The sequence below is a fragment of the Lactuca virosa genome, chromosome 3 (assembly GCF_052849685.1).
Source record: "Lactuca virosa cultivar CGN04683 chromosome 3, Lactuca_virosa_CGN04683_v6, whole genome shotgun sequence".
NCBI classification, from domain to species: Eukaryota; Viridiplantae; Streptophyta; class Magnoliopsida; order Asterales; family Asteraceae; genus Lactuca; species Lactuca virosa.
In genome coordinates, this window is record NC_136428.1 from 60,708,637 (window position 1) to 60,780,725 (window position 72,089).

General features: G+C 38.9%; 3 protein-coding genes across 3 annotated transcripts; 1 reads left to right on the forward strand and 2 right to left on the reverse strand.

Moving 5' to 3' along the window:
- The first annotated feature begins 10,847 nt into the window (after positions 1–10,847).
- Positions 10,848–13,233, forward strand: LOC145165805 (uncharacterized). Its single transcript, XM_079084704.1, has 2 exons — positions 10,848–11,390; positions 11,679–13,233. Exons 1-2 carry the CDS (start codon positions 11,280–11,282, stop codon positions 12,774–12,776), a joined length of 1,209 nt encoding a protein of 402 aa, XP_078940830.1. The 5' UTR covers positions 10,848–11,279; the 3' UTR covers positions 12,777–13,233.
- A 20,240-nt stretch (positions 13,234–33,473) lies between these two features.
- LOC145165806 (uncharacterized) lies at positions 33,474–35,410 on the reverse strand. The gene is made up of 3 exons (XM_079084705.1): positions 35,196–35,410; positions 34,459–34,805; positions 33,474–34,366 (listed from the first exon to the last, which is right to left on the reverse strand). Exons 2-3 carry the CDS (start codon positions 34,801–34,803, stop codon positions 33,671–33,673), a joined length of 1,041 nt encoding a protein of 346 aa, XP_078940831.1. The 5' UTR covers positions 34,804–34,805; positions 35,196–35,410; the 3' UTR covers positions 33,474–33,670.
- A 634-nt stretch (positions 35,411–36,044) lies between these two features.
- Positions 36,045–46,528, reverse strand: ILR2 (iaa-leucine resistant 2). The gene is made up of 2 exons (XM_079081524.1): positions 45,026–46,528; positions 36,045–36,245 (listed from the first exon to the last, which is right to left on the reverse strand). Exon 1 carries the CDS (start codon positions 46,526–46,528, stop codon positions 45,206–45,208), a length of 1,323 nt encoding a protein of 440 aa, XP_078937650.1. The 3' UTR covers positions 36,045–36,245; positions 45,026–45,205.
- Between the last annotated feature and the right edge of the window lie 25,561 nt (positions 46,529–72,089).

A 72,089-nucleotide genomic window follows, 5' to 3' on the forward strand; every position in this document is an offset into this window, starting at 1 on the left:
GCCTCCGGGAGTCTTATTGATAAGTTTTAGATCATTGACTAAAGTTGCGTCATGCTCTGATAAACGCTCATCCAGTGACCTCAACTTCTCGCGATATTCACTAAGCTCATTTTTCAATTGACCGACCTCGTTTTTTAAGTCACTAATAATTCGGTCCTTGTCAGTTGATGGGTCAGCGGCCGACAGTGTTGGTGGTGGCGGGTGAAATGGATCATCTATCTGTGCCTTCTTTTGTCGAGGCTCATGGGTAGGGGAGTTTTTGGGTGATGGTGTCAGGGAAGATGCCCTGTGAACTTCAATGTCGGGAAAATCAGGACCATCAATACACACCGAGCTAACTATCCACCATTCAGCACGCATCTCAGCTTATGTCGGCTCCAACTTCTGTACGAGTCTATTATTCTGCTAAAAAATTATAAAACTATAAATAAACATAAATTATAAAATAAATAAATATTATATAATTACGTAACCATGCATCGTCGATTTATAAAAACTGGTTGAATTCAAGATTTTTCAAAGCCTTTAGTTTTGACCATGCAACAGCCCGAGGGATCACACTCTGTTGTCAGGTACCAAACAAACTACTTACCGGAGAAGTCTCAAGAATCCATATTTGAATGTTAGCAAAGAAACAAATAAAAAATTGGTAGAATGTTAGCAAACAAAAATAAATAATAAAATTTTTATCATATGCTTACCTTAAAAGCGTATAAAAACCCGTGTATGGTGTAGGTCATTTTTTGAGGTTGGTTCTCTCACTACAAATAAAATGACATTTAGTGGCATAGAAAAAGTGTCATTAAAACCCGAAAAAGTGCAACTAAAGGCTCTCTGGACAATCAGCGGCACAATAAAAAAGTGTCACTAAAGGCGCTGCCACTAAAAGCCTTTAGTGGCACTTTTTGGTTGTGCCGTTGTAGCCTTATTGGGTTTTAGTGACACTTTTCTACTATGCCACTAAAACACTTTGTAGGTTTTAGTGGCACTACTTTTATGCCACTACAGTTAAAAAAAATATTATTTACATGTTTTTAGTGACACTTTTTTTAACATAAAAATTTATATTAATAAATTAGATTCGAATTTTTTTAATTTTAAATGAAATATAAAATAACAATAAGACAATTAAGATAATAAATGGAAAACACAACATCATCACTTCAATTAAAACTTGTCCAACAACAACATTCTCAATAATAAAACAGAAATGTCTGAAAAAATTAATAAGTCTAAACTATGCTAGAACTCAAAACATAATAGCTTCCTGATGGTTTTCCATTTCCCGCTCCCTTTTTTTAGCAAAGAAACATGAAACTTGATTAATCTCAAACTAAATATTAGCATGCAACTTCAATAGCTTCCCGATGGTTTTCCATTTCTCGCTCCTTTTCTTGTTCCCTTCCTTTGAAACCTAAGGGAAACAAAAATGTTAACCAAGATATAACCATTTAAGCCTACAAATAATAAAGACACAAACATCTTAACAAAGTCGATTGCTTTAATGGTTAAACAACATAAAGATCAGGGCCGGCCCTAGAGCATAGGCAAGCTGGGCTACCGCCCCGGGCCTCACCAAATCTTGGGGCCCCGAAAATTACGATTTGTTTATATATACATATAGATTATATAAGATATAATATGCAACTAAAAACCAAAAGCAACATTGGTTGAGGTGGTTGACATGCATAAGTGTAGGTTTCTGAAGTCTCGTGTTCGATCCTTGTTTTGGTAATTTTTTAAATTTTATATATTTTACTTATTAATCTATTAAAGGATAAAGGCCCAACAACGTATTCCAAGAAAGGACGCTTCAGTTTACAATAAGCAATCAATGTCTCCTTGTAATACACAACTTCACACAACAATTTTCAAGAAGGCAAAAACTTAAATGGGTGAGAAAGAAACCCAAAAACGGCCATATTGTTTCTCTATTTGTTTAGAGGGTGGTTCGGTGATTATATTTTCATGTTCTTAAAATTTGGTTGCTCTTTATCCTGATGATGGATTTTTTGCCATCATGGACGGTTTTGCCCCTGCCACCATTTGGCTCCAGATGTGGTTTGTGTGTCTCTCCAATGTTTTGCTCCTGATGTGGAAGGGTTTATATGATTTTGATCTTTATTTTGGGATGATTTGTACTGTGGCTATTGGATTTTTTTCCATTATGGACAGTTTTGCCCCTTGCTCCAATTTTGCTCCTCCTGTAGTTTTTTTCCCTATTGTCGGCTTTGCTCATTGTTTTTGATTGCTTGCTGTTTTCACGGTGCTTATAGAGAAAATCATGTAAATGTTTTTTTATTCTCTTTTGGCTTATTGTTTGTTGTTTTTAACTATGCTTTGTAGCTTTTAGTTTTCCTTTTTCCTTTGTTGTAAGCTGCTTTGTTTGTTTCTAGCTTCTGACTGTTGTTTATTTAATATCTGCTATGTAATATTTTGTTTCTCTTAAGTGCATCAACCCTTTTTATATTTGTTGTTTGTAAGTTTTTTTTTTCTTTTCTGGCTTACGTGTTCTATTTTTTTCTTATTTTATTGTATGTAAATTGAAAGAGAAAAGTAAACAAAGAGATGGGAAGAGGGATTGATTTTGAACCACTGAACTTACGATTTAGTAATTGATGATTATGCCCACTTTACTTACTTTACCAATTTTCATATTGTGGGTCTCATGTTGATTACATTAGTTCTAAAAACCAAAATAATGTGATTTTGTTTGTCATAGATGAAATTTTTTGATGTAAATGATGGACAACAATAAAGTTCGAATAAATATAATTCTTTTTATAAACTGGTGTAAGCTAATACTACGTGCTTTGATGATGAAAGAAAAAAATAGGATTATTTTCTAACATTTTTTAAACTGCCCTTATGTATTCTATATCCATTTTGATTTTTGAAGGTCAAAAAAGGGTCTCATTTTCGATTTCGCCCCAGGCCTCAAATCAACTTGGACCGGTCCTGATAAAGATGATAAAAAAAACAGCATTCATCAATGACTTTTGACCAATAATGAAAGGTAAGAGTTCCCGAGTAGGTTATTGGTTATTCTTTTTAGAACACATACATGTAACAAAAAATGTTCTTTCATAGTTAACAAACTAAATATTGAAAAATAAATGCCATCAATATCTAAAAAATGATATCAATATTCAATACAGTTGATATTTATTTTACTTTTATAATTTTCTTGTAAATAGAAATCTTTTTTATGCTTACTAAATCAAACAAGTTAAAATAAAATATAAGAAAAGGAGAATTATGCTTATTATAATCATTCCATCAGCCAAAATAACTTCCAATGGAAGACAGTAACTTATTTTAAGGAGTGTACACATGAATAGCATCAGTATTGCAGATACTTACATGCTACTTGAAGAAGAAGAAGAAGAATGATAATCAGTTTTCATCTCGTTTTTGGACTCTGAATTACCTGAAAAGCATGTAACAATTTAACATAAAAGAAAGATATTGTTCCTTAGTTAGTATTTTAAGAGATGAAGAACTCATATAACAGATCATAGTCTTCTCCATATCTGCTATTACTAAATTCTTGATGCATTGAAACAAATACATAATGGATCATCAAATGAAACATATATGAGAAACAAACCTATGATTAACAAGCGTTAACATAAGATATAAGTTAATATTCAACTAGAGATTATTGCAAAAGAATTGGGAACTTATAACAAGAAACCACAATATCATTCCAGCAACAAATTATATATATATATATATATATATATATATATATATATATATATATATATATATATATATATATATATATATATATATATATATATATATATATATATGGGAAAAGTGAATATGTGGCTGTTATGTACCTAAGCTTAGGTACAGAACCTTTTAAACGACGTAGTTTAAACAAAAAAATCCAATTTCATTTTCTCTTAGTTTTGTTTTAATAGAATACCATTGAATTAAGTTCAATTATAGAATGAAAAAGATCAATTATATATATTTTTATTGTAAATAATTATTGAAGTTTATAGAGAAAATAAAAAACCAATATTTTTTAACGAATATAACTCAAACATTTTGTCTTTCAATTGAAAAACTATACCCAATGATTTTGTGAAAAGTTTGATTGAGTTATGACATGTTCTTTTATCTTTTATTTATTAGTTTTCATTTACAATTTAGTAGGGTTGATTAAATGGTCACGACTTTTAATGTTTTATGTTCTTAGACACAGTGAAGAAAAAAAACATAAATTTGATCGATTTAGTAAGTCACATGATTAAGGAAGAATAGTAAAAGAGATATCATGATTAGTTTGGATATAAATTGATCAAAACTACATCGTTTTGAGGGTTCTATATATAAACTTAGGTAAATGACAGCCACATATTCCCTAAGCCATATATATATATATATATATATATATATATATATATATATATATATATATATATATATATTTGCAAATGAGGTTTGTGAGTGCTTAGGTAAATGACAGCCACATATTCCCTATTCATTTGATATGTTATTTCCAGATTTAGAATGACTAAGTTTAGACCAGTTTGCTATTTTGATATCGTATTTTACAAGTGTAAAATAAGGATCTAACTAGAAGTAGAGATTTTATCTTTGACTATAGCAAAATTTCACATTTAAAGTTTTTACCCTTAAATAATTTTGATCTAACACTTTTCCTCCTTTATAATTTTAAAACTAAATTACTGGTATTTTGTAAGTTATGATTTGAGTCATTTATTATATTTTAAAGTTACGTTTTTGGTCTTTTATATAACTTTTATAGTTTTTGTTTTTATTAATTTTTTTTAAGATGCACTTTCAAATGTTTTATTCGTCTACCTCCTCCGTACATAACTTTTTTGATCGAAACTTTATTTTAATATTTTTGTATCTACTTTATATGATATAATCGTTACCGTGATATATATATGGATTGTTGACATTTTTAAATGACATTCTATATACGAATTGCAAATGAGTTACTCTGCAAATTAAATTTATATTTTCACCCCTTACATATATTTTTTATAGTTTTCGTTTTTATTAATTTCCTAAATATACATTTTCAAGCTTTATCTTCGTCCGCCTCCTTCATACATAATTGGTTGTATCGAAATTTGACTTTTATACTTTTGTGATCTACTTGATATGGTCTAATTGTCGTCATACTATATGTGGACCGTTGACAATTATAAATCACATTCTATATACAAATTATAAAGGAGTTACCCGGTACATAAAGTTACGTTTTGATTTTTATAGTTTTCGTTTTTATTAATTGCAAACTAGTTCTCCGCCGCAACGCGCGGATGACTCAAATACTAGTTAATATTCAACTACCAAAATAAATTGAACCAAACAGATTAAATTAATATCTTTATCTAGAAACACATGTGCCTTGTTCATTGGAAAATACATTCCCATGCAATCTAGCATCAAAATAACATATTTCCTCCATTCATAGAATTTGTAAGTTTGACAAAAACATAATGGACCGATCAATTGATAAAGTCGACAGATACATAAAATCATTGACTTCATTGTAATAAAAAATACATAAAATCATTGGATTCATGGTAAATAAGATATAAAACTCAGTAATACACATCAAAAACATACCGACGATGGTAATAGCATAAGTCAGAATCGATGGCTTTACTTGAGAATGTGGTTGAAGTCTGAAGATGAACTCGGAATAGATGGTTCGGTGGCGTCCGAAATCGGAATCGGTGGAATAGATGGCGGCGTCAGTGTCAGATGTGATGACCGATGTCGACTATGGTGTGGTTTGAAGATGAAGCAATTTCGACTAGAGCTCAGAACAAGAAAACATGTGGTTAATGTGAGGATGCCCTGATAGCGATTAGGGCACTTCTATATATATACTTTTTAATTCGTTTCAGTTCTTTTATGCACCAAAAGCACTTCATGGACAATAGGTTGAACATCTGGTGTGCCATGCTCTATTAACCTACAAAAAACATATCAGAAGCAAGAAAGAAACCCTAATTTGAAACAAAAATTATACATTATGTAGAACAAATCCTCATTCCTAATACCACCACCATCCTACCGAATTAGTTACAATGTCTAAGAAAGAGAATAAATGGGATGTTGAATTGGATACGTACCTATAAAATCTCCTGTCAAAGCTTATTCCCTTTACAAATGAAAAACATAGCAATGGAAGAGTGTGTAATAGCCATTTCATGTCCAAATGAATATCAGAATAAGGGAAGAGTATATTTTTTTTCTTAGTTTAATGACGTTAATAGTGAGGTAGATAGACGGTGGTGCTCCAGTGATTATAGGGAGAAAAGGAGAAGGATGGATGCCTTGGAGAAGTGGCGGTGAAGATGAAAACAGGAGTTCTCTTTTCCTTTTTGCCAATTTGATTTCATAAAAAAAATGAGCGGAACGCCATAACCAGAGAGGAAATTAGGAGCGGGACATGAAAAATTAGAAATTTTCAAAAAGATATAGAGTCACATAAATATATGTGCCACTAAAAGGATAATATAGTGGCACAAAACAAAATATGTCACTAAAACCTTGTGTCACTAAATGTAAATTTGTTTGTAGTGTCTTTCGGTTCGACTGGATGTATATGCTTGTCAACCTTATTGAATACAGTTTCTAGTTATAAGTACAATTGATCCCAAATTATCCTCCCTCGTGGATATTTGCCACATAAAAAATTAATTAACAATTAAATTTCTAAAAAATATTAGTAACGATAAGTAATTATAATCAGTAATTATAAAATAGACAACATTATACTTGTTGAATTCATCAAGGTTGGATAGCAAATTGAAATACTCTTCTGTAACAGACTGTTTAGGCAACCGCCCATTGAAACCCTTTTTTAACAGGCATAGGAGACATACACGAATTGCATCATCGTCCGATAACTCATTAAGTGATTGTTTAAACACCTTAATAACATCGTCTAATTTGACCGATATATTCCTTGGGATCATAGGAAAGGCACAGGAACGGAAGGCGGCGCCAGATGCAGAAGCAGGAAAATAGTCACCAAACCAGAAGTCGGTGATGAGACAAAATTCTTTCTTCCCGAAAGACAGCTCGTAACCCCCAATCTCAAAAACCATTTCATGTACTTGGCTTCGGGGGTCGGTGACAACTTCGTGGCAAAAGACGTAACTTAGAAGTAAAAGATTCCCATCTACATTAGCAATGTCTGACCACCTCCCAAAACATGTATTCCAGAACATAGTCTCGCATTCGGGTCTGTCTCTGAATGGCGCAAGAGTTTTCCCGCCGATTTTGGGTTACAAGAGAGTGTAATGGATGCATAAAAATCATGTCGTGCTGCACAAATAAAAAATGTGTTATCACTTCATTCCGAAACGAAAATGACCAATATTCCGGACCAGTTCCTCGCATTCTGGAGGCTTCCAGAATGAAATTTTAAGATTCGAAACACTACATTTCAATGTAAATTGATAATATCCAAACATCTAAACTACTATTCAGTTGGTCCTACAACAATGATGTAACGCCCGATGGTTCCAAGGTATTATTTAATTATTTAATCATTTATTTAATTGTCTAATTATGCAAGTTGTGTGGGCTTAGTGGAGTTGGGCTTTATTGAGTGGGCTTGTTGAGGCCATATGTTTGGCGTAAGCCTGGTGTACGCGGGACGTAAATGGTCCATTAAGGAACGCGGAGGCATGCACGTACCTTAGCGTACGAAGAGGTACGCGCAACGTACGTGGTCAGGAGTCAGGACCAAAAACCCTAATTTTTAGGGTGCAAGCCCTGTTTAATGTCATTACGTCCCATGAGTTAGTCTCCTTATCGCCTCTATTGTCCAGAAACCCTAAAATCGACCCCTTTATCATCTTGGTGTGTTCTCGACCTTGTAGAGTGCATTTTTGGTAGTTTGGTGCCTTGTAAGGAAGAATAAGAAGTTGGTGAAGGAGAGTTGTTGGAGTTTGAGCTTGAAGATCCGGATTATCTTCATCATTTGGCACTCATTTGAGGTATAAAGCTCATAACTTGCTTTGTTAATGCTTAGATCTACTTTGTTTGAGTTTTTGGGTCTTTTTGGTCCTATAGATGAGATCTTGTGAGTTATTGTCATTTATGGAGCTTAGAGTTGCTACTCTTGGTGTTTATTTGGTCCTTGAGTCATAAAGTTGCCATCTTTGAGGCTTTGAATCATCCATGCACGAGTTTGGGTTCATTTTATGGAAGTAATGTTTGATATTTCGAGATTTGGTTCATTAGGGGCATGCACAGCCACCAAGTTTATGACTTTATGGTTTAAGACACTTCATATGACTCAGATCTGTGATTGGAACCCTAGGTCTTAAGGATTTAAGTGCTTATTGGGATTATGGCTTAATGAGTGAGTACGTTGGGCGTAAAAGCTAGTACGCGCTGCGTATTAGCCATGCAGCCTGTACGCTTAGCGTACAGTTGAGTACGCCTCGTGTACTCAATGGATTTGGGCTTTGCGTCCTTTGGGCCTCGAATGGGCTACTTTCATGGACTTTGTATCTTGGGCCTTAGTCGGCCATCTGGAATCGAACCTTTGGGCTAGTGAGCATAATTAGGCCTTAGGTTAAGGCCCATGTGAAGGGATTGCACCCAATTGGAAATTGGACCATATTTTGGGCCTTGTTAGATCGTATCTCTTTTAGGCCTTTGGATTGTGATTTAGGGTTTCATTCTTGGACCAAGTTATGTTACGGGTAAAATAGCCTTTTTACCCCAAGTAGAGATTTTTGATTAATGATGTAGATCCCATATGTTAATTAGTTGTTTTTGGCAATTGATAGCCCGGGGAGCTGTAGGACCAGCAGTCAGGGATCATTCGTTTCTTTCAGCTTTTCGAGGTGAGTTTTCCTCACCGGGTTTAGCAGGTCTAAGGCACGAAAGCCGACCCTTGATGATTATGCTGATATACTTGTTGTCTATGTGATACTTGTATGTGTTTGTATATGTAAACTTATTTGGGTGGGGCCCGTATTGCGAGTGTGGGCGGGGCCCGTATCTCATTGGGCGGGGCCCGTTATGTGAGTGTGGGCGGGGCCCGTTATGCGAGTGTGGGTGGGGCCCGTTTATGTGATATGTGGTATATTGAGGAACTCGCTAAGCTTTGTGCTTACGGATTTTAGTTTGTGTTTCAGGTACTTCCGGTTCCAAGGGGAAGGACTCGAGTTGACTGTACCGCACACACCATGGGGATTCCGCATTTGATATTTATTCTGATTTTGATACAATTGATACATTGATTTTGTGAGATGTATCGATGACATTTGAAAATAATATTTTATCTTATTATAAAAACAAAATTTTTTGGACCATATTTTGGATGTTACAAATGATATCTTTAATTTAAATTCTGAAACATTTTCAGTTCATTCCGGAGGTGTTCTACGCATTCCGGAACAATAATTGTAGATGAATAGGCACCTTATACAAACAAGCAAACTATGTAAAGAGAAAGCGAAGAACGTACTCGTAAAATAATGGGGTCGTAGTGCTTTTCTTCGATGACGAAGTTGCGTGTCGGAGACCGAACTTGTGCGTCGGAGATCAGAATGACAATCAGAATCGAAAGTCGAAAGATCCGAAATTGTGTGTCGGAATCGGAATCGAAAGTCGGAGCAAGATCCGAAATAAATGTGCGGGTCTGGATTTTTTCAAATTATATTCCGGAATTTGAAATTCAAATTCTCGATCCGGAATAATAGGCTGGCCCACCTGAAAATTTGTCTGAAATATGTTCCGGTATACCCCATCCCGAAATAAGTGGTCATTTAAAAAATATATATATAAATTTTTAAAAAACACCAAAAAAAAAAAATTTAAATTACTTAATTTCCTTTTAATATAGAAATTGTATTATATCAGTAATTATCAACTTTAGTCGACAAACCAAAGTTAAGAATGGGTTATCATGCATGGTTTGAACACGATTCCCCATAATAATTGTGTATTTAAACTTTTATTTGACTAATTCATATTACGAACAATAATCCAAATGGTTGACTTTTATAAACAACAAGAAAGTTGACTTTTATGACATTCCAAGATTGTTGAGGGGTGTTAATGTAATGTTTTAAAAGTTGGAGGTCAATGTCATAACATTTATGTTTCCGTTAAGTGGGCCGAAATTCTGTGAGCGACGCGCACAAGTTATGTATGTACCCAGTCCTTAAAACGACGCGTTTCCTAAACTCGCCTTGTTTTCCTATTTTGACCTTTCTGCCCCTCACCTAGTTCGGTTACAAAATAATAACCCAATATCTAAAATACCTTTTTAATAAAAACCTGTGAATTAATATTTTATTGAAAACGTTTATTTTTTAATAAGTACGACTTTTTTCAATTTTGTTCCATCTGAAAATAAACACAAACATTTTTTGCATTATATTGATTATTTAATCATAATCAATATAAAAATACAATGTTTATTATAACTCCAGATTTATTTTAACTCCATCAATATTATCTTTATTGTAAAAATTGATAAGTATATATTTTGTGTATAAAACTTTATATATTAATAGACCAATTGAAACTTTTACTGTCTGTCCATAATGTTATTCAAATAACAAAACTTGGTATTCTGTGTCTTTTAGCTTATCATGTAAAATATTTAATTTGGATATCTATATATAGTTGTTGTTTTTTTACCTTAATTTATACATAATTACTTAATGAATTAATGTTCTGAAAACACAACTTAACGCTATTAAGGCATTAACTTTTTACATATTTGTCTTTTCTGTTTTGTCTTTTACTTTTAACATCTTTCATGTTAAAACACAACTTAACGCTATTAAGACAACTAAAACGGCTTCTTGTAGAGCGATGCACAACTGCCACCCGTTAACCAGAGAAAGAGAGAGAAATCCAAAGAAAACAATTCCTTCTCACACGCAGGCTTAGGCTTTCTTTCTCTCTCTAAAAAGAAAATACTAATACACCTCACAACAGCTTTTTCCACATCCCCTATGCTCTTGCTCTAATCTTTCTACATTTCTTTCTTTTTTCCATTTGGGTTTTTGTTTCTATTCCCAAATCAAATCTTCCCGTTTCTTTGCAACGATATAGGGTTGTCTACTTCTCCGGTTTCTCTCACTCTCCACCGATAAAGAAGAATCACTCGCCTTCTTCCATTGAGATCTTACGGGTGCGAAAAAGTTCATTCATTTTTTTTATTGATTTGGGTCTACCCTCGATTGATTTGAGGGTGATCTGTTTGTTTAATCAACTGGGGGGAGTTTTAGATTTGGATGACGTCTACTTTATCAAAATATCTCGATAAAGTTTATACGATGGCAGAAGGGGGATCTCGTTATTGCTCAAAAAAATCTGACGATATCTGTGGTGATATTTGCGATGAGGTAATTTATATTCCTTTTTCTCAATTCGAATTAGTTTCTGGGTTTGATGAATGCATTGTCGGCTTGGATTTGCTGATTTCATCGTTGGTTTAGCCGTTTAGGTTTACCTTTTCGAAATCCGGACCAAATCAACTTTTAATGTTGCTTTATTTACAAATTCGGAAATTAGAATTTTCTACTTTCAAATCGTTATCGTTGAAATCGTAACCTTTTTTGTTTTCCCCCTTTCGTTTATGGTCGTTACGAGCTTCAGTCTTCTAATTGAAAATCAAACGTTTTGATTTGCAGGATTCAGGAAAGCCTTCCACCATGGCAAGATTACGATGCATTCTACGAGGACTCGAGCTCAAAACCATCATCTTCCTTTTTGTAATGGTCCCAAGCATCATCCTCGGTTTATACATCCACGGACAAAAAGTCTCCTACTTTTTACGACCCTTATGGGAGTCACCACCAAAACCCTTCCACGAAATCCCGCACTACTATCACGAAAACGTATCAATGGAAAATCTCTGCAAACTCCATGGCTGGGGCACACGAGAGTTCCCAAGGCGTGTATTTGATGCAGTATTATTCAGTAATGAAGTCGACCTTTTAACAATAAGATGGCACGAATTATACCCTTATGTCACTGAATTTGTCCTCCTTGAATCAAACTCCACATTCACAGGAATCCCAAAGCCTCTAGTGTTTGCCAGTCAACAAGATAAGTTCAAATTCGTGGCCCCACGTTTAACATATGGTCAAATTCCAGGAAGATTTCAAAAGGGTGAAAACCCTTTTGTTGAAGAAGCATACCAAAGACTTGCATTGGATTTTCTCTTGAAGAAAGCCGGGATTCAAGATGATGACTTGTTGATCATGTCAGATGTTGATGAGATTCCGAGTAGACATACGATCAATCTGTTAAGATGGTGTGATGACATCCCTCAAATTCTTCATCTTCGATTAAAAAATTACTTATATTCGTTTGAATTTCTATTGGATAACAATAGTTGGAGGGCATCTGTTCATAGATATCAATCGGGAAAAACAACGTATGCTCATTATCGACAATCTGACATAATGTTGGCGGATGCAGGGTGGCATTGTAGCTTTTGTTTTCGCCACATCAGCGAGTTCATCTTCAAAATGAAAGCTTATAGTCATGTTGATAGAGTGAGGTTCAATAAGTTTTTGAATCCTACGAGGGTTCAAAAGGTAATTTGCAAAGGGTCGGATCTTTTCGATATGCTTCCGGAAGAGTACACGTTTAAAGAAATCATCGGGAAAATGGGACCCATTCCACATTCGTATTCAGCTGTTCATCTTCCTGCACATCTTATAGAAAACGCAGATAAATACAGATTTCTTTTACCTGGGAATTGTATAAGAGAAAGTGGGTAATAATTAATGTCTTCTTCTTCTTCTTCTTCTGTGTAAAGATTTGAGCTTTGAAGTTGAAAGAGGTGGTGTCTTGCAACTTTGACCAAACAATAGTCAACTCTGGTATGTGTTTTCTTGCTATTGTTTAGTGTGGGGCCGGATGGATTGATGGAGTGTACATAGTGATGTTTGTCTTTTCGGTTGTTTATTGGTAGAAGAACAGTTGCGTTTATTTTCAGAATCTTGGCATAGTGATTTGCTGAGTTTTTGGGGGTTGGAGGTTGTGCTTTCATGGAGATGAGATTCACGGGGTTGTTTGGCAATGGTCATGAGAGATGTTTTGAGGTTTGTTTGCCTCCCCCCAGAGAGATAGTTAAGTTCAGGAAGTTTCGGGATTCTGTTGTATTAGGAAATTTTGAATCTGAGACTTATATGTTATTAATTATTATTATTATTCAAGTTTATGTTTAAGTTTTAACTTTGTATCTTGGGTTGTGTGGATTTTGAAGATGGTGGGATTCTGTTTTTAATTCATGTGGAGTGTGTGAAGTTGAATTTACATGCAAAGCACATGCTAATCATGAATTTGGATGATTAAAAGACAGTTTGGAAGTGTGTGAAAGATCTAGAAGAGCATGGAGTTTATTTATTTATGTCTGCTTGGCTTTTGGGTATTCAAGTCCTTTTATCTTTATTGGACCATTCTTAGTTTTCTTTCAAAGCTTCTTAATTTGTCAAATGTTTGGTTATTAATCAAAGAATTCTGTTAAAACCGAATGTTATGTAGCCAGTGGTGGTATACTTTTGACCTTGATCGAGTCCACGAGATCTTTTGATTCACTTTTGATCTCGATTGAATAGTGCAAACTTATACGAATCAATGGGATTTCCTAACACCAATAATCCACCATGATGACACAATTCTTGAATATTTAGACGTGACTGATAAGTCCGCACCCTTTTTTTTCATGTTCATGATTAATCTGATCAATATCTTATAAACAAACCAATAAATTAGTGGAATCTTTTGCAAATAAACATTTAAAAATAAAGTGTTGCTGAAAAGTAAATAATAAAAAGCCAATATTTTTTTTTTGGATGAAAGGTGAACCATTTCCTCCTTTCTTCTTGAAGAAGAAATCTACTTTTAACTGACGATGACGACGATTGACGACATTACTCATTATTTTTATTATTTAATTGGTTTATATTTATTAACTATTTTTTATTTACTTTATTTAATACTATTCAATAGTTTATTTCATTAGATGTCATTTTTCACTTTAGCATGTGAAATATGTTTTACTCAATCTAATTATAAAATAATTACTATATTTGTTGAAATGCACTTATAGAGTATCTCGAAAACCAAATAATGAGTTTTAAGGGTTGGCTAAGTTTTTGCTTTTTCAGATTTATGCTATATTTGACAAATTGGTTGAAAAACTAGTTGTCAACTCATAAAAGAATAACGTTAGTTGTCAGCTCATAAAAGAATAACATTATGTAAAATTTAACTGATGAGCTAGTTGAGAATGCAAAATGATATAAAAAAACATGTAAAAGAATGATTTAATATTATAAGACAAATAGGAATAATAACTTGATAAATAGGTAATTTTCAACATTTTTTAGTAAATATACCCTCCTCAAGGTCTGTCCATACGAATTCTTTTATCATAAAAAGTTCCAAACTTCAAATTTCAGTTAATTATTTATTGAATATTAATAATATTTATCATCAATAACAAAAAGTCGGAAATAAATCAAGGAAAAATAAGTCACGTAAAGTTTGATTATGAAATTTGAATATTTTTTATAATATGGTACAGGGAAATTGGAATAAGGTCAAAGAAAAGTAAATGACAAACAAATACCAGATGCGATTGCGTTTGCCAATGGATATATAATTTCTTTAAAATACAGAAACCTAAAAATTATGATATATTAGTGGTACAGTTTGCCATTCTTAGCATTCAAGGATATTAGTTATTGAAGATGTCGACTGACAAATTACACAAAAGTCTTGGACGTGTTATACCATGCCTCTTAGTGACGTCGACTATTTATTTTAATCAAAATACAAAAAAGAAGTAATAGAATAAAGCTTAATATAATTAAATGAAAAATCCAGGGATGAAATAATCTATACTTTAGTCTTGATGCAATTACAAACTAATCATTATGGTCCTACCCAAGTAGCTGCGGGTCCCATATGATCTCCATTTCTTTTGGAAGGGATGAAGTAGTACTTTTTGGAGGTGAAGGTATAGATTGGAATGTAGGCAAACAGATGGTACTTAAGTCCAAAAAGATGTCATCAAAGGCGGATTATACTAAGAAATTGATAGTTTTCTTGTGTTGTCATCTTGCTTATGGAGATACTAGTCAAACAATTACATTAAATCTAAGGCAAACAAATGGACCTCAAATTTCACAATTCGAAGCAACGAGGAAGCATACCTTTGCAAGATGACGAATGCACAACTTTGAATTAAATAACACACATATATTTGAGAAAATGATTGAAAACATGGCGAAATATAAAAAACATAAATTAGGACAAATTTGTGATAAGTTAAAGACTTTCAGTTTTTATTTCACCAACGTTATTCTAAGACGTCTTTCTAATATAGAAAAAAAAAACATCCACATACAACATCTTTTCCATTAAGTCAATGGGAGGTTAATGATAGATCCTTGTTGAATCTATCGTAAACCCCAGGCATTCTAACAGATTCACAGCAGCAAAACACTCAATAATACCATAAAATTAAGATAGAATTCCCATTCATTCGAGAGGAATGGACTCTCCAAAAGAAGAACAAAGTTCTTTACAAATCAATTTTTAGCTAATCAAAACAAAAACCTACAGGGGATAAATACTCAACAAAACTCAGGGAAGTGGTCCCAAAAACAGACCCGGGACAAGGTTAGTGCTCCCACAAAACCAAACAACCAATAATAACCATAATACCAAAAAGACCATTCTACCCCTAAGGCTAAATAGATAACGGAATGACTCTAATAAAGCAAATCAAGTAAAAGCACTCTAAGATTAGTTGGGGCTTATCAGTTAATGAAGCAGAATTATTCACATACACACAACTCACGGGTTGTAGTATTAACATGATATTCGAGATATATACTAAGGTAAACATGTTTTTTATTTAAATATATTATATTATCTAAACGTTTTCTTAGATTTCAATTGAATTCACTAGCAAGATCATGGTTTCTCCAAGGATTAATAGCATGATAATACTAATTACCAAGGTAGTAATTAGTAGGATACCAGGATGCCGATAAAGTTCATGGATCAGATTGCTTTTAGGACATCTCTTTTTTGTTAATATATGCAATTAAATTATTTTAAGGCCCAAAACCATAAAAACAAGCTAAAAGCCTTAATATAGCAAAAGCCCAAGAACTTTGAGGAGAGAACGAGGGGCCGGGAGTTGGGACACACAGCCCAATTTTATGGTGTGATGAGATGACTAATGAGCAGACCTTTTTTTTTTTTTTTTTTTTTAGTTTTAGGTTCAAGAAATTAGCAAACCAATCTTGCTGCTTACCAAACATCCAACATCATCAGTTCATCACTATGCAAACATGTTGTTGAGTTTGGAATCTTGTTCACTAATAATTGAATGCACTATCAAGATAATGGTTATACTGATGATAAGAAATGCATCAGATTCTATGCTAAGATAAAAAAAATACATTACTTAATCAATACAGCTATCCCTAATTCCATATAAATAGAGCAACAAATAAGCATCAAAACCACAGAGCTAACTTCAAGAAACTTTCCATTACAAGAAAATGGTTCTCCAAACTCAGAGGTGCCCTGGAACTGCCGTCCAACACCACCATGGTCCTACCTGCCAACAGCAAAGCTATTCAACATACCAAGAAACCGGTGGCAGAATCCAGGATGGTGGCTACACCAACTTCTCAACCATAACCGGGCCCACACCTCCATACTTAAACTATTCTCAGGTGTCAACTTACTCATCGGATAATTCTCAGCACCACCAGTCCGGCGGTGGCTACCATGGATACGGTGCCCCCCAGTACTCTGGTGGTGGTGTGGTTGCTAGTGGACAGCCACATACTGGAAGATATGAAAGTTTTTATCATGGGAATTCACAGAGCCATGGGCATGGAAATGGCCCCACTTATGGTTACCAAAAAGAATCTTGGACTATCAAGGATCTTGATGACTGAATGAACAGTTAAGAAGAATCGTCTGAATGGAAGTGTGTGGTCTCAAGTTATATCTTAATAACGTGTGGACTGTTTCCTTTTACTACATATGTTATATGTGTCAAATTGCATAAGCATTGAATAATAAGTACCACCAACTCTACTGTCTATTTTAATCTGCATATAATGGTGTAGTTATTTAGTTTGACAGTGAATTTACAGTGTGGAGATTTAAAAAAAAAAAAAAAAAAAAAAAAAAAAAAAAAAAAAAAAGATGAACCAATGCTCAAATATATCGACTTAATCTCAATATACAAGAAGAAATTGAAAGTATCAGGAGACAAGCATATGATTAATACCATGATGATATATGAGCAGAATATTGAGCATAAGATAAAGGTCAAGAGTAGGGTGTCCAAAGAGATAGACAATGTAAGCAATTTCTTGATTGCAAGACTCATGGAAATATGTATGGGATGATAAACACTTTGCATATAGCATGGCCATTTATTGATCTAGGATGGTATATGCAGGAATGTCAGGAGTGATGTTGTAGGCTTTTGGAGTCTTGTTAAGAAGAAATTCCCCATAATCAGCATGGAAGGTAAAACAATCCAAAACTGGAATTGGTCCTTTACTAGCCCAAAAGCGGTCCAAAAAAAGACTGGACTAGTTTGGAACGGTCCTTGGTCCTTAAACAGTCATACTTCTAGTTCAATGACCAGTTTAAAATCAGTAAAAATTAGTCCTAAACCGAAACTAGTTCCGGTCTTAAACTAGTTTAAAACTATACTAAAATCAGTCATAAATCAGTTTTTTTATATTATTATATATTTCAATATTATAAATTAATATCATTCATATCACATTTTTGTCTATGTTTGGTAATCATGCAAAATTAATATGTAAACATAATATATGCATTGATTAACCATGAAAGTCAACACCAAAAATTGATTAATAAAGTAAACATATAACAAAAATTAAATATCCTCCTATCTTTTGTTTCTAGTTATCTTTTTATTTCTATAAAACAATGACATGTATAATCCACTAATTTTTCTCTTATTCCCTAGTTTTTGGCAGGAAAAGAAAAGAAGGACAAAAAAAGTTAGAAGATTAAAGAAAATAAATAAATAAATTTGTATTTTGTGTTCCTAAGTTTGAAAGAAGTTAAAGGAAATTAAACGTTTTGTTTCTTTCTCTTCAAATCCTTCCAAATCAAAGGAAAGTTAGGGAAAATGATTCTTCCCCTTCACCCCACTTTCATTCTTTAAGGAAACTCGGGAACATGAATTTCTTTTACTTTCTTCTCACTTCCATCTATTTCCATTTTTCCCTCTTTAAGTTGAACTCGGGAACATGGTACATAAAATTTATTGATTTTGACACTTGTCTTAATCTAGTGAGTAGGAAGATTAATAGGAACAAAATGTACATAAAATGTATGATTCTCTCACTTCTCGATGCTTGAATATTAAATTATTTAATAATTAATAAATATTCTTCCAAATTTATAATGACAATTGAATGATCACTCAAATTTATTAAATGCTATTAAAATAATGTTATCTTGAAAATTAGATAACAATATATTCTTATAAAGTTCTAACAATATTTTCTTTGCAAATAATTTCCTGCTATATTTTTTTTCTTTTTCATCCCGTGATCCTCCTACCTATGTTAAATGCTATATATGTCACATATATGAAATTAATAATATTTTAATATATTTATCACCATTTAACATGGTAGAAGAATAGGTAGGAAGAAAATATAAGAAAATATTTAATTACTCATTTAATAAGTATTGTTATCTTGCAATTTGGGATCGATTTCGGTCAAGCAACAATAGATACATGTCCTGGTCCTTAATGACTCATTAAGTAAATAATCAATATAATCTCATATTTACCTACTATAGATAAAAGAGAAAAACTTGATGTTAAGTATTCTAACACCAAAGGGAACGATATTCATTGTTGTCTTCCCTACTTGAGGTCGAGGGTTCAAATCATACAGTGGACATATGTGAAATAATTTAAGAGTAGTTTAGTAATATATTTGCCCTTTAAAAAAAACTAAGTATTTGATAGCTTATTTTATTTCCTTATTTTTATTAGTTTATTTTAGATTTTTAGATCTTTTTATCATTATTGCATTGTATTTTATTTATTTTCTTTAGTATGGATCGTACCGGGTGCTTTTTATGTTGCATGAGGTATTTTGCAGGGGTTTAGAGCTTATCGCGATTATGGATGAGAGCGAAGACGGACTTGTGGGCTCTCGAGGCGCTATTGGGCTTGGCGGATCCATAATATAAGACTTGGGCCTTAAAGAGTTGAAGACTTGGATATTTTGGACTTGTGAAGATGGGTCATAAACTCCTATTTTTGGGCTTGGAGTATCCACTTTTGTAGCTAAATGATGATTGGTTGGTTTAAATCACATGGATATGGAGGGCACCAAAGGAATCTTTGGTAGTGGAAGGGTGGAGTGGAGGAATGAAGGACCAATAGCATTACACCAACATTTGCGCGGGTGGAATTACAACAACATTTGGTAGTTTCTTTATGCAATTAGACTTTTGTGATTGTTGTTCTATTGCCATGAGTGGCTAAACTCTTTATATTGGTTAACTTTGATTAAAACCTTTGAATGTTTGTGGGTTTTTGAAGGATTCATGCTAGATTATCAATTATCTTATGTTTATGGTTCTAGATCATATTTCTTATGTTTGTTTAATGCTTTGATCATGAGCTTGGCACTTGAATGAGCTGTTGTTAGTTTATTTCTTTGGTTTTGCATTGAATCATTGAATTAACTTAGAACAAGGGCTTTATGATGGTAAAAATCATCTCTAGTTTATGAATCATAGCTCCTTTATGGATGTGTAAGCATTGACATCCTCTAGGAATTGGGGATTCCTTCTTTCTTAAGGCTAATTAACTTCTTGGGTCCAATTGCTTCAATTAAACCCTTGATCTTGATTAAGAAGGTGTGTTGTGGGCTTCCCCAACCTCCATACTACCTAAGAGGAATCTTGGCATATCATGCTTCATGATTGCTATAACCAATTTGGGATTAATGATAAGCTTCATGTTGAATCCTAATGATAAGCACACAAATGTTCATTGTGTTAAATTGCCTTGGTTAACCAATTGTTCCCAACATTTGAGCATCTCACTATCTTGCTTAATTGCAAGTTTTTAGTTATTCAAGTCTTTTAGTTTTCAAGCAATCATAACACCCCCCCCCCTTTTAGTTTAATTGTAGTTAGTTAGTTTATTTACAATAGTTCTTTTAGATTGCATTGGTGATTGAATACAACCATTTCCCCGAGGATCGATACCCCTTTTTACCATTATATTACGTTTTATTTGCAAACAAAGGGTATAATTTGCTTGGTGGACTTGACATCCCACCAAGTTTTGGCGCCGTTGCCGGGGAAATTGGTTATTGTTATTTGATTGTTTATGCCTAGGTCTACAAGAACCGGTGAACTACTCTACAATCCGGAAATTGAAAAAGAAGCAAAAAGGTTGAAAAAGTTAGCCAAACAAGCAAAGCAACAACAACTAGTTCAAGCTTCTTCCTCTTCTCCATTAATCAACATAGAACACCAAGTTCACACTTCAAGTGATACCGACACCGAGCCGAGTTCTCCAATTGTTGGTCATTCTTTTGAAGACATTCCGTTTGAAAACTACATAGCCATGAATCACACTCCACCTCACAATCCCAACCCAAACCCAAACAATCAAGATGCCAATACACCACCCCAACAACCAAGACAACAACAAGAACCTATCATTGATATGCCACCTTGGAATCAAGCCCCTCATCAAAACCAACCCAATTATCAACTACCACAACCACAAAACCAACAATTCCACCAAAACAACCAACCTCAAAACAATGCTTTTCAAGTTCAACAACAAGTACATTACCCAAATCAACCCAATTACCAACACCCTCCAATGTACCAAAACCCAATGTACCCCCAACAACAACCCCCCTACAACCAATATCCTAACTACCAACCTTATCCACCACCAATCTACAATCACCAACCATACCCATACCCACCTTACCAACAACCACCCAATTACTTGCAACAATATCCCAATAACCCCAATCCACCCAATCCCCCTCAAGAGTTGACACTTAGACAAATGATGGAGACGGATGTTACTCACACACATCTTGGTATTGTTTATCCCGCAAACCGCCGAGGAATTGAATTGAAGTCAAGTTTCATACATCAACTCACCAAGTTCCATGGTTTGGATAGAGAAGATCCTCAAAGGCATTTGAAGTCCTTTCATATGATATGTGTTAGCATGTTGCCCGAAAATGTGACATTGGATGATTTCAAGCTAACCGCCTTCCCGCTCACCTTGGAAGATAAAGCTAGAGAGTGGTTATTCAACTTACCACCGGGATCTATTCACACATGGGAAGAGTTACTCAAAGCCTTCAATAGCAAGTTCTATCTCACCTCCCGAATTTCAAGCCAAAGAAGTGACATTTTAGGGATTCGTCAAGGGGAGAATGAGACATTTCATGATTTTTGGGAGCGATTCAACAACTTGTGTACAAGTTGTCCTCAACACAACATTCCCGAACAACTACTTCTTCAACAATTTTATGAGGGTATGAATGAAAAAGATCGAAGGATGATTGATGCTTCAAGTGGTGGTGACATCTTCAACAAGACCCCTCAAGAGATAAGATAACTTTTTGGAACCATTTCTCAAAATCAAAGGAACTTTGGGACTCGAAATGAAATGAAGAGAAGTTCTCCACAAGTGGTTGGTGAAGTTAGCAACACTCAACACTTGGAATCAAAGCTCTTGGATTTGACTAATGTGCTAAGTCAAATGGTGGTGGGAAGTGGTCAACAATTGATGGTATGCGGTATTTGTGCCATGACGGGGCATTATACGGATAAGTGTCCCACTCTTGGAAGTGAACCGGAAGATGTGAATGCAATGGGCGGATATCAAGGTCAACCAAGACCCACGGGATTTCAAAACAATTTCAACCCAAATTGGAGGAATAACCCAAACAATCCATACCCACCAAAGCAAACTCCACCAAACATTTTGATGAGACCCCAACATCCGCAATATCCTTCCCAAAAACCTCCATATCCACAAACTTCTTATAACCCTCCAAATTACCAACCACCTCATCAACAAGACCAATCAAGTGGTACCCACCAAATGAGCCTTCAAGAACTTGTCACTTCTCTTGCTCAAAGCCAAACCCAATTTCAACAAGAGACAAAGAACACTTTCTCAAACATTCAAGCACAAATTGGAGACTTGGCCACCGCTCTCAACAAGATGGAACAAAGGGGTAAACTTCCATCTCAAACCGAGAAGAATCCCAATGTGAATGCAATAACTTTGAGAAGTGGGAAAACACTTGGAGAAAGCAACCCTAAAAGAGTTTCAAGAGAAGAAGAAGATGAGGTTATTATTGTGGATCCTCCGAAGGTTGAAGCTACTTCAAAGGAACCGGTTGTTCCCAACATTGATCAACCCGACTCTTCCAACAAGAACATTAAGCCATTGGTCATACCACCACCTTTCCCATCCCGGTTGGCTCCCTCAAAGAAACAAGAGGAAGAGAAAGAAATTCTTGAGACTTTCCGCAAAGTTCAAATCAACATTTCACTATTGGATGCCATAAAGCAAATTCCGCGCTATGCCAAATTTCTTAAGGATTTGTGCACTAATAAGAGGAAGTTTAAGGTGAATGAAAAGATTCAAGTCAATGCAAATGTGTCCGCGGTTATCCAAAAGAAGCTTCCACCCAAATGCAAGGATTCGGGCATGTTTGCTATTCCTTGTACCATTGGTGACTTGCATGTTGAAAGTGCCATGTTAGATCTTGGAGCCTCAATCAATGTAATGCCATACTCGGTTTTTCAATCTCTCAATGTCGGACCTTTGGAAGAAACCGGAGTCATCATTCAATTAGCGGACAAGTCAAGTGTATTTCCAAGAGGCGTGTTGGAGGATGTACTAGTTCAAGTCAATCAACTAGTATTTCCCGCGGACTTCTATGTCATTGACCTTGAAGAGAAGACCCCTTCCAAGTCATCTATGATCCTTCTTGGAAGACCTTTCATGAATACCGCTCATACAATTATTGATGTCCATAATGGGAAGATCACAATGGAATTTGATGGAGAGATCATTCACTTTAACATCTTTGAAGCCATGAGATACCCTAGCAACATTTCTCCATTATATCGGGTTGATGTGATTGAGCCAATCACCCAATAATTATTCGAGTTATCACATGGGGACCTTTTGAAGATGGTGCTCAACATGAGTTTTGATGTTGAAAGTTTGAAGAAAACATTGGATATGTATACATTGGACTCCGAAGTTGAAGAGATTGTGAAGACTTTAGAACTTAACAACTCAACAAAAAAGGATGTTTCTCAAGTTGCCTTATCTCATTCTCCAAACAAGATGCCACCTTCCATAATCCACCCACCCACACTTGAATTGAAAGTCTTACCTAGCCATTTGAAATATGCTTATCTAGGTCAAGATGAAACTCTACCGGTGATCATCTCTTCTCAATTGAAAGAATTTGAAGAAAACCAATTGATTGAAGTCTTGAAATATCATAAAGAGGCCATGGGGTGGACAATAGCGGACATTAAGGGGATAAGCCCTAATGTATGCATTCACAAGATACTCATGGAAGATGATTGTAAGCCTAGGAGGGAAGCTCAAAGACGATTAAATCCTCCCATGATGGAAGTTGTCAAGAAAGAGATAATCAAACTCCTTGATGCGAATATGATTTACCCGATTTCCGACTCCAAGTGGGTTAGTCCGGTTCAAGTGGTTCCCAAGAAAACGGGAATCACGGTTGTTGAGAATAACAAAGGAATAATGGTACCCACTCGAGTTCAAAATGGATGGAGGGTATGCATTGATTATCGAAAGTTGAATTCAAGCACACGAAAAGATCACTTTCCTCTTCCTTTCATCGACCAAATGCTCGAGAGATTGGCGGGCAAGTCACATTATTGTTGTCTCGATGGATACTCGGGTTTTCATCAAATACCCGTTGCCCCCGAAGGTCAAGACAAGACAACCTTCACATGCCCTTTTGGCACGTTTGCCTACAAGCGGATGCCCTTTGGATTATGCAATGCCCCCGCCACATTCCAAAGATGCATGGTGAGCATCTTTTCAGAGTATGTAGAAAATATAATTGAAGTGTTCATGGACGACTTCACAGTGTATGGCAATTCGTTTGATGAATGCTTGGATAATCTTGAGAAGATTTTGAAAAGATGCATTGAGAAGAAGTTGGTGTTAAACTTTGAGAAGTGTCACTTTATGGTCAATCAAGGCATCATCTTGGGACACATCGTCTCCAAAAAGGGAATTAAAGTTGATAAAGCCAAAATTGATGTCATCCAAACCCTTCCTTACCCAACATGTGTTACAAAAGTAAGATCTTTCTTGGGCCATGCAGGATTCTATAGAAGATTTATCAAAGATTTTTCGAAGATTACGCGTCCGATGTGCCTCCTTCTCCAAAAAGATGTTGATTTTGACTTCAATGTTGCATGTCAAGAAGCCTTTGATAAACTCAAAGACTTGCTCACTTCCGCTCCAATAATCCAACCTCCAAATTGGGAGCTTCCCTTTGAAATAATGTGTGATGCAATCAATTTTGCAATTGGAGCGGTCTTAGGTCAAAAGGAGGGCAAAGCATCACATGTCATCTACTATGCCTCCAAAACCTTGGATAATGCTCAAGCCAATTACTCAACCACCGAGAAGGAACTTCTAGCCATTGTATTCGCCTTGGAGAAATTCCAGCAATACCTTCTCGGAACAAAAGTGATTGTATACTCCGACCATGCCGCATTGAAGTATCTCATGACCAAGAAAGATGCCAAGCCACGGTTGATTCGGTGGATTCTTCTTTTACAAGAATTCGATCTTGAGATAAAGGACAAAAGTGGTGCCGAAAATCTAGTTGCGGACCACTTAAGTCGGTTGAATATTGGTGACTCCTCATCTTCTATCCTTGATGAATTCCCGGATGAGCACCTCTTCTACATTTCAAACACCATCCCATGGTATGCGGATATTGTGAATTACTTGGTTACTAAAGAAATTCCTCACGCATTTACCAAGTACCAAAAAGCCAAGTTGAAGAGTGATTCCAAATACTACGTATGGGACGACCCTTATCTTTGGAAACATTGTCCGGATCTACTAATACGGCGGTGTGTTCATCAAAATGAGGTCGAATCAATCTTGAAGTTTTGTCATGAGTATGCATGCGGGGGACATTTTGGTCAAAACAAAACCATGCGAAAGGTCTTAGAATGTGGACTCTATTGGCCAACAATGTCAAGAGATACCTATCTATTTTGCACAAGTTGTGATAGATGTCAAAGAACGGGAACCGTATCCACGAGGCATGAAATGATTCAAAGCCCTATCCTCATTTGCGAAATCTTTGATGTATGGGGAATCGATTTCATGGGCCCTTTCCCCGTCTCTTTCGGATACACTTATATACTCTTGGCGGTTGATTACGTATCAAAGTGGGTTGAAGCAAAGGCTACAAGGCATGATGATTCCAAAACTGTGATTGACTTCTTGAAGTCAAACATTTTTGCAAGATATGGTGTACCGAGAGCTTTGGTGAGTGATAGGGGCACTCATTTTTGCAACAAAATGATGGAAGCCATGATGAAAAGATATGGTGTCACACACCGGATATCAACCGCTTATCATCCACAAACGAATGGCCAAGCTAAAGTGTCAAATAGAGAAGTCAAGCAAACTCTTGAAAAGACGGTCAACACCACACGAAAAGATTGGAGCTTGAAGTTAGAAGATGCATTGTGGGCTTATCGGACCGCCTACAAAACTCCAATTGGTATGTCTCCATTCCGTCTCGTCTATGGAAAGTCTTGTCATTTACCAGTGGAATTGGAACACAAGGCATATTGGGCGGTTAAAAAGTGTAATTTCAATCTTGAAGAAACCGGAAAGCACCGAAAGATGCAACTTCAAGAAATCGAGGAGTTGAGGAACGAGTCTTATGAAAATGCAAGCATCTACAAAGATAAGACAAAAGCGTTTCATGACAAACACATCACTCGTAAGCATTTTATTCCGGGCCAAAAAGTTATTCTTTATCATTCACGCTTAAAGCTATTCCCGGGAAAGTTGCGATCTCGATGGCACGGACCTTTTATTGTGATAAAAGTCTTTGATCACGGTGCGGTTGAAATTAAGAGTTTGGAAACAAATCAAATATTCAAAGTGAATGGGCACCGCTTGAAACCATTTTATGAAGGCTTTGACACGGGAGAATTCGACAATTTCACATTGGAAAACCCAAACTATGAAGGTTGAAGGAAGCGGGGCTAAGTCTTGGCAAAGACGTTAAATAAATGCGTTGTAAAAAAATAATCTCCGCTTGAAGTTTTGGGTGTTTCTAAGCTTGAAGTTGGTTTAAAAATAAGCATATGGAAATCTAGCAATGATTTTGGTGAAGTTTGAAAAAATGCCAAAAAAAAAAAATTGAAATTTGCGCGGGTACCCGCGCAGCCGTTGCGCGACCGGCCCCCAGCCGCACAGGTTCCGAGTTCCAACTGCCCCAACTTAGAATTGCATCTGATTAGTCTGCGCGACCTAACTCCACCCTCGCAGATGCTTGCGCGCCCAAGAACAAACTGCTACCTTCCTTGCGCGGCCGACCCATTTTACCCACAACTCACCCGCCCCACCCGGTAACCCGCTCCAAACCCACTCATTAACCGGATCCGACCCTAGTTTCGACCCGATACCCGAATCGTTCCATCTTAAGACCCACCCTTATACCTCCTTTCCCGTCGGACCAAACCCCGCACCCCCCCTTATCCCTCCCGACGATAGCGCTCCTACAACACCCATCTGCCGCCGACGACTCCCTTCCGCTAGCTCTGCTGCCGCTGCTTACGCCACCAGTCGGCGCTTCCCTTCCCTTCCCTTCCCTTTGTCGGCAGTCTCCAGCCGCCAGCAACCCCGATTTCGCGCCCCTTCACCTCCGCCGGAAAAGCGACGCCAGCGCCTGCCGCCTTCCAACTCGCTTCTTCCGCCGGCGCTCCACCACCACCCTATTCCCCACACAATTCCGACAAAACCCCCACTTTTTTTTCGCCGGTAAACTGCAAACAACCACCGTCCTCTACCTCGCCGGAAAACCGAACAAAACCCGATTCCGACGCCAAATCTCCGTCAAATTCAAAATTTCTTGGGGCATTATTCACCAAGCACTCTACCACACGCCGATCTACTATTAATTCGAGAAAATCTCCTCGCCGGAAACCCTAGCTCCGCCGCCGGCCGCCGCCACTCGTTTTGACAAAAAATTTCAAAATTTTTGTTTCTCACCGGAGATTCAAAAGATTCAACCTTACGGGTTCAATTCAAGCTTGGGGTGCGGTTTTTACGGATTTATTTGCGGGTTTCAGCACACGAAATTGGTACATTTCTTTTAATTTTATTGCATTCAAGTTCTAATCTTAATAGGTTTGTGCTATGCATTAGATTGATTTGAATTAGCCTTAGTTTGCCTTGAATTGATTGGATTGCATTGACTTGTGCCAAATTGCAAGTTTGGAACTTTGCCCGATTTATATTTTTGCTATTTGGTTCGATTGGATTGGTGTGAGGCGAGTGTGAGGGATAATTTTGGCCAAGTTTTTGTGTTTGCTAGGTTTATTAACAGGTACAATGGCAAGGGACAAAACCATTCACGCCTCTCATGGTTCTTCCCGGGAGGCTTCATCCTCGCAATCCACAAAAAAAGCGTCAATCGAGAATACCGATCGTCCGGGTAACCTTGTCCTCACGAGTGCACAAATCAAACAATTCCGGTCAAACCACCAAAAACGTGCAATTCGAGCCACCAAATTTTACCACCAAGACTCAATGACGCACCTTGGCCTTGACGATTGCCTGCAACAACTGTTCTTCAACATAGGTTGGCAAGAATTCCTCGATCTTTCCGCGCGCACTTACTAACAACCCACACTAGAGTTCCTATCCACTTATGCACGGGATGACGCAGCAGGGGTGCTCACATTTAAACTCCAGGGTCGGCAGCACCGACTCACATACGACACCCTCAACACCATCATGGGCACATACAGTCCCTTCAACACCGACATCTATAGCCATCAGTGGACTCGATTCAAACGCGTGCCTAATGTAGAGTTTTGGACTCAAATAACAAGTCTTCCAAACTTCAATCCAAGTCGCCAAAAAGATCCTTACATCATCTATCCTTGTTGGAGAATCGCCCACCGAATCCTTTCAACTTCCATCTTTGCTCGTCGTGAGCCGGGACAAATAAACACAGTCGAGCTCTATTTCCTCTATTGCATGAGCCATCTACATTGGTCTTGCCCCAGTTTCGCCACCTTTTTCTTGGATAAGTGTGACAGCCTTCGCACGAAGACCACTGGCGATATTTGCATCGGAGGTTTCATTACCCTAATTGGTTTGGGTGTGGGCCTCCACTTTTCCGAGTCTGAGTATGTGCCAGTGAATGATCCACCTCTTTACCTCCTTGACTGCATAGCCCTCACCCGGATGGAATTACTGATGCCTCATCCTACCCGTTATAACCATTTTTCTTGGCTCAATCATGTCAAGGAACCAGTTTACATCTTGCCTAATCCTAGCATCTCCGCCTTTTCCACCAGCAAGCCTGAAACTTGGTTCTTGGGTGAAGAGCTACACTATGATGATGATGAAATGCAAGTCGACAATTCCAATGCTGGTAGTCCATTTGAGGCCAAAGACCATTATGACCTCCCGATCCGACAATTGCCACCACCTTATGCTCAGCCCTCGGGATCACACTTTCAGCCGCAACAAGAGTACCACTCCTATCAGCAACACAATGAACCTGGTCCCGAGCACGAATTCCCTCTTGATATCTATAGTCAGGTTGCCTCATTGCGCCTCCAGGGCAACCGGAACACAACAGTCATTCGTCGCATCGAGGAGCAACAAGCCCGCGCCAATAACTACATGGAGGATCTTTGGTATCATTTTCGGCCCGATGACGGTTACCCCCCTCGTAGGCCTCCTCCACCTTGATCCCAGTATGATCCTTCCTTACTCTCATCCTAAGCATTGAGAACAATGCTTCATTTTAAGCTTGGGGTGAGGTATTCTTATATTTTATTTTTATTGCATTTAGGTTGTATATAGTTGCATTTAGAGTAACTCATTTAGGTCATTCATAAAAATTGCATGAAAAATTCAAAAATATTGCATATTTTCTTTCGTTCTTTTCTAATTTTCATACTTTTTAGATGCATCCTAGTTTAAGTTCATGCATTTTTGTTCTCTCTTGTCTTCTCATCCCTACAAGTACCAGAGCACCGAGTCATAAGTATTGAATCATAGATTGGTCCCGGGTCTTAATATGGAATTCCTTGTATTGGATAAATGGGACACGTTTTGAGCCTCACATACCACTTTGAGACCACTTGTGTGGGGGTCAGATGCAGGTAGCTTGATTGGGTCTAGGTGCGGAGGGATGTGGTTGGTCATGCCAATGTGTGCGAGCAAAGATTAGCCCGGTAAGGTATTTTGAAGACATTGAAGATATTGAAGACTCGCATCTTGGTTTTGGAGGGAGTACCCTTTAGTACTCCCTAGTCTCGTCCGAGCCTTACTTAGTTAGATTCTCACCACCTTTTTAGGATAGGTTATCATTTTTCTAGGGGTCTAGAGTAGATAGTTAGATAGATTTTGTTTATCACACCTTGCATTGAGGTGGTTTATGAACTTTGAAATGGGTCCCCCAATTCACATCTTTTGGGACCAAGTATTTTCGGTAACACCCATTTTTGAGTCATTCCCCACCCTTTTTAGTTGATCTTGACACATTGTCAATGATCATTAGGCGTTCATGTTAGCCTCCGTCATTTGTTACATGGTGAAATTCCTTAGACCTTCAAAGAAGAAAACACAAAAAAATGAAGAAATTGGAAAAGTGAAGACAAGAAGAAACAATGAAGAGGATTAAAGAAAAGCAACAAAAACAAAGAAGAAAAATGAAGAAAATGAGCAACACAAAAAGAAGAACAAGAATCCAAGTTCAAGGCTTTAGTTGAAAAAATAATAATAATAATAATAATAAAAAAGGGAGAGATAAGAAGACTGAATATCGAGCAACAAGGAGGCTGAAGACCAAATAACAGAAGTTCAAGATTGAAGATTTAAGTTGTTAGGTTTAAGATTTAGGTTAAGTAGAATTTTTATTGTTTTATTTTATTTTTGATTTTTGGTGAGAAAAGGCCTTGACGATTAGACGGTAGACTGTAAAGGACAGTACAAGGGAGAAGCCTCTGAAACCGGATGTTTGCCCGGAGGCCGCGCTGCAAAACCCTATTTCGTACTATACACTTTAGCCTGACAAATGTAGGAATCATAGTGTGTGAATAGGCGCCTTTCCTTCGTGCATTATGATCTGCATTGGTGATTTAAAGTGCCCCCACTGGGCGCATCTCTGTTTCCTTTGTCTTGCACACCACGACTGCATCCAGCCGTGATCTATTCGCCCATCAAGTGGTTGAGAATGTGGTTTATGGCTCTAAAGCGGGAAACATTTTGAGGATGTGTAGGGTCCATGAATGACTAATTCTGACCATGTTGACTGATGTTGACCAAGTTCTATGGTACCTTTCTTTTTCCTTTTTAGCTTTAGCTCATCCCGAGCTCATTTTAGTCTTGTTCTAACTTGAGGACAAGTTAGGTTTAAGCTTGGGGTGATTTGATAGCTTATTTTATTTCCTTATTTTTATTAGTTTATTTTAGATTTTTAGATATTTTTATCATTATTGCATTGTATTTTATTTATTTTCTTTAGTATGGATCGTACCGGGTGCTTTTTATGTTGCATGAGGTATTTTGTAGGGGTTTAGAGCTTATCGCGATTATGGATGAGAGCGAAGACGGACTTATGGGCTCTCGAGGCGCTATTGGGGTTGGCGGATCCATAATAGAAGACTTGGGCCTTAAAGAGTTGAAGACTTGGATATTTTGTACTTGTGAAGATGGGTCATAAACTCCTATTTTTGGGCTTGGAGTATCCACTTTTGTAGCTAAATGATAATTGGTTGGTTTAAATCACATGGATATGGAGGGGATCAAATGAATCTTTGGTAGTGGAAGGGTGGAGTGGAGGAATGAAGGACCAATAGCATTACAACAACATTTGCGCGGGTGGAATTTTCGTCGCGCGGGTACCCGCGCAACTGCCCAGTTTGGGCATTTTGGTCATTTGGCTTGCCATTACCTTGGGGAATCAGATCTAGCAGCCATAACTTCGATTTTACACCATTGGAGACCTGGAAGAGGCGATTTTGAAGCTCAATACTCATTTCTCTTCATCTTTCCAAGTTATTTGGTAGTTTCTTTATGCAATTAGACTTTTGTGATTGTTGTTCTATTGTCATGAGTGGCTAAACCCTTTATATTGGTTAACTTTGGTTAAAACCTTTGAATGTTTGTGGGTTTTTGAAGGATTCATGCTAGATTATCAATTATCTTATGTTTATGGTTCTAGATCATATTTCTTATGCTTGTTTAATGCTTTGATCATGAGCTTGGCACTTGAATGAGCTATTGTTAGTTTATTTCTTTGGTTTTGCATTGAATCATTGAATTAACTTAGAACAAGGGCTTTATGATGGTAAAAATCATCTCTAGTTTATGAATCATAGCTCATTTATGGATGTGTAAGCATTGACATCCTCTAGGAATTGGGGATTCCTTCTTTCTTAAGGCTAATTAACTTTTTGGGTCCAATTGCTTCAATTAAACCCTTGATCTTGATTAAGAAGGTGTGTTGTGGGCTTCCCCAACCTCCATACTACCTAAGAGGAATCTTGGCATATCATGCTTCATGATTGCTATAACCAATTTGGGATGAATGATAAGCTTCATGTTGAATCCTAATGATAAGCACACAAATGTTCATTGTGTTGAATTGCCTTGGTTAACCAATTGTTCCCAACATTTGAGCATCTCACTATCTTGCTTAATTGCAAGTTTTTAGTTATTCAAGTCTTTTAGTTTTCAAGCAATCATAACACCCCCCCCCCCCTTTTAGTTTAATTGTAGTTAGTTAGTTTATTTACAATAGTTCTTTTAGATTGCATTGGTGATTGAATACAACCATTTCCCCGAGGACCGATACCCCTTTTTACCATTATATTACGTTTTATTTGCAAACAAATGGTGTAATTTGCTTGGTGGACTTGACATCCCACCAGTATTCTAACAAGTCCCAACAAAAAGAAAGTCAATGACCTTAGTCTAACTTAAATACAATTAGTAAAGACTAATAAATATATAGAAAATTGAGTAAACTAACCATTATAAACAAGGTTTTCAAAGAAAATAACCAAAATTTTTCAGTTTTTGAAAAATAATCACTTTCTTCGGACTGCTTGTTCATATTTTCTTTTATTAATTTTCAAAGAAGTTATTTTGTTTTTTTGGGATTCCGAACGCTACATTTCGTAATGTTTAATATCATCGGTTTTCAATAAAATGTCTGATTTTATGCACTCATATTGTATATATTTCATATTACTCTGTTTATTTAATTTTTTGTTAAATTAAGAAAAAAAAAGTGATTTTTTTTCTTGAAATTTCGGAATTGTTCTTCGGATTTCGGACTTGTTGTTGAAATTCTGGAGTTTTTTTTTTGAAATTTTAGTTCGGAATCTTGGTCCGGAATCCGGAATGTCATTCCGAAGTTAGTCAAGAAAATATTTTTTCTTGGTCCGGAATGCCTCATTTCGGACAAAATGGTTATTTTTGCAAAAAAAAAAATGTATTTTTTCCAAATACGCATTAAAAAGTGTTTAGATTACTTAATTTCCTTAAATATACACCATATGACGATTGAAGATTAAATACTTTACATATTTGAAGATTTAAGAATTGTAAATTTAAGAATTTATTATATTTATTTCACATTTAAAGCTAGCATTACATTTTGTAAGTGTAAATTATATTAAAAAAAAAAGTTAATAATATCCTGTTGGAGGTTTTTTAGTTTTATTTTATTAATTTATGCAAGAAAACTTTATTTAAAATTATTAACAATTCATTTCATTGTCAAAGAAGATACAATATATAAGCTACATGGTAACCAATAAAATATATGAAGAACATTTACTAAACTAACTACCATCATAAAGTGTAGACACTTCTAAGCATACATGTTCATTAGCCGAGTATTCTTCCTAAAACTCTAAACCTTAAACCCTACCAGAAGCAATGACCATGTGACAAATAAGGATGAACTATTTTATAATTTACAAAGACATCCAATAAGTAATATATTAGCAACATCATTTGTTTAGTATACCCACAAGCCCTAATAATATATATACATACATGTGATATGAAGCTTCAGGCATGCATATAAAATAAAGAAGAAATCTTGTATGCTAATTGTCAAAAGACAAAAGAGAAATGTTCTGAACAGAATAACTATTAGATATATGATGAAACCATACACTAACAAGAGTAAGAAAATGAGTTCTAAAGGAACCTTTCTAACTAACTGTTTAATTAACAAAATAAAGTTAAGCTTCATGAAAAACCTTCATCTCCATGACCCTAAATAAGCCCAGAAAGTAACATTGACACCCACTCCTTTCTTTCTTCACTCTCAAGACTATAAAAAAGATCAAGTTTGGCTTGATCACCAACAATTATAGATGCTGCTCTAAGTCTTGCTTGTAGACCAAGATTTGGTATTCTCTTCAACTCCCCATTCAACCCCGCTCTCTTCTCAGCTGCCGCCTTATCTGCCGCCACCTCCCGCCCTACTAATCCCGCCAGAATCGAATACTGTTCCTCATTCCTCTTAAGCAATGCCTCAAATATCTTGGCTAATTCCATTCCAGACATACAACTTCCACTACCTTGACCTTGACCTTTCTTTGTCTTGTTAGCACTATCTGGAGTCCTTATAATATCATCTATTGAAACATCATCATCATCATCATCGTTGTCATCATCATCATCATCATGGTCATGATCATTCAAATCATCAGCTCCCATTTCATCACCTTTATGATCATTTCCCTCTTCATGGTCAGACTCATGGTTTTCAGTCTCCAACACTTTCTCATTACTTCTGTATGCTTGATCAAATGCTAAATCACTATTCTCGTATACTGCAATGGCTTTGTTGCCATTTGATGCATCCTCAACAGTCTTGTGATTGCCTCTGGTTTTTCCAAATATCAGACACAACTCATCATAGTAAGGAAATGGCTTATTTCTCAAGCCTTTAGCATCTGAATGATCCTACAATGCCAAATATAGAAACATATGAAAATGAGATTGAGAATCGTTGAGTATGTTTGAGAATTGAGATGGATAGATCATAGATGGTTTACCTTCACCCAATCTTCCCATACATCATCATCATAGCATATTAATGTGGAATCTGCACTTTTCCATTCTATACCAAATGCATCTTTCATATCTGTGATTGCATCACAGTGCTTCTTTAAGGTTTTGAGCCTTGATTCGATGTGGGGACTGGCTTTGAGATTGCATCCAGGAAGCTTTGATTTCAGTTCTTTCTCCAGGACAGTTGTGTATCCACTTCTGAAGATGTTATTGTCTCTTTTCCAACCATTTTGACATAGCCCTGTGAGTGCAGATATCAGTGCTTCATCTTCTCTTCTTGTCCATTTATGTTTCTTGATTTTGGAACCTCTTTCAGATACTCTACCCATTCCTGGAAAATACCAAACAATATAAGTTTCCGTTAGCATATGAAACTCAAAACTAACATTGGTTTTGTAAAATTTCAATAACTGCATTTTTCATCTCAGCTGAAACCCTATTCCTTTTCATGAAGTTCCACGCAGATATCAAATTTCTATGGAAGAATGAAGAGCGAATGTTAAAAAGCCCCCCAAAAGCTGAACTGATTTCGCTTCTTTCATTCTGGAACAGAGCGAATATGATTGTACACTATCACATAGTTAATATAACGATCAAATAGTATATGCCGCTTTGGTTTTAAGCCATTAGAAGAAACGGTGTTTATATAGACTCATACACACGCATATACATACATATATGAACACGTATAGTGGAGGCGGAGGCTATTAGATAGAAATACCTAGATTTCAGCAGGCTATGGGAAGAAGAGCGAGGCTTCCACGGTCGCCGATGGAGGATATCGACGGATTAGGGATGGTGGAGAGACGGCGGAATCGGATTCCTAATTCTAATCTTCCAATTTCATTAAGAACCGGATTTGGCGATTGAATCGAATCCGGAATCGGGAGCCTGTATTCCACCAATGAACTTGTCAAACACGGGAATGGAATGTATCCACTCATTTTCTACTTTTGATATATTTTCCTTCATAGATATCGGATTAATCCTTGCAAAATAATGCCTTTTCAATTAATTTTTATTTTTAATAATATTTTTAAAATCAACTTTAAAATTTTGTGTTAAATTTATATAATCAAATTGAAGTCCGACTTATCTTAAACTGAAATTGACTTATTGTTGATTAGGTTAAAATTTGATAATATTGTTTTCTATCTATTTATAAACTTATTTCTTCTTGTGTGGCTTATCCAAATAAAACGTTAGTTGGTTTTTTGAGTACACGTTTTCTTGTTTATAATGGCGAAGAAATCGTTTTGCATAGAGTCGGATTTCATGTTATATAAAAATTAAGTTTAATTAAGATTTTAGTTTTTATTCTTTTAGATTTAATATGTTATCATTAAGTTTTTGGTTGGTTTATGATGTTTCATTATTACTTTTATTTACCATTTACATTGTGTTTTCTCGCATTGTAGAAAAAATTAAACAATGTTTTACCATTTTACATATCAAATGTGCATAATTACGAATGTTTACAACTCCTAAAAGTATTTCTTTGACACATTTCAAATGTAGAGAAATCTAAAAAGCATATGTACTGCCATATAATAAAACATCCCAAAAATCATGATCAAAAATTTCTTTTTAAAACATTACTAAATCATAGTATCAAATCATTTCAACATACGAAAAGGGTCATATAATAAATCAGAGTATCTTTTCAAACGCTTGTTCATTTAATCAGAGTAAACATCCCAGGCTAAACTTCTTTGTTGTGTGTGTGTGTCATGCGATCACCCCGAGCTCTTCCCTCCGCTACCGGAAGTACCTGAAACCAAAACTGAAAACCGTAAGCACGAAGCTTAGTGAGTTCCCCAACCTACCACATACCACATACTTATCCACATACTGGGCCCCCACCCGCTGCATCGGGACTTGCCCGGCATCGGACTAACTCCGGCATCGGACCCCGCCCGACATCAGGCCCCGCCTGGCATCGAGCCCCGCTCGGTATACAGATCTGTCTCACTTAGGCCTCGCCTGTCTCTGGGCCTCGCCCGCTAAACATATACAAACATATAACATATCGCATAACACATAAGCTATAATACTCTACTGCATTACTGATCTAACGCCTCGCTTGTCTTGGGCCCTGTCCCTGTCTACTACTGATGAGTCATGGAACCTCGTCCACACTCCTACTGATAATGAGATACGGGCCCCAGCCCACACTCACTCTTTCCCTAACTCGGGCCTCGCCCCTGCTCTGCTATTAATGAGATACGGAACCCCGTCCATACTCTGTTGATGGTAAGATACAGGACCTCGCCCACACTCACCTCCCTACCAGGCACATACAAGTATCACACAGACAACGAGTATAATCTAACATGCAACTTTCCTCGGGCTTACCCCGGCATCGGATCTTGATCCGGAATAACAAACACATAAACCTTCCTCAGGCACCCGCCCGGCATCGGACCTTGGTCCGGAATAACATACTAGCATACAGTGCCTAGGGCTAACCCCCGGGTCTTCCTACTCATAACTACATGGGCCGGCATTGTGGCCGTAGACCCATACACACAAAGGGAAAACTCACCTCGTACTGCTGAAACTGTTGATAACCCTCTGGCTGCTATCCAACAACTCTCCGAACTGCTGCTCCTCCAGCTCCCCGAGCTACCAACACCAATAATAGTAACACTTAGCCTAACTATCCTCAAGAAGTCAACTAAGTCAACTCTGGTCAAAGGCCATCTCAAGGTCAAAGTCAACCTTCCAGTTGACTCGACTCGTCGAGTTGTTCTGCCAACTCGCCGAATCCATGCTCCTCAAATCCCAAAACAACCCCGACTTCACTCGTCGAGTCTAGCGAGAACTCGACGAGTTCTCCTTCATCTAACACTTCGGGACTATCTTCAACCGACTCGCCGAGTTCATCCTTGAACTCGTCGAGTTCATCATCATCGTATGAATGTCTAGACCATGACTCGACGAGTTGTATGAACAACTCGTCGAGTTCATCTTCATAACAAATGAGATTGTCTTGGACTCGCCGAGTTCCTCCTCGAACTCGTCGAGTACTATGATCTTCATGTCCATTACGGACCCAGTCTGGCTGGATCCTTCACTAACTCCACTCACTGATCCGAATCATAACATAAGGGTTTGGGTTTGCGACCCAACTCGCCGAGTCCATGAACGGACTCGTCGAGTCCACCTTGTGACATCTCTATTCTGTCGATTACAGTTCATTCCAACACTTCCAACTCATAGATCTGGACTCCTAATGCTAGCATTGCACGTAAAGTTGCTAACTTTACGTGCATGCAAGGTGTTATGAGGCTAAAACACTTAATCCAAGCTACAATGATGGCCTAGGTCATGAAATGGGACCTTAGCTGGATAAAGGCAACAACTTTGAGCTTCTAAAGCTCAAGAGTGTCCAGATTTGTTGTCCAGTCCATCCTCAAAGGCTTAATACTCGGATTCTACTTGGAAATGATCCAATTGTGACAAAAAGGCAAGCTAGAAAGGGGATCTACCAATTGAAAGCTCAGGGCTCAGACTTTTTACCTCCCAACAGTTGCCAAGTCGATATGGAGGCTGGATCTACTCTTCCTTCCTTGCTCCTTTCTCTCCAAGCTTCCAAGATGCACTCTAAAGGCCCTTAATCTTCTCAAAAGCTCAAACAATGGAGTTGGGTGGCTAGGGTTTTGGGTTCTGGACGAGAGAGGCTGTAAATGAACCCTAGGGAAGAGAATAAGATGCTTAAATAGGGTACCAAGTCCCAGAATTAGGGCTTCCTAACCCAGACCTGACTCGCCGAGTCTACTCACCGACTCGTCGAGTCGGTCACTTAATGTTGCACACGAATCCCGCTCCGACTCGTCGAGTTCTTCCTTGGACTCGACGAGTTGACTCCCCTTTGACTTAGGGTTTTCCTTTCCTTTCTTGGCCTTTCTGATACTGGGTGTTACAACTCTCCCCCACTTAAACTAGACTTCGTCCTCGAAGTCCGCTACGGCCAACTGTCCTGCAATCTGCTTTCAACCTTCCTGCCTGATGAATCTAACTCCTGCTGACCACTTCCATTGACCTTCCGCCCGGTCATTCAGACTAACACTAGTCCTTGCAAATAACAATCCTCAAGTGCACTCTGGTCCCGTTAATCCTAAGAACACAACTTACTCAACTGACAATCCTTCCGGTACTCCCCGAGTACTTATGCTGGACATCCTAGGGGTTCACCCCCTTTTTCCTTGCGCGTTTACTGGCCTTCCCAAGGCAACGTTCCATAACTAATCATTTCCTCTATCACTGTGAAGGACATATCCTTCACGATATCCATTACTCCAGTCACTCCCAGTGTTGGTCACCACTGCCGATACATACTGAATACTTCTTACTACTATAACTTAGTGCTAAGTACCCATCCCAGCGAATGGATCAGATAATCCTTCGAGTAATAGACTCATCCCTGCAACGGTTAGACTCAAACGAGAGCTGCGCAACAGAGTCAAATCACTCACTCTGAGATTATTTAATCCTGCTGTTAGTGGCCTAGCACCTCTCAGTCAACTAATTACTTCCACTCACGGATCCCCTTATTGCTATCCCTGTCCGAAGATTCTGCTGTCTCTGATCCGCTCTCCGGACGAACTGAGACCACCCCGGTCCCAACTAATCTGTCATTACCTTGGCTACCGGACTCCTACCGGTTATTGAACTCAACTCCATCTCTCAGTCGCTCTCAGCGACTTCCGAAGGAAGCTTCGGCTAACTAAAATTGCTCTGTCTACCTTGCCACTCTGGCTCTCTAAATCCTGGGATCCTCGATCCCCTATCTTGTCTCTAAAGTCTCTACCAGGTTCCACCTGCGCTGCTAAAATCTCACGGGCCTCGCCCACGGGTCTCACCCAAACTAGATCTAGAGCGGTCTCTCCCTCTAGTTTCACCTGTACTGCTACTAATATACGGGCCTCGCCCACGGGTCTCACCCAACTGTATCTTGGAGTGGCCTCTCCCTCTGGTCTCACCTATCTAGGGCTATGCAGGCCTGCCTCCACACTAAATCTCAACGAACTATGTCTACCTGATCCCGACCATACTAACTAGGAGATACGGGCCTCACCCTCACTCCGCTAACTAGGAGATACGGGCCCTCGCCCACACTCCCTTATCCAGGAGATACGGGCCCTCGCCCACCCTCCTCTAACTGGCTACTAACAAATGTTGCGGCTATCCCGCAGTCTTACCACACTCCCCATGCTGTCTCTACACTGACTACTAATCAGAAAGCATCCCATGCCTGACATTCACTCAATCTGCATCTTGACTCACTCGAGTCCTGTTGGCGATCCTCCAACCTGGTTTTCCGAACCAGCTATCGTCTAACGTGATTACTATGGTCATCACGTAGCCTCACTACACTCCCCGTACTGTCTACCTACTGGTGAATGCTACGGCTGTCCGGTAGTCTTACATCCTAGCTACAATCACGTCCCGCCGAGAAAATCTTCAACCTGGTTTCCCAAACCAATCATCTACTGATCGCTATTACACGCACCCAACACTGAGAAGTTTCCCAAACTCCCAACTCACGCGTTTCTCATCCAAACAGCCACTCAGACTATTTCTCTGCTCAATAGAGTTGCGAACTCATTCCAAATCTTTACTTACTTCTGATCCTGAATACTTGGAGGGCTCTCCCCCACTTTGACTCAACTAGCTCCAAAGCTAACCAATACCACGACGCCACTGTCCTTGAAAGTTGGTGAAATACTTCTAGAGTCCCAATTTCACGCTTGCTACCGCGACCGCATCCTGAGTGACCTGCTCTAAAAGGGATACAACTATGGACTACTACTCTAAACCCATGGTATGCAGATGGCATATAACTCAATCATAAGCAGGAAACAGAATTCAAAGTACAACCACTAATATCGATGCAGTACCATAGCAATTAAATCATCAATAAGACTGTCAAGCAGCTAAAGGATACGCACCTGCCACATCCGGGGCTGCTCGCATGTCATCTGAAACCAACTGGTACGCCCTGCTCCGTGTCGTAGGCGCCTCTGCCCGGCCCTGCCGACCGTCGGTGATCCTCAAAGTCGCAGGAGCAGGTGCTATCACCTGTCCTGCTGAAAGCAAACTCGGACACTGAGCCTTCTTGTGGCCCCTCTAACTGCAATGAAAACAAATCATGTCTGATCCCTGAGGGATGGTAGCTATACAATCTCTGCTGAAATGGCCAGTCCGGCCGCACTTGAAGCAGCCTGAATCACCACCACTACCGCTCCTGCACGCACCCTCATGCGTCCTGCCACACTTGCCACATCGGCTGCGGCTCTGGAAATCCCTCGATCTCGAATCCGACCCCCTGGGTCTCTTGCCTGAACCTGTGGCTACCTGAATCTCATCCGGCTTCCTCTTCCTGATCTGCTCCAGATCAATCTCCCTCTCCCTAGCCCGAGCAATCATGTCCTCCAGCGTCTTGCAGCTGCACCGGCTCACAAACCTCCTGATGTCAGCTCTCAACATCTCGTGATATCGGGCCTTCTTCATTTCCTCATCCGCGACATACTGCGGAACAAGAAGAGCCCTCTCTCTGAACTTGGCGGTGATCTCCGCCACTGTCTCAGTAGTCTGCCTCAGATCCTGAAACTCCCGTGCTAACTGTTGCACCTCAATCATCGGTGCAAACTCAGCCCTGAACCGGGTCGAGAAATCACTCCATGTCATCGCATCCAATGCGGCATCATCACCAATGGCATGTCCAACCTCCTCCCACCAATCTCGTGCTCTGTCCTTCAGAAGACAGGAGGCAAGTCGGACTTTGTCCCCCTCGGGACACCGGCTCGTACGGAAAGCGTTGGCGATATCTGCCAACCATCCGCCGCTAGCAATGGGGTCCCTAGCCCCGTGATAATCTGGTGCTCCGCAAGCTCTAAACTCTCAAAACGTCAAGGTACGCGCTCCCATCAAAGCCATCATCTCTGCGCGAAAGGCTCCCAGCCTCTCGTCCAAAATCTCTAGTATACCCTCCTTGACCGTGCCAAAGATCACAGGGGTCTGGTCTAAGATGCTGCGCGTGATCTCAGCTGATACAAACTCTCACATCCGCTCCTCGAGCTGCTCGGCCCCTGAACCCGAGCCTGACCCCTCTCCGGCGCCTGATCCGCCAACTGGTCTACCCCGTAGTGTCACCATTCTGCAACAAATCATAACTATCATCAGAATACACCTTTCTACCGAGGGATCACACTCACACTACAAGTTTCCTGGTTTCATCTCAGCCCTTTCTTGAATCGAGTACAGATCCTCTGCTTTCAGTAGTATGGGCCCCTACTACCTTCCACATCTATCCGTACTTTCCTCAAGAATTTCCTCGACTACACCAAGTCCCTTTCACTGCTACTACTACTGCTCCCAGCACTACTCTCATCCTAGGCTTGCCCTAGGGTAACCTCTAACTCACTATCTGCCATCAGCTGCATAAGAAGTCCTTGTTATCTCCCCTTAACTAACTCGCGAATACCATTACATATTGCTTAGACTAGATAATTCTTCGAATGAGAGGTCCTACCCTACAACGGTTAGACTCAGACAAGAGCTGCGAAATAGGGCTAGACCTAACCTTCTGAAATTATTTAGTCCTTGCGATATGTAACTTAACATATTCGTTTACTAGTTAATTGGAGATAACTAAAACTCCTAATAGCACGAAGCAAGCAGCATTCGGGCATTGGGAAAGATAACCACATAATACAATCAAGTTGTTCTATCCTCTAATCAAGAATCTGTACTAGCATGTAATTCATAAGGCTCATACACATATAACAGGCACATAAGGCATCCTCCTAGATCCTTAGTCCTAATCTAACATGACGTTCTAATAAGCATATCATAACATAACTTGTACGAGTATTTTGGGGTACTTACTTTAGCTCGGCTGATTGCATGCACCACACCCTTTTCTCTTTTTCCAAAACTCTTTTCTCTTTTTAAGTTTCTTTTTCAAAAATTCTTTTCGAAAATGATTTTCTTTTGAAAACCTTATACCATTTCCTTAGTTTGAGTTCAGACACACCTGAAATCGTGCCCGAATCCCTCAAAGCAAGGCTCTGATACCAACTTGAAACATCCCAAAAATCATGATCAAATATTTCTTTTTAAAACATTACTAAATCATAGTATCAAATCATTTCAACATACGAAAAGGGTCATATAATAAATCAGAGTATCTTTTCAAACGCTTGTTCATTTAATCAGAGTAAACATCCCAGGCTAAACTTCTTTGCTGTGTGTGTGTGCCATGCGATCACCCCGAGCTCTTCCCTCTGCTACCGGAAGTATCTGAAACCAAAACTGAAAACCGTAAGCACGAAGCTTAGTGAGTTCCCCAACCTACCACATACCACATACTTATCCACATACTGGGCCCCCACCCGCTGCATCGGGACTTGCCCGGCATCGGACTAACTCCGGCATCGGACCCCGCCCGACATCAGGCCCCGCCTGGCATCGAGCCCCGCTCGGTATACAGATCTGTCTCACTTAGGCCTCGCCTGTCTCTGGGCCTCGCCCGCTAAACATATACAAACATATAACATATCGCATAACACATAAGCTATAATACTCTACTGCATTACTGATCTAAGGCCTCGCCTGTCTTGGGCCCCGCCCCTGTCTACTACTGATGAGTCATTGAACCCCGTCCACACTCCTACTGATAATGAGATACGGGCCCCAGCCCACACTCACTCTTTTCCTAACTCGGGCCTCGCCCCTGCTCTGCTACTAATGAGATACGGAACCCCGTCCATACTCTGCTGATGGTAAGATACGGGACCTCGCCCACATTCACCTCCCTACCAGGCACATACAAGTATCACATAGACAACGAGTATAATCTAACATGCAACTTTCCTCGGGCTTACCCCGGCATCGGATCTTGATCCGGAATAACAAACACATAAACCTTCCTCAGGCACCCGCCCGACATCGGACCTTGGTCCGGAATAACATACTAGCATACAGTGCCTAGGGCTAACCCCCGGGTCTTCCTACTCATAACTACATGGGCCGGCATTGTGGCCGTAGATCCATACACACAAAGGGAAAACTCACCTCGTACTGCTGAAACTGTTGATAACCCTCTGGCTGCTATCCAACAACTCTCCGAACTGCTGCTCCTCCAGCTCCCCGAGCTACAAAACACCAATAATAGTAACACTTAGCCTAACTGTCCTCAAGAAGTCAACTAAGTCAACTCTGGTCAAAGTCCATCTCAAGGTCAAAGTCAACCTTCCAGTTGACTCGACTCGTCGAGTTGTTCTGCCAACTCGCCGAGTCCATGCTCCTCAAATCCCAAAACAACCCCGACTTCACTCGTCGAGTCTAGCGAGAACTCGACGAGTTCTCCTTCATCTAACACTTCAGGACTATCTTCAACCGACTCGACGAGTTCATCATCATCGTATGAATGTCTAGACCATGACTCGCCGAGTTGTATGAACAACTCGTCACTGATCCGAATCATAACAGAAGGCTGGATCCTTCACTAACTCCACTCACTGATCCGAATCATAACAGAAGGGTTTGGGTTTGCGACCCAACTCGCCGAGTCCATGAACGGACTCGTCGAGTCCACCTTGTGACATCTCTATTCTGTCGATTACAGTTCATTCCAACACTTCCAACTCATAGATCTGGACTCCTAATGCTAGCATTGCACGTAAAGTTGCTAACTTTACGTGCATGCAAGGTGTTATGAGGCTAAAACACTTAATCCAAGCTACAATGATGGCCTAGGTCATGAAATGGGACCTTAGCTGGATAAAGGCAACAACTTTGAGCTTCTAAAGCTCAAGAGTGTCCAGATTTGTTGTCCAGTCCATCCTCAAAGGCTTAATACTCGGATTCTACTTGGAAATGATCCAATTGTGACAAAAAGGCAAGCTAGAAAGGGGATCTACCAATTGAAAGCTCAAGGCTCAGACTTTTTACCTCCCAACAGTTGCCAAGTCGATATGGAGGCTGGATCTACTCTTCCTTCCTTGCTCCTTTCTCTCCAAGCTTCCAAGATGCACTCTAAAGGCCCTTAATCTTCTCAAAAGCTCAAACAATGGAGTTGGGTGGCTAGGGTTTTGGGTTCTGGACGAGAGAGGCTGCAAATGAACCCTAGGGAAGAGAATAAGATGCTTAAATAGGGTACCAAGTCCCGGAATTAGGGCTTCCTAACCCATACCTGACTCGCCGAGTCCACTCACCGACTCGTCGAGTCGGTCACTTAATCTTGCACACGGATACCGCCACGACTCGTCGAGTTCTTCCTTGGACTCGACGAGTTGACTCCCCTTTGACTTAGGGTTTTCCTTTCCTTTCTTGGCCTTTCTGATACTGGGTGTTACATATAGCTATCTTATTATTATTATGTTAATCATTCGTATTAATTATTGAGATAGGTTTAACAACACAAACATCAAACATAAAACATATACAGACTGTTTACACAAATACAATTCCAGCACTCAGAATTTTCATTGCATCCTAACCCGATAGAGAAAAATAAAATTGAAGCAAAAAGTTAACACGTACCTGTAACGTACTGCTAGAGGCGATTCTTCAACAAAGATAAAGAAGACGAAAGAGTAATAAAAGCTACTCTGTAAAGTAGTGAGGGGAGATGGCCACCGACTGAAGATGCCAAGTCAAGTTTATCCGATTAGTTTCACAAAAGTCCGGGGTGACGGACCAATAATTGCCGAAGCGAGTAACTCAAACATCACCGATGCGGCGGCCGTCGTTAGTGTAGTCGTCACAGAGGATGTTGAGTTGTGCGATTTGAGCGTCCTGCTTATCATCGAGTTCCAGGTAGGGACAGGTAGAAGTTGCCTTGGAATCATACTCCAAGTAGTGGGAAGCGTGGTTCAACCGTCTAGTACCTGGCCCGAAGATTGAAGTACTGCGGTCCGGGAACTCGCGGATCGATACCTGTTTGAAGAGGATCAGGCTGGCGGTTGAGGTGTTAGGGTGGAGACTGCCTAACGAACAGTTTCCTTTCCAATGGCTGTTGAAGGTATGCATTCCACCGAGGAAAATATCGAACCAATACAACCACTTATCCATATGGGCATAGCTGCAGAAATCAGTAATACGAGTCCACCGGTCAATAGGCGGGTCAGTGGTGGCATCGGCGGCAATAGGAGCGTGTTCGGTGTCGTAGGTGAAGGGATGAGGGAAATATTGAGCACTACTTATTCGGGATGCGTATCTCGCCATCAATCCATCGGAGGCTGCTGGGCGACTCCAGAATCCAACAGATTTAAGTAACCTGTTGAAGTGGGGAAGCAATGGGCTTCCATTAGCAGGGCGTGAAACTCCGAAGATCTTCCGAAGCTGCTCGTATTGTGAGTATTTCCGGGGAACTTCGGTGGTATCAGCCAATAAGTACAACATTAAATGAAAAAATTGATCGATCATGAGTGGAAGATTGGGGAGCATCATGGTTAGGCCTTCAAAGTATTCCACGTTGGAGTCGGGCTTAATATTCAGGTTATACAGTGACTCCTCGCTAATCGAGAGAACAGGGATGGCGGGAAAGACATCCCAGAAGTTTCCAGTGCCTGGGGAACTGACAGAGATGGAACGGAAGAAGGGGACCAAGGGACCTGGAATGATAATGGTATCCAGAGGGAAAGAGCTCATGAATCTATCCAACCAAGTTCGTTGGGAATGCTCAAGATGGTGAGCAATGCCCTGAGCACGGAAGGTTTGGACGTAAGCTAAAACAGAGAAGACGATGTTAGATACATGGGGTATCCAATCGCAGACATAACCATTCTCACCAAATCCACTTGAGGAACACATCTTATTGTTCATTTCAGAAAGAATGTTGAACATCATCCCAAAACTGGGGACGTAGAAGTTGGGGCTAGCAAAGGTCAACTTACGGAAGGACTGGAAGCTCGAAACCCGACGGAGCTCGTTGACGGGTTCAGAGTCAACGTCATGTGGCTTTACTCCTTCAGCATCGTATTTGTGTTGGTAGCCGGAGTTGTTCGGTGGAAGAGGGCGGTCAGGGTTAGGGTTTGCAGACATCTTTGTTAGGGTCAGGGAAAATGACCTTTTAGTCTTTGTTTACTTTAAGTAACTTCAATTTTTTTTTATTTTTTTATTTTTTTATTTTTTTATTTTTTTTTTACACATTTGTGAACACATTTAAAAAATTAAATGGTCAAATGTGTAAAAAAAACTGTCTAAATATTAACAATTTTTTTTATAAATTTCTTAAGAATTTTTATAATTTCTTACAATATTTTTATGATATTTTTTCTTATAGGTTTTTCTAATACAATGTTTTAATCTTTGCTTATAATTTTTTTATATTTTTATATAACTTTAATACAAGTGATTTTAAACCAAATATTTTATAAATGTTTTAAAATTTTCTTATAAGTTTTGAACTTTATTTTTTATTTTTTTTTACATTTTCATACAACTTTTTTTATAACTTTCATACATTTATTTCTAAACTTTCTTTTACAATATTTTTAAAGTATTTCACAGATTTTATATAACAATTTAATATTTTTTTATATCATTTTAAAATACTTTCGTTATTTACTAGTTTAAAACGTTGTATTAAAAAATTAAAATTTTATAAACTTCTAATTAAAAAGTATTAAAAAGGTGGAATAATTTTAAAATATTTACATTATATAGATTTTTATTTGTTTTTTATTTGCTATGTAATATTTTCTTTTTACTTTTTTAAAAGATCCTCCATATTTATTGTTACCTATTTAATTTATTTAATTTTATAGTTATATACTATTTACTTTAAAAATATTATATATGCTTAAAAACAAAAGAAAAAAATTATAAGAGTTTATATAAAATAATTCACAAAACAAAAACAAATTTATTAATTAAAAAGTAAAGTTTAAAATTGACCTATATTTAATTAATATTTAGGAAACTATGGATATTTTATAAATAACGTTTGAAAAAATAATACAAACATATATGAAAAATAAAATCGCTATTAAAAGTGGGGAAAATGACTTATCAGGGTAATTAACTTTTCGTTTTGTTCACATTTAAGAAACTTTCTTTTTTTGGACATATTTAACCATTTAACTTGTTAATTTGTTCACATATTACCATTGTCACCTGCTATAGCCGGTGACAATGGCAATATGTGAACATATATAAAAAGTTAAATGGTAAAATGTGTACAAAAATAAAGAAGTTACCTAAATATGAACAAAACGATAAAGATGATTACCCTGACAAGTCATTTTCCCATAAGGTTACGGTCTAGCAGTTGAAGTCTTGAAGATGGATGGGTAAAAACAAAAAAAAAAGTAAAAAATGAGACTATTTTAAAGTTTGTATTCATCTTTTATTTTTTAATTTTTCAATACTAGTAATGTAGGTCCCATTTGATAGTTAATTGAGATTAAAAAAATATGTCTGGGTAATAAATGTTAAATAAGTAAGAAACCAAGTTGTTTCTGACTGAATGTTGACTGAATGTGCTGACCGATAAAAAATAATCATTTTACTCTACTGTTTTATACAGTGATGGATGAAGTTATAATTATAAAAACATATAAATTGTCATACAATATGTAAATAATTAAACATACTTTATCATCATAAAGTTATAAAGTTCAGGTAACATACTTTATCATCATAAAGTTATAAAGTTCAGGTATGTATGAATTCAACAGCAAAATCAATTGAACAAAAAAATTGGCTATGGAGAAGAAGTTGTGTATTACCCGGTCATATATATATATATATATATATATGTGTGTGTGTGTGTGTGTGTGTGTGTGTGTGTGTGTGTGATCTATAGCTAATATTTCTTGTGACTATAATAACGATAACCTAGATTTTTCAATAATCCTAATGAATATTGATCTATAGCTGATAAGGAACAGTCAGGTAAGATCATATAAGAGGTAGGGTCTGTTTGGTATACAGAGTATACTGTTTGGAAATCCTACTTTAAACACCTCACTAAATCTAGCATAAACATCAATTCCGTAAGTAAATCAATCAATATTATGATTGGAATCACTGATAAATCTTATTTATAGATTTATAATAACGACTATGAATATAAATATAAGTTACTGTAGCTTAACTTACATAAATTCTAGCGAAAAACGGGAAAGTCGTATGCAAAACTCCGACCCGAAAGCTTCTCTTCGTCGGGCTCCTACGATATCTCAGAGCTTCGCTAAAATGCTCAGAAGTCCGAAAAAAAAATTGGATTTTAGGAAGGGAGAATGTCTCAGAGAGAATGAGACTTGAGGTGTGAGAAAAATGGTTGAATTCCCAGCCTATTTATAGGAATTTTGGAGAGGCGCGTCGTGCCTTTTGGCGACGTTGTTTCTTTGCCTTGCTGCCATGTGTCAAAATCCGGGTGGGCCGCGTCGACTTTCTAGAACCTAGGCGTGCCGCACCTACTTACCCGGGCGCGCGTGTCGACAATTATGAATTTCAAAATTTTGAAAAATCATATCTTTCTCATACGTGATCCGTTTTTGACATTCTTTATATCTACGCGTAGCTATTGACGAGTACTACAACTTTCGTTTAGACTCCGTCGGCTAATTCTCATTTTATTTTTAAGTTTATATTTTTATAGGACTTAGACTGTTAAACTCTGTATAAAAATCATAACTCTTTCATACGATTTCCGTTCTAGGCTGTCTTTATATCGACAGGTTCCTATTCATTAGATCTTCAACTTTCGTTTACATTGTTTTGATTAATAATCAACCTATTTTAATTTCGATTTCAGTGCCCACACTGCTGCCCTGAAATTTTGAAAAATCATAATTTCCTCATATGAAGTCAGATTTGGGCGTTCTTTATATGCACCCTCTCACTTTTACGATTACTACGAATTTTGTTTAGATTATTTAGGATAACACAAAACTTCAATGGATCGTAACTTCTTCATACAAAGTCAGATTTAAACGTTCCTTATACCCATAGAACTGGCGTTACGACATAAGACTATTATTATTATTATACGAATGACTAGCATCCATGTCAAGTTGAAGAATGGTTGGTGTTTCTAACTAAGGTGGAGTTCTACTGTACATTCTTCATCAACTTCTTAATTTCTAAAAGGAACCAAAGTCTTCAAAGGTTGTAATTTCTTTTATCTTTTGGTTATGTTTTAATCTTTCCAAGCTTTGGAAAATAATCATTGGTGGATAAAATGGTTTTAGTTTATTCAAATTTATAAAATGCTTATGTTGCTAATTATATCAATTTTGTCACTAAAATTAAACTAATTTTGAATAAAAATCCAACACTTTGAGCTTTACATATTGATGAAATAAATGAAAATGGATATACAAAGCAATATTAGACTCGATGTAGCCATAGATATACGAGACTACAAGCTTAACATAACATGGAAGTAGAAAATGCACTAACAATACAAATACCATACGTGTTGTTTCCTTTTGGATCATTACGCCGGGAGATCTTTAAGCACTTCCCCTTTGCAACAGCTAACTCACGTAATGCACAAAGGGCTTGGGACCTACGGATCACATATGATCGGAAAGCCATCTGAATCACCATGACGACATCCATACGTGATAACTTCTTCTTCATCTTCTTCTTTTTCTTCTTATCCTTCTTGTTCTTCCTTGATACATGACGATCATATACAATGTCAGATGATGGGTTGAAAGTGTACTTACGTACATACCTCCACCAGTTAGTTGGCATAAAAGCGGGCCCAAGCGTTTCCTACAAAGTTTACAAAAATGTCAAAAACAACACTAATTAAAAAAGATACACGGAAACTTAAAGTCATAATATACAACTATAAAAGTGGTACCTCGGGTAATTCCATGGTGAATATCGCGTTAGGGGAGTTGTCAAACAAAAAGTTTCTAGTTGCACTACACATCCTTACTTTGTAGGAATCCTCACTCATGTGAGAGTCTATACTCAAGCAAATTAAGTTGCCAAAAGGTGATGGAAGGTGCGATAAAAAATCCGGAATAACGAAATACACTACACACATGTAATATATTATATACATAAAAATATATACGTACGTAATGAAACGAAATCAACATTTATACCTAGCTACCTCAATGATTTCCACATTAAGTGTTAGATATGAGGCACTACGGAGCTCTTGAAGAATGTTAATAATCTTACGAGCATCTCCAAAATGTGGATAACAACCCAAACATATAATGACTTGGTTTAGGGAGTGAAATCGATCTTTAGACAATTGCAGGGGAGGATCACCCTTATAGCACAAAGATGGAACTCCTGATGGAGCATTCAAGTACTCCAATGAGGTGTCAGTTATTGTCAGATTCTCAAGTTGGGGTGCAATCATATTCATGACTTTTACATATCTTCCGTGAATAAGAATGAGATTAGAAAGTCGAGTGGCTACTATGTCAAATACCTCTACACCACCCACGAGATCGAACCAGCACAAAGTGAGGTTCTTTAAGTTGACACACTTGGTGAAAATATTATCATGTAGAGAGTCCTTAGTGGTTTTATGAGATACTAATATGAAGTCACTGAGATACAAAGTTGTTAAAGCTGGAAAATACCAAGGTTTTGTGGGTGTAATGCATGGTGAAATAGAACAGTTACCAAGTGTAAAATGTTTCAACGACTGAGAGCTAAATAGGCAGGAAGGGAATTCATGGAGCAAAATGAAATTACCCCGACTTCTAGTTATTGGACATTGTGATAGAAGGCATAATTTGCAATCTTTCTCACTAAATCCTTACAGGCTTCTCTAAGGAAAAGTAGTAGGTTTATGGATGACACTTGCATTTGATGGTCGCATTTAGATAAAACATTGGTCACGAATTCGGAAAACTTTGGAAAACAACCAAATTCCCGTCTTGAGAAATTAAGACAATGGATTGATGTCCAGACAAGCCTCCATCTTGTTGACAACAAACATGTTTGAACACCAAATTTCATATCAATACAAGACAGGATATTACGAATAACCTCATCTGGCAACTTGCTCAGTCTATCTTCTTCTTCTTCTTCTTCTTCTTCTTCTTCCGGCCTAACATTATCTTCATCAAACTCCATTCTGCAATCTTATTTTTCTAGCTAGCGATTCCGATCATAATTAAAATCCATATATCGACAATAGGGGATTTTATATTATGTAACCAATAATGGAGGTGTAAAACGAGATTTTTTTAAAATCATCTAGCGTCTTGTCTTCTTCGCCCTTAAACTTGAACCAGTTGAAACACGTGCAATTGTAACACCCATAAAAAAATCATGCCAAATTTAAACTTTTAAATTAAACATTTCAAATCCATAAACCATTACAAACTTGTTTTCAATATGTATCATATCAGAGTATCCCATAAACAAAGTCATAAAAAGTGAGGAGCTGTACGATCACGCCTTTGCTTTGCCACGATCCCCTGATGTACTGTTAACACGCTGTCGCGCACATATTAAACAAATAAATTTATCACTGCTTGGAATGCAATAAAAAGATAGCACCGGGAAGCAGGGTCGAATCCTCAGGGACACGGCCTAAAAGTCAATGCCTTTTTGCATCAGGCACATCTAGTCAAGAAACAGAATATAAAAGGGGGATTTTGAGTTAAACTAAAAACTAAAAATGCAGTGATATTAAAATTAAACGAAAATCAATATTAAAAACGATTTCAGTTCTGCTGCGACTTTCCTAATCTTGCAACTGATCCAGATCTGATTATTTGAGATGCGTTCTATCTAAGCTGGTACTGAGAAAAACTAACAGGCTCTAGTAATTTCTCTTTTACCTTATTTAGTTAACCAAAACAAGCTCTTCAATTAACCTTAACTTTTTACTGTCTAATCAAACAAGCTCTTAATTAAGATCAGAAAAGTTGCATTATAATCTATGTAAAATTCCCAGCAATATCCAATACTTCTCACAGGCTCGGAAGCGTAAAGATATGATTTTTACAGTTTATAATAAAGTCAAATCCCAAACACAGAACCGATTTATTACTTGTTACTTTTATCAGTTGACAAGAACAATTAGGTATTCTATAACTAATTAACTGGAATGATAAAACCCTAGCTAGGTGATCAGACTAACAAGAATCAAAATCAAACATTCATTAAGAACAAAACTGAAGAATCTAGATAGAAGCACAAATCAAAAACCAGATCTAATGATCAATCACATGAAAAGTACTTGTCTTTGCAGAACTGAAAACTAGGGTTTTAGCCAGACATGGCTAAAGACTGATAAAAACGAATGAAAAGAGATATCAAACAACTAATCTTACTAATCTACTTGAAGGAGATGATCCACAGTCTTCAGATCTTCAAAAATCGTTGAAATTGGAGAAGAAACACCTCCAAAATCGTATATTCGTCGTCTGGTATCTCTGGAATCGCCAACTTAGGTTACAGGAATGCTATCAGGGTCTATTTATACGTCCAATAGCAAAAAAACGACGCACATGTGATCGCATGTATCAAAGCTGCGATCGCAGGTTTTGAAGAAAACGCCTCTCGTGCCTTTTTAATGAAGTAGTGTTAGGTGTGTCAGACCCAACAAATAATAGGGGTACGATATACTCCAAAATAACACTACTATATTGCACTAAAAGGTAGTACAAGGCAAGTAGGGTCGATCCACAGAGACACGGGACAATTGGTCTATACCTCTTTGCACAAGGTACTATGGTCACCAATAGTAAAGAGAGGGGGGTTTAGAATGCAGTGATTAAACAAACAATTAAAACATAAGCAATCAACTAAAGGCGTGAATTAAGTTCAGATTTTGTAAGGACTCCAACTTTATGAATGACAATCCAGAAATGTGAATCAAAGATGACAAGACATTTGTTTCATTTTATCTAAGTTGGTACTTGAAAGTGTTAACAAGCTCTAACACTTTCCATCCACCACATTAATCAATCAAAACAAGCTCTTTGATTAATCCTAACCTTGCTAACCTAATCTAAACAAGCTCTTAGAATTAGATTAAAATATCGCATTAAGCTTATTGTGAATGTTCCCAACAACACCCAATACTCCTCACAAGCTCGGGAGCGTAAGAATGTGTGAAAAGATTTACACTAAATTCATTCATAAGAAATCAATTTAATGCTTGTTACTTAGTTCAATTCACAAAACAATTACGGATTTTGCAAAATGAATAACTTGAATGACCTAACCCTAATTCAAATGGCCAATAAGAATCATTATTAGAATCAAACATTCGATTGAAATAAAATCAGTTTCACTAGATAGAAATTAAACACAAACATCAGGTCATATGATTTGATTCACAACCAAAAAGTCAAAACATGAAATTGGAGAAGTTAGGGTTCTAGCCACACATGGCTAGAACAAGATTAACAAGTTTAAAAGATGAAATTAAGTGCTAAAGTGCTTACAAAGAAGAAATTAAAATGTTTCCCAATGATTAACGGACAAACCCTTGCTAAAACCCTTGAATTCTCCTCTCCAAAAGTGCTCTGGTATGTTCTATCTTGCCCCAAAATGACCCCATTCTCGACATAAGGAAAAAGGGAAAAACTGCCAAAAAGCAGTTTTTAAGTTGAACACGGCCCGTGTCGATATAGAGTAAATCAACACGGGTCGTGTTAAGTGAAAACACACCCTTCAATCCTCGATTCCAACTCTAAAGTATGATGCTAAAAAATGTTCAACTGGACCAACACGCCCCGTGTCAATATAGAGTAAATGAACACGGGTCGTGTTCAGTGAGGTCAAAATGCCTGGAATGGTCAAACACGTCCCGTGTTGGATTTCTAGGCCAAACCCAACACGCCCCATGTTGCCCTCTGACTCCGAGTCCAAACTTGATTTTCTCAATTCTTCCGTTCTACGCCCGATCATCCCGCAATCTTCACCAATGCTCCCCGGCACCTCCAAAAGCGCGCTCCAACCTCCCGCTTACCTGAAAATGTCATTAAAGAGTGCAAATAAGGTTGTTCCAGAAATTAACCTAAATATGATGAAATGCAATAAAAGCAAAGAACAATTATGCTTAAAACATACATACAAAGGGCTAAAGGTTGTGCAAAAAGGTGCACAAAATGCACCTAACAAATCTCCCCAAGCTTAGACCTTTCTTGTCCTCAAGAAAGAACAAGAAACAGACAAAACAGGACGATTTCTAGATAACACAAAGAAAGTTAGAACAAAAGGGAACGGGAAGGTTCTAAGGACTAGGGATGAATGCATGCAGTGCAAACCATGAAAAAGGAAAAGAAAAAAATATGTACAGAAGCATTAAAGAAACAAAATGTATCAAAAAGAAATTTAAGGCACAAGTAAATAATCTATATAAGTACGATCAGACTTTACATCAGTATTGCTCCAATCATTAATACCTAGGCAACCATCCTGCTTCCTTCCATATATCACAGACTCCCAAAGTGAGGAAGACCTAAAACGATGTAACCCAATAATCCAACCCTAGTTTTATTAAAACTTTATACCTTACTAAGCTTTATGGGCGAAAATAACATAGTCCGGATCTCATGTCCTTAAGACTAGATGGCCAAGAATAAGAATCGACGCATCCTTAAGAGCCCGTCACGGCGAATCAGCTTTCGCTGAAACAGTGAGCCCACCCGAAGGGGCCCAGCTCCTATGCTTTCACTTTTTCGAGAGCCACAAGTATCATATCACACAGTTCTTCATTCGCCAGATTTGACTTTGAATTGGCTTTTCATTTGATTGAACTTTGATTTGTACTTCGTTTTGAATTTGGATTCTTCGATCTTCATTTTTGGAATTTCTTGAGATTTCTTCGTTTTGGCACTTGAAATTCTGATTTGGGTACTAGATATGACAGTTGTACCCTTCCTTCTTTCTTGACTGTGTGGATCTGATACTTAAGCTCTCTGTCACCGCGAGGGTGACGCGTGTCAACAAATAGGTCCGTGTTCTGTGAGTCCAGAGTTGCTGATAAAGATTCTTTTTAAACATTCAGAAGCAAATCATCTTAAAGCTGTTATTACCGCCCAAAAAACGTTTCAATATAATTTCTTTTTATTATCTAAGGCTAGGGTCTCGAATTACGGTGTTTGGGTCCCCTAGTTATGGCAGCTGAATCTACACTTCCGGTAACTATCCGGTCGCCTCGGGTATTTTGTTTTTTTTTCATTTGATTTCTCGTTTTCCCACTTCATGGAGCTATTGTATGTAAAGAGTGTCATCATCTCGTACATTTTTTTTTATTCTTTTTTTTTCTTTCTTTTTTTTTTATGATGCATGGATGCATGAACCTAATGTGACTCTACCCCTCCCCAAGCTTAAAGATAAGCATCGTCCCCGATGCTTGAAGAGGGCGGAACAACCTAAAACGGAGGAGGAGGAGGAGGAGGATAATAACCGGAATTTCGGGTCGAAGCCCAAAAATCTTCCTCATGTTTCCGTTGACGCTCTTGATCCCGAGCGTACTGGGTGGTGAAGGAAGAGAAACTCTGAGTGAGGCTTGTAATATCTTGCTGGTAGGTGTTAAGGCGGGTATGGATGGACTGGAATTCATCCATATACTGTTGATGATAAGACGGGGGCGCAGCATAATGGGATGAGCTGGCACCACCGATGGGAGGAGCATGGTGGGGCTCCTCCTCCTCTTCATCATCATCATCACCGCCTTCCTCGTTTTCTTCACTTTGCTCATCTACCTCAGTGGAGTATGAATGGGGGAAGATGTATGGCATGATTTGCCAATCGGTCATATGAATGGGGTTCCGGAGATCAAGAATACCTTTGTTTTATGGTGTGATGAGGAGCTTTGGATCATGATTTTGACCCACGGTCCAGTGGTGTGTGCCATCCGCTGCCGAACGGAATAGTCGCATGGACTCAAGGACAGCAGTGGTGAGATAAGGCTCACCCGGCAGTGGCTGGTGGGGACCGGGGTATGGGGCTCGGACTTGGGCGCTCTTGGCGAGCATGCTGACAATACCCCCGCAATAAATCCTTCCCGATCGAGATGTGCTCAGGCGGATGAGTTTATGGCACAAAAATTTACCATAATGAGGAACGAGGTTGTCCTCGGGATGAGCCATTGCATAAAGGATTTTGAGCTCTAGCGCGCTGATGGTGCTTCGCTCCTCTCTAGGGGCGACGAGCGAAGCAATGATTCTATGGGCCACCTTCATCACATTATGGATAAGTGATGAGGCTTTAGCAGCGCTAGAGACGTATGGGTGTAAATGGGTGAGTTGGGTCCACCATGTCAAATCAAAGTATCCTTGAATTGGGTCAGTGGGGCCAAATGTGTTTTCAGTTGGGGCCCCAACAATGACATTAATTTGATCCAAGGAAATCTCATAATCTTGATTCATGAGATGGAAGTAGAGGATCCCATGGTCCAAATAAACTAAGGATAGAAACTCAGCTGTTGGGACTTTGTAACTCAGTTCGTGGGCCCTCAATAACCCGTGTCATCCTATGTTGCGAAACAGGGTTTGGACTTGTTTATAAATGTGCAATTCTTTAAGGGATGGCACATGCGAAAACTTTTGGATGGCATGACCCCGCTGAAGGAATGCCTCAAATTTGCCCTCTTGAATTGGGCCAAGACACACGACACCACCATGAGCCGGGTTGGGTGGTGGTGATGGGGACCTAGGTGGAGGGGATGGGGTTGGGGTCCTAGGCCTACTACGGTTGGACCGCCTCATATAACCATAATCATATCATATCAACAAATACTGAACAACATGCATAATGAGCCTTCAGCCTGACTGGACCGCCTCGCAGGGCCTACAGCCTATCTGGACCGCTCCCGAGCCTTCGGCATGACTGGACCGTCTCGCAGGCCTACAACCTATCTGGATCGCTCGCCGGGTATGTTGGCCTACAACACAAAGCAGGACTGCCTCAACCCAACCCCCAACCAACAAACATGTGCACATAAATATCATACGCTAGCTCATATCACCTAACAGTCAAACTGATCTAACAGATCACTAATGATAGCATCATCCCTATAACTGGGACACCAACCTAACCAGGTCACTAAGCATAAGCATATCACCATCCTAGCTACCAGGATGTAATCAATAAACATATCATGCCATTATCCAGATACAAATCCATAAGGGTCGGCCTTTGTGCCTTAGACCATGTTGATATAGTGAGGATAACTCACCTCGCAACTGTCGACTCGAAGGATAAGCTCAACTCTCGGATCACCGCCTCAAACTCCACCACCTATATTCGCCACACAACCATGTTCATAAATTCCCAAAATGTCCCAGAAGTCCAATAGTAAACCCTTGGTCAAAGTCAAAGTCAACTGTCAAAGTTAACAGTCCATGATGACCTGAAGTCGTCGAGTACAACCAACCACTCGTCGAGTTCCTTGCATAGCTCGTCAACTCGCCGAGTCACTTGAGTGGCTCGTCGAATTCCTAATGTTGGTGGTCGTGAACTCCTTGGCCAACTCGTCGAGTTTCCCTTGCAACTCGCCAAGTTCACGCGTGTCCAAAGGTTGGGAAAACCCTAGCTGACTCGCCGAGTCACTCTACTGACCCGCCGAGTCTACGACAATCTTCATCGGACTCGTCGAGTTGACCATGCAACTCGCCGAGTCCCTTCAGTCCTTCATCCAAACAGATGCTTTTTAAGCCATGCTAAGGTTCCATATTGGAGATCCAAATCCCCAAGGCATGTTTATCACGTAAAGTTGCAAACTTTACGTGCATGCAAGGCTCTAAAGACTCTAAATGACAAATCCAAGCTTGCAATGGAGTTTTACACCTTAGGAGAGTCTCATTCTTGCAAAAGTTGGAAGCTTTATGGACTTAGAGACCCAAGAGAGTTCAGATCTGAAGTTGCAACTTCAGATCTTAGCTCAATACAAGGAAGGTTTCCTAATATGCTAGAAAAGCCCTAAAATCCACCCAAAAGAGGTCTAGAATGAAATGGGGTTAATATAATGGCTTAATACCTTCCAAAGGATGCCAACTGAGGTAGATCTCTGATTCCCACACGTTCCTTGCTTCTAGCCACTTGTTCTCCAAGCTTTTCTCTCCAAAAATCCTCTTCCAAAACTTAAAACACACAAATGGAGCACACTCACACGAATTAGGGTTTATGGAATATCAAGAGGCTGTAAGGGGAGGCTGAGGAGGCCAATGGTCCTTTAAATAGGTTGAAAAACCCCAGAAATTTGGGTTTCATCCTCCAGCTCCTACTCGTTGAGTCCCTTCTTGGACTCGACGAGTAGGTCACTTAAACACGTGGACCAACCCGCTACTACTCGACGAGTAAGGGCAACCAACTCGTCGAGTAGACCTTGAAATCAAGGAAATCTTATAACAAAATCAATACCTGAGAATCGGGGCGTTACAATTCTCCCCCTCTTGAACTAGACTTCGTCCTCGAAGTCTGCCGCGCTGAACAACTCCGGATAGTGCTCCCGCATCTTAGCCTCCGGCTCCTACGTCCACTCGGACCCTCTTCGGTGCTCCCACTGTACCTTTACCAAAGGTACCTCCTTGTTCCGTAGAACCTTTATTTTCCTCTCCATAATGGCCACAGGCCTCTCAACATAATTCAGGCGCTCATCGACCTGAATTTCATCCAAAGATACCACCGCCTCCTGATCCATAATGCACTTTTGCAATTGCGATACGTGAAAGGTGCTATGGATCCGACTGAGCTCATCCGGTAGCTACAACCTGTATTCCACCTTGCCAACCCTGGCAACGATCCTGAACGGCCCAATATATCGGGGACCCAATTTACCCCTCTTTCTGAAGCGGATAACACCCTTCCAGGGCGAGACCTTCAGGAGTACCATGTCACCGACCTGGAACTCTAACTCAGATCGGCGTCTGTCGGCGTAACTCTTCTGCCGACTCTGAGCGGTCTGCAGCCGCTGCCTAATCTGCTGAATCTTCTCGGTAGTCTGCAAGACTACCTTCGTCCGACCCATCACCCTGTGGACGACCTTTCCCCAACAATCCATGGTGCGACATCTCCGCCCATATAGCAGCTCGAAAGGCGGAGCGCCAATGATGGAATGATAGTTGTTGTTGTAGTCGAACTCTGCAAGGGGTAGGTGGGAATCCCAGCTCCCACCAAAGTCAATAACACACGCCCTCAACATGTCCTCGAGGGTCTGAATGGTCCGCTCACTCTGACCGTCGGTCTGTGGATGAAATGTTGTGCTAAAATGTAGCCGTGTACCCAGTTCCTCGTGGAACTTCTGCCAGAAACGGGAGGTCAATCTAACATCCCGGTTGGAAACAATGGAGACCGAAACCCCATGGCGAGCGACGATCTCGCGAACATACACGTCGGCCAACTTCTCGGCCGATGAACTCTCCCGTATAGCCAAGAAATGGGCACTTTTGGTCAATCGATCCACGATGACCCATATATCATCACACCCCTTCGCCGTCCTCGGCAACTTGGTAATGAAATCCATCATGATCTGCTCCCATTTCCACATGGGAATATCTAGGAGCTGTAGCATACCATGCAACCTTTGATGTTCGGCCTTGACCATCCTACAGGTCAAGCACCTTTCGATATACCAAGCGATTTCTTGCTTCATACAGGGCCACCAGTAACTCAAACTCAGGTCTCAGTACATCTTGGTAGCCCCCGGGTGAATAGAGAAGTGAGACTTATGAGCCTCCTCCATGACTGTCTGTATGACCCCACCATACATCGGAACCCATACCCGACCACATCGGGTCAATAATCTCCGGCTATTCTGCACAAACCGGGTGTTCTCACCCTTGATCCTTTTCAACTTCCAGTTCTCCGGTCGCATGCCCTCAACCTGAGCATCTCTGATCAAACTCACAGGCGGAGAATCCACCGCTATCCTCATACATATTGCTGGGGTGGAAGACCCAACTGACTTGCGGCTCAAAGCGTCCGCCACCACATTTGCTTTACCGGGGTGGTAAAGGATCTCGCAATCGTAGTCCTTGACTACATCCAGCCACCTGCGCTGCCTCATGTTCAAGTTCGACTGATCCATGATGTGTCTCAAGCTCTTGTGATCCGTGTATATGGTGCAACGGACCCCATATAGGTAATGTCTCCATATCTTAAAAGAGCGAACACCACCGCTCCCAGCTCTAAATCATGAGTAGGATATCTCGTCTCATGCGGCTTCACCTGCCGCGATGCGTAGGCTATCACTCGTCCTCTCTGCATGAAGACCGCCCCCAAACCTGTGATAGATGCATCACAGAACACCAAAAAATCCTCAACTCCCTCCGGGAGTGTCAAGACTGGAGCCTCGCATAACCGCTGACGGAGGGTCTCAAACGCCCTCTGCTGCTCAGGGCCCCACCAGAAATCCACCCCCTTCCTCGTCAGACAAGTGAGGGGTACTGCAATCTTAGATAAATCCCGAATGAATCTCCGATGGTACCCTACTAATCCCATAAAACTCCTGATGTCCGAAGGAGACCTCGGCACTTCCCACTGCATGACTGCCTCGATTTTGGCCGGGTCGACCAAAATCCTCTCCTGGTTAACGAGATGTCCGAGAAACTGGACCTCTCGTAACCAAAACTCACACTTCGAGAACATGGCATACAACCGTTCTCGTCTCAGAACTCCCAATAACTCCCTGAGGTGCTCCTCGTGCTACTCTCGGGTCTTGGAATACACCAAGATATCATCTATGAACACGATGACCGAGCGATCAAGCATCGGTCTGCAGACCCGATTCATCTGGTCCATGAATACTGCTGGCGCGTTGGTGAGTCCAAATGGCATCACCACGAACTCGTAATGACCATAACGAGTTCAAAACGCAGTCTTCTCCACGTCCTCCTCTCTGACCCGGACCTGATCATACCCCGACCTCAAATCAATCTTGGAGAACCAAGATGCACCCTGTAACTGATCAAAGAGATCATCTATCCTCGGGAGTGGATAACGGTTCTTCACCGTCAACTTGTTCAACTCCTTATAATCAATGCACATCCGGTGCGAACCGTCCTTCTTCCTGACGAAGAGGATCGGTGCTCCCCATGGAGGACTGCTAGGTCGAATGAACTGCTTGCCCAACAGTTCCTGCAGATGTGATGACAGCTCCTGCATCTCGGGTGGCGCCAACCGGTACAACGCCTTGGCGATAGGAGCCGCACCCGGCACCAGGTCGATCCGGAACTCGACCTGCCTCTCCGGAGGTACCCCTGGTAACTCCTCCGGGAACACTTCAGCAAACTCTCTAACCACTGGAACCTCTGAAACTGGATTCTGATCTTTAACCCGCGTATCCATCACATACGCTAGATAACCCGCACACCCGTGCTGAATATACTGCCGAGCCCTGGCGGCTGAACAAAACCCTGATCCCACTCTGGTGCCCTCGCCATATACAATCAGTTCTCCCCTACTTGGGGTTCGAACTACCACCCGCTAGACCTCGCAATTTATCATGGCACCAAATCGACTAAGCCAATCCATTCCCACAATCACGCACACTTCCCCCATGGGAATCAGAATCAAATCTATCGGAAAGGACACTCCTAAGATCTCCAACTCGCATCCTCGGTAGACTGAAGAAGCAGAAACCCCGTGTTCGTTGGCGATAGAGACTCGCAACGGACACTCTAGCTCGCCTATTGGCACCCTAAACTCCCTACAGGCAAGTAGTTCACCAAAAACGTACCTAATCACAGGTACAACAGATACGCATAATACAGATATAATAAATGAGATAAAGGATAGAAACATACGAGCAACCACATCCGGTGCTGCCCTGGCCTCCTCGGCTGTAAGCTGGAAGGCACGCCCCTGAGCCTTCTGAGGCTTTACCTTAACTGGCTTCCCATCCGCAATCCTCAATGTAGCCGGTGATGGAGCCTGCGCCAGCCTGGCTGCGAGCTGTGGACAGTTGGTCTTCACGTGACCAACCTGATGACAGTGATAGCATATCCTCATATCCGATGCAGGGGAGAACTGGCGACAGTCCCTAGCATATTGCCCCTCCTTGCCACACTTGTGGCACCCATTACCTGCTCGATAAACTCCAGAATGACCCTTGCCGCACTTTCCGCAAGTGCAGCTCTACTAACCCCCGGTGCTAGAATCAGCGGTCTTAGACCGCTTCGGCGCCGGCTGAGACTGTGTCGGGGCCTGACGCTGCTCCCTCAACTGCAGCTCAATCTCCAACTCACGCCGCCTAGCAGCCTCCTGTAGATCCAGTAGAGTATCACATCGCTGGGTAGACACAAACTGTCTGATGTCAGTCTTGAGCATGCTCTATTAACGAGTCATCTGAGCCTGCTCGGAAGCAAACTCTGGGCAGAACATTGACCTCTCTTTATGTGACAACCCGAAAGTTTATGCCTTGTAAGTCCAGCCATTCAATTCAACCGTATGTCAGACTCGTTTCTGCTATCTTTTTAGCCCTGTTAAGGGTCTGTTGGAGTGTTTTAAGCCTAGTACCTTAAATGATAAAGTGTTAGGAAGTATCTGCTTGAGTTCACTGTACATCATTAAAGCCATAAACTCCATCTCAAGGAGTTTACGGCCGTAAACTCTTGCCAGCCGTAAACTCATGCCCATAAGTGTCATATTCCCTCACTTTTCTTCATTTCTTACAGTTTCACCTCAAGAACACTTGAATTCTCTCTCAAGTATCATCAAGAATTACTCCATTTCTCGTCCAAATCGTAAGTGATTCTTTCTTTTATTCCTTGATATCCATCTTAATCTAGTACACCCCTTTGATTCCATCCATAAAAATCGTCTTTTTGGGTAGATCTTCATGATCTTCATCTTTCACCAAGAGCACCAAGAACACACACTTGTTCTTGGTGGCCGTAAACACCCTAGACCGTAAACCGCTTAGCCTTAAACACCCTAGACCGTAAACATCATGGCCGTAAACACCTATGTGTGGCCGTACACTCCCCTTAGATGAATCACATGTGATTCTAACACTTAGTCCAAGTGTTTCCTAGTCCCTAAAGGTGTTTCCTTGCATGTGGTTGCTTCTAAACACTATATTCATGCCAATATATGCCATTATATGTCATTAGGACTCGTTTGTGTCTCGGGAATTCATTCGTGGAACTTCTCATCCTTACGCGCATATTCGCTTGAATCACCCACATAAGGTGAGTTCATACCCCTATAATCAATCTTTTAAACTGTTTTAAATGCTTTTGGGGGGGGGGATACAAGTTGAACACAATGATAATTGTGTAAATGTTTGTTATAAACATCTTTCAAAAGATTACTTATGTCTTTTATAAGTGATCAAAACATTTCAAAAACTCTTTTTAAGTTATGTTACTTTATAGTTTATAAAACTCCGTTTTTAAAGTACAATCATAACTTAGTAGATAAATGAGTCTTTTCAATAACAGTTCAAGTAAACATACTAGTAAACTATAGTAGGTATAGTTTAGGGGTTCAGTTCATACTAGATGCTAGATCATTCTATAAAGAGAATCAGGGAGGTAGATACAATACACGATAGCATAGGGATCATACTATAAAGAGAAACAGGGAGGAACATACAATACGCGATAACAAAAAGAACATAGTAAGATACTATAACAGAACGAACATACTAATGCTATAGCAGGAGAACAATACAGGATCTAATTATACTAATAATCACTAACTCATTGTTCTAAACAAAAGGTAATAGTAAATTGGGTATACATGATCATATAACTTTAATGTGAATTTACACGGCCTAGCAATTTGTTTGTGGAAGTATGGGTACTATCCATCACATTATGACCTTACATTATGACCTTACATTATAACTTTAATATAACTTTAATGTCCCTAGAATCTCTTGCAGGGAGAGCGTATAGTATGGGTACTATCCATCACCTTATGACCTTAATAAAACAAACATGTTTTAAGGTAATCAGTACGTCAGGATGTCAATTCAAAAGACAACTGTGTACTTACATTTTCCTAATACTTTCATATTGTGACAGTTCCACTTGAAAGTTCATGCAAGCTATTTTCGAGTTAAGATAGTTATAAACTAGGGGAAAACTTACATCTTATCAAACTACAAACAGAACAGTCGAGTCTAGTACATTCAGTAGAAAGGGACCTATAATGCTAACTTTATGATTCCTTAGTTTATACATCAGGAATATATATTAATCGGATCCGACAGGTAGTAGGATGTGTGCTTTCCGCTTCATTTCATGTTCCTTGTTTAGTTGTGGTCTTAGAGCGGATTCACCCAGCCTACTATTTATTCGATCTTAGCTATATATATATTCCGTATACACCAAGTAATCATAAGGAGTACCATGTATGGGTCAGGTCATAGGACACTAATTCAATGCACCGTTTTCTAGTACAAAACATATTTTTCAAATAGAACATTTGATATACAAAACTAGAAGCTTACCAGTAAAGGGTTTAATCCATTTTATTAAACCAGTATTAAATTAAAGGACCTTAGATGGTTAATTCTATAATACCTTAGTTTATACATCAGGGTTATATATAATTAATACCCGATAAGTAGTTAGATGTGTGCTTTCCGCCTCATTTCATGTTCTTTGTTTGGTTGTGGGCTTAGGGCAGATTCACACAATTAACTATATGTTCGATATTAGATTATATATAGCTAGTATAAACTAAGTGATTATAGAAGGAACCATTGTGGTTACCATTTTTACTAAAAGAAATAAGGGTTTTCTTAAAGAATGTTTTCATCAAATATAAAGGAACTATTACAGTTAACTCCGTGAGTACCAAGTGCATACGCCAGGGTTATATACAACGATGATCTTACAACCAATGGGTTGTGTGCCTTCCGCCTCATTCCATGTTCCTTGTTTGGTTGTGGGCTTAGGGCAGATACACACAATTGATTGTTTTTTTACTCTGGGTTTTATATAACTTGTATCCATTTAGTACTCATAGAAAGGATTGTAGAGTCATTTTTACTTATCTTTCATCAAAGCAGGAAATATAGGATTTTCTGGAGGAACATGCGAACTTTTCTAAAAGAACTTACAACTTACTACAACTTTCTTACAACTTACTTACATCACTAAAATCTTATGAACTCACCAGCTTAAATGCTGATCTATGATTTCAAAATAACTTGTATTCTCAGGAGACCAGTAGACAGGTACGCGCACTGGGATTCAGAAGATGAAGCCGTATAACTTCATGTCTTGTTTTGTTATTTACTTTGTAGTTTATGTTATGTGAAACACATACTTTGTAAACACTTTCTTTCTAATGAAATGGTTGTTTATTACTTTGATTACTATGATGCATGTCTTGTGATACTAAACATGACGTCCTCCACCCCCGAACGTTTCCGCCGTTCCGGTTTTGCGGTGTGACAGATTGGTATCAGAGCATTGTTTATAGTGAACTAAATATATCAACCGATAAAAGATATACAACTATAAATACAATGGGGCCGAAGTGCTCTGGATAATAATATATTTTAAATATATAAAGATACCTTATAAAAGTATACATACGTGCTTATACATATATACATACTAGAACAAGTATCACAAGAAGAACAGAACATAAGTATTTAAAGGTTGAACACTGCGGTTAAACCTGGACAATTATGTAATCATAGCTAGGATCAATATAGCCTGATCAACTATATTCATTCGAGATGTGACTGACATGTGTTTGGGAGTGATGTGGTGTTGCAACAGTCTTAAAAACTTACCTAACTCTATTCAAGGGAATTCTAGATCAGAACATAAGGATAAGATACTATGAGAGTATTTTATGATACTATAACACGACAACAAGTTTAAAACATACCAAGTTAATTACATTAAAATACTATAGGAGTATTTTAGGCACTATATAAATAACTTATGTGATAACTTAAAAGACCCTTACGGATAGGTCTATAATCATGCAATGTATACTCCCAAGGTTATATATAATTGAGATTTTATAGACTTAGAACTTGTGATCTACGCTTCACTACCTGTTCCTTGTTTGGTTGTGGTTTTGGAGTAAGATCACTTATTCGAAAGTCTATTTAATCTTAAATTATATACAACTTGTATACATTGTGCAATTATAGGACTCTGTAAGGATCACCCCATAATGTTTCACTTAAATCTCATAGATTCTTTAGACACTTCCATTCTCGCACGACAAACCCAGATAGATGTAACCACTTCCTCATAGCAGTCAACAGAAGAGCCAATGAGGAACAAGAGCAAGTTCATGAGAAGTTTTCAAAGAAGGATCAACCGAAGTAACCAAAACGTCTTATGCGTCACACTAATAAATAATAATCTTGGTTAACTTAATGAGTTAGTGGAAACACTGCTCACACTATGTGTTAGGATTATTTTCTTTACATGCAACTGGTAACAGTTATTCAGGTCACATATATTCATTCGAGGATAGCCATTCCTAATTCATAAAGTTTATTTTGTATAGACTTCCTTTATGAATTGTTTCTAGAACCCGATACACTCAGAACTAGGATAACCTTGTCTTTCAGCTTTCGACTTATATCCACTGCTATAGACTCATTCCATCTCATCTTTGTATTCTTTTAACAAAGATGCCTCCTCGCAGATCAAACATACGCACTACTACGATAACTCCAACTCCAACGCCACAATTCGATCCTGCTGCTCTCCAAGCAGCGATATCCTCCGCAGTGGCAACTGCTCTTGCTCACTTCGGCGAAAGTGGTACCATCGGATCTGGTAGCGTTACCCACTTAGCCAACCCTGGAGATTCTCACGGACACCCAAGGGAGTGTTCGTACAAAGACTTCATGAACTGCAAACCCAATTCCTTCAATGGAAATGATGGAGTCATCGCTCTGATGAGATGGTTCGAGAAAACAGATTCGGTCTTCGAAATCTGTTTGTGCCCAGAAGAGAGCAAAGTGAAGTTTGCTGCCTGCACCTTCTCAGACAAAGCCCTGACATGGTGGAACAGCCATGTCAAGTCACTGACCCTATCAGTGGCTAACTCAATAGGTTGGGAAAACCTAAAAGAGTTAATGTTGGAAGAATACTGCCCGTTGGGCGAAGTTCAAAAGCTGGAACAAGAACTATGGGAGCTCACGATGGTCGGCTCAGACATAGTGGTCTATACTGACAGGTTTAGCGACCTGGCTGCACTATGCCCCGGGATGGTTACCCCGGAGAGAAAGAAGATAGAAAGATACATCTGGGGTCTAACTGCCCCGATCCAAGGAGATGTACTGTCTTCTAACCCAGCCACATTTGATAGTGCCAAACGCCTGGCCCAGCGAATCATTGACCATGGAGTCCGCCATGGTGTGGAAGTCCCCGTTCCCGAGCCATCAAAGGGAGAGGACTATAAACGAAAGTCGAGGAACAAGAGGAAGAAGAAGCGAACAACACAGGAACCCCTGCAAGATCAACAAACGAGTACTATGTACGCCGCCACAACACCTGCTACTCCAGCACCTGCCAGTCGGTATGCTGGAACCCTCCCGAAGTGTGGAAAGTGCAACTATCACCACACCGGAGTATGTCGGGAAATGCAGTGCTTGAACTGCCATAAAAAGGGACACATCGTCCGTTTCTGCAGGGCACCGGCTCAACCGATCTCCCAAGTCCCCGGAGCTGAAGAAAACCAAGCCTGCTATGACTGTGGTGAGACTGGACATTACCAGAGGGACTACCCGATAACAAAGAACTCAGGATCGGATGGACGAATTCTGATAATCACCGCAGGAGAATCAACCCCGGAGTCGCCAGCGAGCAGCGGTACGTTTTCGAAATAGTAATTACTTTAAAAATTAATTTATATTTATATAAGATTAAAACTTGGGGAAAACACTTAAAAGTAATTATAATAACTCACTTATCGGAATAAGTCACAGTATTCAAGAGAACTAAAAGATCCGTTCAGAGAAGCTATAATGGCTGAGTATGTACATCAGGGTTGTGCATAGCTAAGATTTTGCAGACCTAGAGTGAGTGATTCCGCCCTAATTCCTGTTCCTTGTTTGGTTATGGATTTGGGGCAGAGTTACTGAGTCGACTGTCTAATTCATCTTAATTATTCATAACTTGTATATTCCAGGCGATCGTAGTGGTACCGAGGAGGATCGTAGTATAAAGTATCGACACTAGTTATCAAAGCACTTTCACAGTATGTACTCGCTCATCGCGGTACGATACGTAGAAGTGTTAACAACAAGGGGAAAACAGAAAGCACTAGAACGCTTACAAAGAGTACATTGTCGAACACACTAGGGGTACATCATCGTATAGCAGACGTTTCTTTCAAATCGGCCAAACTTTTGTTCAGTAAAGAGTCCGTTCCTATCATTCGTCATGAGTTGGCGCGGTCCTCACCATACTAAGTTCATATGTTTCTATCTCCTCGACCGTCAAATTCACGAAACATTCGTCATTCGTAACAACAGTCCGACCCAGACTTCTGAATCGTCTACCTCGTATTTTAAACCCCGAAGTACTCGTGCGAAGAGTACTTTGCCTTCCGAAGCCTCGCCTCCGTATGTTCATCGGACTTTTCCGAAATACCACTCGTCCAGCAGACCAAGTTCGAGCACAGAGGCTAAGGACGAATACAACCCACCTATCACTATTCAGTGTATACGCAAGGGTGGTATATGATTATGATTACGCAGATTTAGTATGTGTGCGTCCGCCCTATCTCCTATTCCTTGTTTGGTTGTGGACCTGGGGCAGAGTTGCACATCCGACCGTCTAACTAATCTTAATTATATACGACTTGTATACACGAGGTAATGATAGATGGACCAAGTATGAATCCTATCATGAATAGTAGGGAAAAGTTGTCACATATACGACTGGGTATTCTGCCAATCAGAAGAACACAACCTCAGTAGTACTGCTAAGAAAGCTAATTTCGGGACGAAGTTCCATCTAACGGGGGGATGATGTGACAACCCGAAATTTTTTGCCTTGTAAGTCCAGCCATTCAATTCAACCGTATGTCAGACTCGTTTCTGCTATCTTTTTAGCCCTATTAAAGGTCTGTTGGAGTGTTTTATGCCTATTACCTTAAAGGATAAAGTGTTAGGAAGTATCTGCTTGAGTTCACTGTACATCATTCAAGCCATAAACTCCATCTCAAGGAGTTTACGGCCGCAAACAAGGATTTTACGGTTGTAAACTCTTGCCAGCCGTAAACTCATGCCCATAAGTGTCATATTCCCTCTCTTTTCTTCATTTCTTACACTTTCACCTCAAGAACACTTGAATTCTCTCTCAAGTATCATCAAGAATTACTCCATTTCTCATCCAAATCGTACGTAATTCTTTCTTTTATTCCTTGATATCCTTCTTAATCTAGTACACCCATTTGATTGCATGTGGTTGCTTCTAAAAACTATATTCATGCCAATATATGCCATTATATGTCATTAGGACTCGTTTGTGTCTCGGGAATTCATTCGTGGAACTTCTCATCCTTACGCACATATTCGCTTGAATCACCCACATAAGGTGAGTTCATACCCCTATAATCAATCTTTTAAACTGTTTTAAATGCTTTTAAGGGGGGGAATACAAGTTGAACACTATGATAATTGTGTAAATGTTTGTTATAAACATCTTTCAAAAGATTACTTATGTCTTTCATAAGTGATCAAAACATTTCAAAAACTCTTTTTAAGTTATGTTACTTTATAGTTTATAAAACTATGTTTTTAAAGTACAATCATAACTTAGTAGATAAATGAGTCTTTTCAATAACAGTTCAAGTAAACATACTAGTAAACTATAGTAGGTATAGTTTAGGGGTTCAGTTCATACTAGATGCTAGATCATTCTATAAAGAGAATCAGGGAGGTAGATACAATACACGATAACATAGGCATCATACTATAAAGAGAAACAGGGAGGAAGATACAATACGCGATAACAAAAAGAACATACTAAGATACTATAACAAAACGAACATACTAATGCTATAGCAGGAGAAAAATACAGGATCTAATTATACCAATAATCACTAACTCATTGTTCTAAACAAAAGGTGATAGTAAATTGGGTATACATGATCATATAACTTTAATGTGAATTTACACGGCCTAGCAATTTGTTTGCGGAAGTCGTGTTTGGTCCCCAGAATCTCTTGCAGGGAGAGCGTATAGTATGGGTACTATCCATGACATTATGACCTTAATAAAACAAACATGTTTTAAGGTAATCAGTACGTTAGGATGTCAATTCAAAAGACAACTGTGTACTTACATTTTCCCAATACTTTCATATTGTGACAGTTCCACTTGAAAGTTCATGCAAACTATTTTCGAGTTAAGATAGTTATAAAGTAGGGGAAAACTTACATCTTATCAAACTACAAACAGAACAGTCGAGTCTAGTACATTCAGTAGAAAGGGACCTATAATGCTAACTTGATGATTCCTTAGTTTATACATCAGGAATATATATTAATCGGATCCGACATGTAGTAGGATGTGTGTTTTCCGCTTCATTTCCTGTTCCTTGTTTGGTTGTGGGCTTAGAGCGGATTCACCCAGCCTGCTATTTATTCGATCTTAGTTATATATATATATATATATATATATATATATATATATATATATATATATATATATATATATATATATATATATATATATATTCCGTATACACCAAGTAATCATAATGAGTACCATGTATGGGTCAGTTCATAGGACACTAATTCAATGCACCGTTTTCTAGTACAAAACATACTTTTCAAATAGAACATTTGGTATACAAAACTAGAAACTTACCAGTAAAGGGTTTAATCCATTTTATTAAACCAGTATTAAATTAAAGGACCTTAGGTGGTTAATTCTATAATACCTTAGTTTATACATCAGGGTTATATATAATTAATACCCAATAAGTAGTTAGATGTGTGCTTTCCGCCTCATTTCCTGTTCCTTGTTTGGTTGTGGGCTTAGGGCAGATTCACACAATTAACTATCTGTTCGATATTAGATTATATCTATCTAGTATAAACTAAGTGATTATAGAAGGAACCATTGTGGTTACCATTTTTACTAAAAGAAATAAGGGTTTTCTTAAAGAATGTTTTCATCAAATATAAAGGAACTATTACAGTTAACTCCGTGAGTACCAAGTGCATACGTCAGGGTTATTTACAACGATGATCTAACAACCAATGGGTTGTGTGCCTTCCGCCTCATTCCATGTTCCTTGTTTGGTTGTGGGCTTAGGGCATATACACACAATCGATTGTTTGTTTACTCTGGGTTTTATATAACTTGTATCCATTTAGTACTCATATAAAGGATTGTAGAGTCATTTTTACTTATCTTTCATCAAAGCAGGAAATATAGGATTTTATGGAGGAACATGTGAACTTTTCTAAAAGAACTTACAACTTACTACAACTTTCTTACAACTTACTTACATCACTAAAAACTTATGAACTCGCCAGCTTAAATGTTGATCTACGCTTTCAAAATAACTTGTATTCTCAGGAGACCAGTAGACAGGTACGCGCACTGGGATTCAGAAGATGAAGCCGTATAGCTTCATGTCTTGTTTTGTTATTTACTTTGTAGTCTATGTTATGTGAACCACATACTTTGTAAACACTTTCTTTCTAATGAAATGGTTGTTTATTACTTTGATTACTATGATGCATGTCTTGTGATACA

Coding starts and splice junctions, on each gene's coding strand:
- LOC145165805 (XM_079084704.1), top strand. CDS start 11,280: ATGACGTCTACTTTATCAAAATATCTCGATAAAGTTTATACGATGGCA. Junction 11,391..11,678: donor GTGGTGATATTTGCGATGAG/GTAATTTATATT, acceptor TTTGATTTGCAG/GATTCAGGAAAGCCTTCCAC.
- LOC145165806 (XM_079084705.1), bottom strand. CDS start 34,803: ATGGGTAGAGTATCTGAAAGAGGTTCCAAAATCAAGAAACATAAATGG. Junction 34,367..34,458: donor TATGGGAAGATTGGGTGAAG/GTAAACCATCTA, acceptor TTGGCATTGTAG/GATCATTCAGATGCTAAAGG.
- ILR2 (XM_079081524.1), bottom strand. CDS start 46,528: ATGTCTGCAAACCCTAACCCTGACCGCCCTCTTCCACCGAACAACTCC.